Here is a 72,089-nt window from a genome sequence, read left to right on the forward strand (position 1 = left end):
TAAGTAGTATTTTGCAGCAGTGGTATCTTGGTGTAATGTATGAACAACGATTTGAAACTAATATGATGGTTTTTTTTTTAATATAAAACTATGCAGATGGCGCTCTGTGGCGCGGCAGCAATTTGAACAGCGTTCTGAGTCGTAGCTGGGCGCCACGGACAGACGCCGAATGGCGCCGCCGGTGTGTGTACACTCATAGAGAATAATGTGTTCGAATTTTAAAGATGTGGCGTGATGCGGCAATGTGCTTCTCGTCCGGTGTGCGACCCCCTTTAGTGTGAAGATAAATCATATAAAGTATGCTTGTTCTGTTGTGTAACACACCCAAGATAAGATTTTCTCTGAATCTCCATTCACTGCACTAGACCAGAAGTTGCAGTGGCCATTGAGGCTAAATGCAAAAGTGATTGTCTATTATGACATGTCAATTACCGCAAAATAATTTTATCCCACAGAATAAAAAAAAAAAATTGGAAGCTTAGAGTTAGCCTTATGGGGTGTTTCCTTCTGGGAAACAATGTATGTAGCTTTCGCGAGATGTTTGGCAGAACAAGGGTTACCAGCTAACGGAATAGACAACAAAGGGGGGATGTGAGAAAAGGGGGATGTGAGAAACGGGGCGATTTTCTCACAACACAGCAGACGGAAAGATGGTCACCTCTCTCTCTTTCTCACCACTGACGGCTCTGCTGTAGCCGTCATTCAAACGTGTGTATGTGTGTTAACCTTCGCCAAAGTGAAAGGCAGCCGCCGTCTTGTCATTATCTGCCCGTTTCCGGATGGCCTGCCCCTGAAGAGCTCCGACACGCTGTCCAATTAGAGGTCCTGTCAGAGTGATGCGTCCCTCGTTTCCTCTCTCTCCTTTGCCTTTGGTTCATTGGTACAACTTCAAAATGGGGGGAAAAAAAGAAGGAACGAAAAAACAGTAGGGGTTGACATTGCAATGACAGGTTAATTCAGCTCCATTCTGGTTGTGCAGGTTAGGGGTAATGTAAATGGTGCCATTACGACACCCCGGGTCTCTTGCTGTTTTTTTAGCAGGTACAGCTTGCTGCTTTAATACCTCAATCCCGCTCACCAGTGACATGTCATTTCTCCTCTGGTTTCTCTTTGTGTCAGCGCTGTATCTTACACAGGGTGTTCTGAGCAGAGACCTGCGTGAAAAGAAAGGGAAACGTCGGCAGTTTGATGTAGACACAAAAACGAAAAGAAAATGGAGTTAAGAGTGCGAGTAGAGATCCGTGATTATGGAGTAATTCGTAGTTGATGAATTCATTTACAAAGCAAGCACATGTATGCTCTTTACCCGAGGTTTGACCAGTGATTCTCCTGCATTCGTTTATTTAAAATACATCTCATTCGTGTCTTTGAAAAAATAAAAAATAGATTTACACTTTTCTGTGGTGTCAAGCTATCACTGTTTGTCTGTGAAAGATGTTTATTGTTGCACGATTATTTTATTTTATTAATTGTTGATTCCTTTCATTGCATAGTTCATTGTTATTGCATAATTTGTTACTGCTTTTGAGTAGATTATCACAGCTCATGTGGTTTTTCATAAGCTTTCAGTCAGTATATATTTTCAAATTCCACTGTCAACCTTTGCTGAGATATCATGCATCATCCCTTTACAAACAGCTCAAGATGTTACAGGGACACCTAGTGGTGGCAAATATATTTAAATCTTCCTCTGACCCCTTTAATGTCTGATGTCAAGTATTTATTCATTTATTTATTTTTTAAATAATGAATCCATCCCAGCTTAAATTATATTTTTACTAATAGAATATCAATGCGAAGATGGTGAAACTGACCGATCAAATGTGACCCAGCGTTACCTACCTTTCTCTTTTTTCTGTGATCTCGACTTATTCTATTCCCCACAATTTCTAAAATGTTCAACTTGATGTTGAATGGATTGATCCCTTTCATAGTTATTTCCACCACACTGGCAACCCAGTTAGAAAAGTACGTTATTGGACTTCTATGTACTGGTTATTTAAAGTGTTTCACTTTTTATTTATTTTTTGCAACATTCATTTTATTGTTCGAGTTGAACATTTTCTTCATCACACAGCCCCAGACAAAACTGCATTAAGTAATTCAGTTGTAAGGCATGATTGAATGGCAATATTGTACTAATGACTGTACATTTTGTAAAAATTTGTATAAAAAAAAAAAAGAAAAAAAAAGGAAAGGACACTTAAGAGGATAACCTAAAGATATATCTCAATTTTAACCCAAAAGCATATGCTGCTAAGGTTGTGTACATTGCACTTGAGTTATAAGTGAATGTTTATGTGAATAAAGACTAAAATGTTGTGTTACATTTTGACTTGATTCTGTTTGCTGTACACACGCAACCATTAGTACAATTCAATTGTAGATTAAACCAAAACAATGTGATTGTTGAAAGACATGGTCACTTTATTCTGAGGCCCAGCAGTGAATGATTTAGATTCGGTTTCTCTTTATTATTAGTATATGATGCGATATGCTTCTCCAAAACAGCAAATTAAGTTGCTCTCAAATAAAAAGAGTGAAATGGCTCAATACAGAATACCCCACAGAACACTATAGCAAGTTAAAGACGACTCAAATGTTGGAAGGACGTTCTGATGGGTCATATGCACTGTTGTTTCTGAGCGTTTTCTATGCTTCACTGCGTACATTTCATCTCAAGTCAAATACAGTCCATTAAACATGGCGTCGCAAATATACACTGCATCATAAACATCTTTTTGTTAGACCTAACAGAGTTAACAGACACTCTCCTCCGAGACTCCCAGCACGGTCCAGTGTAGTTCTGGTGTAACGATACCAACTGTAACACACTGATGGAAGAGCTTCCATTTAGATATAATGAATGTCCTGTTTCTGTAGATACAGCTAAGCACAGTGGTTCACGAAGTACATCAGAAAGCCTTTCAAGTGTCAGCAGATCACACTGAGCAAGGCATTGATATTTGGTCCGATGATGACTGACGGACAGCACAACATCGGAAACGTCAATATAAAACTACAGCAGTGAACTTGTTCTGAATTCAGACGCGCTGATTCAAATATTTACTTCTACACGACTTGAAAGCCCTTGAAATGGAAGTGAACATCAAATGTAGGGCTTCGTAAACATTCAATACTTACAAAGCTGGTTTTCAATAGAGTGAACAAGATTACACCGCAATTATACAGCATTTCGCTTCACGTATTTCACGGAGTTCACGGGGTTTTTCATGCAAATGTTCTGCGGTAATACTGACAGGCTTCTGGAACGGCGGCTCCCATCAGAACATCGCGGAGGTGCGGATCTGTAAATGTGATTGCTTGATTTCCATTCACAAAGGCAGAGTGCTCGACGTTTCTTCTGCACATCTCATCTCTATAAAGAGCAAAGCAGAACTCTATACAAAAAAACTAAACAATAAAGAACTCTAAAATGCAACTGTAAAATAAAAAGATATCTTTACAAAGTACATTGCACAACAAAAATAGCACTGAAGTGAAATTTAATTGAATGTAACAGCGGTGGGCCAGGAATGAACGTTTCAGCAATGTCCCAGCCTCGCAGGATTGACGGGTCTCGGTAACAAGACTGGGAGGAAGTTCACAACACTATATGACCTCAGAGCAGACAGCGCAGGGCTAGATATGTAAAATATCCATGAAATTGAGTTTTTTTCCACATACGATGGTGATGGTGACCACGAGTCAGAGACCACAGACGCCAAACTGGGATGAAAAACTGAGTCTGGTCACATGCAACGTGAATGTGTTCTTTTAAAATCTACTGCAGGTGTGGCACTGACGAACGTGTTAAGCTTGTATGTGTGAAACTGAACGGCGAGCGTGTCACTTCTCCTGCAGCAGGGCCGGGATGTTGATGTTCCAGCCGATGGCCTGACGGTCGAAGCCGCAGGTGAACAGATTACAAGCTTGGTTCTCCTCGTTCCAGGCAGAGCAGCACACCATCCGCCGATGGCCCTGCGTGTCAAATGCAACATGGTGGTCAGGACACACAAAAAGATACAAAACACGCTAATGCAATAGTTAAAGGGATGTGGCTCAACACTTAGTGATGCTTATTGGTTTAAATTGTTTATAAATGTATGTATATTTAAATGTGCATTTATAACTGACACTGTTTAAAGTATACAAATGTATTCATATAAATATGTATTGAAATAGTTCACTTTCAATTTGAAAATAAAATGCAACTATAATAAAATATCGGTAACACTTTATAGTAAGGTTCCATTAGTTAATGTATTAACTAACATGAAAAAACAATGAGCAACAGATCGTGTCTGTTGTGAGAGTGTTCAAAACAAAGCAGTTTGTCATATTCGGTTCGCGAACGAATCATTCGAGTGTCAGCAATATTAAAAAAGTTTAGTCAATTGTGGATTAATGCGTATTGGAGACGTAAACAGTTTCAAACGATTCATTTCGATTTGGTGACTGGTTCAAAAAGATCCGGTTACATCGAATGATTCATTCGCGAACCGGATATTACAAACTGCTTTGTTTTAACTGTCTTACAACAGACATGGAAGAGAAGACAAAAATGAATAAAGTCGTCGTTTTTGCTATTTTTGGACCAAAATGTATTTTCGATGCTTCAAAATATTCTAACTGACCCTCTGATGTCACATGGACTACTTTGATGATGTTTTTCTTACCTTTCTGGACATGGACAGTATACCGTACACACAGTTTCAATGGAGGGACTGAGAGCTCTCGGACTAAATCTAAAATATCTTAAACTGTGTTCCAAAGATAAACGGAGGTTTTACTAGTTTGGAACGAACATGAGGGTGAGTCATTAATGACATAATTTAGATTTTTGGGTGAACTATCCCTTTAACAAGCACAACTTTTGAGATTAATAATGCATTAGTAAATACTGAAATTAACTTTAAATAAGATAAACAATACTTCTTCAGCATTTATTAATTCTAAGTTCATGTTAAATAATGTAGTAAACTAATGTTAACTAATAAATCTTGTTGTAAAAGGTTACCAGAATATTTGCTAAAAATATAGCTGTAAATAAGAAAACATATTCCTAAATCTGATAATACATTACCATTCAAAATTTTAAGATTAGTATATTTTTTTTTTTTCAGATTTTAAATGCATTACAGTAGAAAAAAGTTATTTTATATTATACCGTATTTTTCGTACTATAAGTCGCACCTGAGTATAAGTCGCATCAGCCCCAAAATACGTCATACTGAGGAAAAAAACATATACAAGTCGCACTGGACTATAAATCGCATTTCTTTAGAACCAAGAGAAAACATTACCATCTCCAGCCGTGAGAGGGCGCTCTATGTCTTCAGTGTAGAATACAGGAGCACTGAGCAGCACAGAGCGCCCTCTCGCGGCTGTAGATGGTAATGTTTTCTCTTGGTTCATCTCTCTTGGTTCATGTCAAATTAATTTTGATAAATAAGTCGCACCTGACTATAAGTCGCAGGTCCAGCCAAACTATGAAAAAAAGTGTGACTTATAGTCCGGAAAATACGGTAATTACTATTATTATTGAAAGTATTGTTATATTGTATTTTAAATCAAATAAATGCAGCCTTTGTGACCATAAGGGGAAAAAAATGTGTTAGTCAACTTGACAGACATGGAGCAAAAAGTAATAATGAAACGCACCTGTCTGTTGCTCCGAGGGAGACGGGCCAGACGGACCCCGCTCATGTCGAACAGCCTGACCTGTCTGTTGTCATGTGGCAGAGCGATGATTCTTTGGTTCGCCGAGACACTTATCCTTCAGATTAGAACAATCAAGAAAACTAAATTATTAAAAAATAAGACAGCATCTATTTATGCCAGACATCTTTGTTGACAAAGGCTATTTTCATTCCCCTCGTTTAGACATTTTACAAATAACACATAGCATGTATTGCACTTAATGGAAACAAGACGCTACAGTATCTGTAAGCCATTTATATTGGCTTATACATTTATATTAAAATATTATCCAAATCTTCCATACTATTCCTGGCCCCGAAGCCTGACTTCCCTTAGTTCTTTCAGAATATCTTGTTATTGAGGAATAAAGTTTCCCAATTTGCCAGAACTTTCTAAAACGGGCACAGCGCTGTCTCTGCTTGTTCAGAAACAACAGTCTCAGAAGCGGTCTTACACCTCACCAACCTGCTGCTCTTACCTATTAACGGCTGAGTCGGTGCGGATGGTAGCAATCGGAGATCTCATGTTCTTCAAGTCCCACACCTTGACAGTGCGATCGTCACTTCCCGACACCACATTGTCCCCAACGGTGAACACGGCAGACGTCACCGTGCTGAAAGAAACAAACAGCTCGTCAACAAAACCTCTCTCACACTCACACACATCAAACATGCTTCAGTGCACCTTGATGCAAAAACTGTCATCCTGAACAAATGTGCATGGTTTTCATGAAGTGCACGTAAGATTGTTCTGTATCAAACAGAAGTTGCAGAAGGTCAAGGATCATGGCTGCTAATGTGAAGGACACCAATTTAATCCTGATCATGAGTCGCTGCTGAAACCTGGTAGTGGGACGTTGTATGACCGAGATGACAAACTTGCTGCATAATAATTGTGTTCTTGAGCGAGACTCTTAACTCTAGAACGCTCCAGCAGGCTTTGTGCCTGAATTAAGTGTGACGTGGGACTTTGAACGAAATGCATCAGCAAATTGCCACATCCCCTAAAAGTAACCAGCTCAGCACTCAAGTATTCTTTGAAAGGAAGATTATCTATTTTACTGGCATGAAATATTACCCCTACAGAGAGGCTAGAGAGTGCTCAGGGTGATTTGCTTTTCTCCACACTCTTAGGCCACGTTCACACAGTAGTAGAATAAGGTTGTCAGTCCTGTATTTGAGCCCTTAATACGGTTACGTTCACACACAGAACGGTTATTTACGGGTGTGATGACCGCATTCTGTAACCAAACTCACAGCCATGAATTTTTAGAACAGTGACGGAGAAATGAGCTGTGTGTCATCTGAAAGTTTCAGATCCCGTCAGTTTTCCACCGGAGCCGCTCCTGTCAGTTTTGTGTTCTGTGCGCGACTTGAATGCTCCACTCTCCACCCAAATATAAAGCTGCTGTTGGTTAATGAACATTTGACAGATGAACTTGCGGCTCGATTGGATTCTTGTCACGAACTGATTAGACTAAGTTTTGTGGACGTCGCCATCTTTGATATTAGTTTGGTCACTGTCGCAATGGTTATTGGTAAGGAAAACAGGGCTTGTTCATCCAGACAATATTCGAGACATTTAAGTTGCTGTGTGAACATTTCGAGACTCACACCTTTTAAGTAAATGCGGTTGTCAATCCCAAAAGCTGACAATGTTAATGTAGCCTTATTCTTTGCAGTACCCAACAGAACAGGATGCAGATCATGTGAATTCCAATGTCTGCATTCTCATTAGTAGCTTCTGTTTTATCACCAACAAATATTTATGCGTGACTCATGATCATCAGTGTCACTCCTAAAAGCCAATTCACACTGCACCAACAGAAGGCAACAAATGGCAACAGACACATTTTGTCGAGTTTCAGTGTGTTGTGGCGTCTGTTGCGGTCTACGGCGGCAATGTGGGCCTGCTGAACATTGTTGGGCAGTCTCAGTTTAAGCTGGCATGTTTACTGCCTGATGTATAGTGCCTAAAAATGCTGTGGCATGCTCTGGCAGAACTCAACGGTTCCAATCTGACTGCTTTGCTTCTACACAACTTTAGGATTTCAAGGTGGACAGGTTTGGGTCTGTTTCAGGGGGCTTCAGGGGCCGTTTACACAACGTTTTTACCCAGAAACTGGAAACTTTGTATGTGTTTTGCCTGTTTGTTTACATGACAGCTGCGTTTTGGGGACTAAAAAAATTATTTTTGAAAATGGGTTTCAAAGTTCAAGTTTTCGAAAATGCCACCGTTATAGTTGCTGTGTAATCACCCAATAATGAAATCTTTGAAAATGGTGACGTCATGCGTGTACATAGTACGTGTTATGCATGTAGACATGTGCAGTATGTGATATTAAAGGCAAGCGTGAACAAACATACACAACAATGGAGGAGTACATGGTACTGCTGTTGCTTCTCAAGAGTTAGCTAATGCTTCTTGATAAAAGTGTGGATTAAAGTTCTGTTTACTAACAGTGCCAACTACTGGCCTGGCATACATAATACAGTGTTTTTGGCCATTGTCACGGATATGTATAAATGTGAATCGTTTTGAAAATGTTGTTGTGTGTATGTGAAACTTTTTTTGTGCTTACGGATTCTATCGCTGCATACTAGTGTATCTCAATAAATTAGAATGTCGTGGTAAATTTCATTTATTTCAGTAATTCAACTCAAATTATGAAACTTTAAGTCTTTGGTTCTTTTAATTGCATCTTTTTCCTTACACTCAACTTTCTGTTAACATACTTGGATAAAGCACTCTGGGAACAGCCAGCTTCTTTGGCAATGAATGTTTGTGGCTTACCCTCCTTGTGAAGGGTGTCAATGATTGTCTTCTGGACAACTGTCAGATCAGCAGTCTTCCCCATGATTGTGTAGCCTAGTGAACTGAACTGAGAGACCATTTTGAAGGCTCAGGAAACATTTGCAGGTGTTGATTTGATTAGCTGTTTGCATGTCACCATATTCTAATTTGTTAAGATAGTGAATTGGTGGGTTTTTGTTAAATGTTGGCCAAAATCATTATAATTAAAAGAACCAAAGACTTAAACTACATCAGTCTGTGTGCATTGAATTAATTTAAAGGGGGGGTGAAATGCTATTTCATGCATACTGAGTTTTTTACACTGTTAAAGAGTTGGATTCCCATCCTAAACATGGACAAAGTTTCAAAAATTAAGTTGTACGTTTGAAGGAGTATTTCTGTTCCAAAAATACTCCTTCCGGTTTGTCCCAAGTTTCGGAAAGTCTTTTTCGAGTATGGCGCTGTGTGACGTTAGATGGAGCGGAATTTCCTTATATGGGTCTTGAGGGCACGTTTGCCGGAAGAGCGCGCGCTCCCGTATAGCAGAGCAGAGAGAGGCTGTGCACAGACAATCACTGATCAGAGCGAGAGCGTCGCCAAATGTTACAAAAGGAGTGTGTTTTTGGTTGCCAGGGCAAGACAACCCTGCACAGATTACCAAAGAAAAAACAGCATAAGGGACCAGTGGATGGAGTTTATTTTTACAGAGCATCAACGGAGTTGTGCAAGTGTTTGTGTTTGTTCCCTGCATTTCTAAAATGCTTGTTTTACAAACAAGGCCCAGTTTGACGACGGATTTGCGTATCGTTTATTTCTTAAGGATGATGCAATCCCAACGAAAAAGGGTCACGATCGTGTGTTGGAACCACAGGCGGTGAGTAAAACTGCTTAAAATATCTCTGCCTCCTTGTTAGTGCGTCCCCTCCCATCGGAGACCCGGGTTCGAGCCCCGCTCGGAGCGAGTCGTTGCTGCTGCTGCTCTCGTTCAGTTTCAGCCTTCACAGCTGTCACAGCTTCCAAACGCTCTCAAAGCAACTGGCGCTCGTGATTCTTTAGCTCCGCCCACACGTCACGCCTCCAGGCGCTCGTGTTTTTCCGGGAAAAATCGGTACAGACTATCTCTCTCTTATGAATATAATAAAACTAAATACTTTTTGGAGTTATGAAGGATGCAGTACTACTCTATAGGTACTCAAGATTAACATGATATTGAGTGAAAACGAGCATTTCACCCCCCCTTTAACACACAAGTTTCAAAATTTGAGTTGAATTACTGAAATGAACTTTTCCACAACATTATAATTTATTGAGATGCACCTGTATTAGCAAGTTCAATTCTGATCAACTCTGTTGAATTGTAAACAATTACGGTCTACTATTTTATTTTATCTAATTTACTTTAAATTGCCATCTGTCAAAAGCTTTGACATCGACTGAAGCAGGGATGTTAGGAAAGGTAGAACTTAAAGAGTACCAGAAAGCCTAGCGACTCCAAAGTCAAAGTTGTCTATCTAAGGAATCAGACTTGAGGGCATGAAAAGAAGTGAGTCCGTATGAAAAAAGATTGTCTGAAATTCTCACTGGTCAAGTTTCCTTTGTCAGAGTATGTTTAAAACAGAATTTAAAATATCTAGGCCTGCTTTCACAGACATGGCTTAGATTAAGCCAGTATTAAGGCATAGTTCAATTAGGACTACATATCACATATTTAAAAATATGTCACTGCATGTTTCTTTCAGGTAAAATAGCTCAAACATGTCTTTTAGTCTTAAGTCTTGTCTGTGAAACTGAGGGCTAAACTTTTGGAAGCATGATGATGCTTATCCTATTTGAAAGTCAATGGCATGCAGAAATCTCAGAGCACAAATCCTAGCTTGCAATCACTTTAAGTGGCCAATTCTTGGCCAGAATAAGCTGCATTGTGGACCAGATTTTATAATGATGTGAAACAACAAAACTTGTGACTTCTGTGTTGAAGCTTGAGTTGCTACAGGAATTGAATCTTCCCAACAAATTATATCATTGTGAAATTAAACTCATCTTTCCCTGGTTGGAAGGACCACCCTCTGCTCCTGTACAGGGCATGAGAACACCAACAGCTGAGGCAAAATGAGGCGGAGAGAGTGTGTGTGTGATTTGAGACAGTCTGGGTGAACAGCAGGAATGTCAGCAACCCTCAGGGTCACAGCGCACATTTAACTGCTCCACTCAGCACACACACTTCCATTTAATGGACCTTAATATTTCTAATCTATCACATCATTCCCTGCTGACATTTCTCTCTTCTTTGTATTCCCTTTTCCCGAAGAGCGAGGGAGAGAAAAATGGAGAAAAAAAAAAAAGAAAAAAAAAACTGAAGTGGTGCTCTGCTTGCCTCTAGCCATGCTAATTTGAATTGACATGATATTAAGGTTTAATTAGGGGCTAAATTCTGCTGCATTAAAGATTTGGAGTTGGGTTTGGCTGTATTTAACAGCTTTACTTGGCTCGCTCCGGCACAGTTCACATCCAAAGTGAAGCGTGGAAACACTTTCTGACATTGTGGGTTGCCACCGGAAAGCAAGGGTGGGGGCAGTGGTGGGGCCGATAATAGATTAAAAGCTTGATTAAAATCCTATTACAACTCAAATGATATTTTGGGAATGTTCCGTTCCTCCTGGGACCACTGACAAGCAAGGTCAAGACTCATTAGAGGAAGAGCTGCATGTGCATTTAATAGTGATGCAGTGCTGGAGTATGAGCTTTATAAAACAATGGCTAAAGTACTTGCATGTGGTTAAAGCTCTTGCTGATGCTGGGAAATGTCTTCAAGATGGTTTGAGATGTATGAAATTCATAGCTGTGAATTATAATTACGTGACATGCATTTAAAACTGAATTTATTCTGTATCCACAGCAGTGTCCACACCCAAACTGGCATGAATTTCTTTCTTCCACGGACACAAAAGAAGAAGCTACTGTCAACGCAAAGTTATGAAGTCATATGATCAAATCCCCTTCAATGCTCTTAAGTCTTATTTGTGCCTTCACATAAGAAAATATATTTAATATAACTCTGGTATGAGACACACAACTCCCACTGGAATTAGGTGTAAATTTCCATTTCCATGCACTGAATGATAACAAACACATGTGACAATATACACTCACCTAAAGTATTATTAGGAACACCATACTAATACTGTGTTTGAGCTTCTTTTGCCTTCAGAACTGCCTTAATTCTACGTGGCATTGATTCAACAAGGTGCTGAAAGCATTCTTTATAAATGTTGTCCCATATTGATAGGATTGCATCTTGCAGTTGATGGAGATTTGTGGGATGCACATCCAGGGCACGAAGCTCCCGTTCCACCACATCCCAAAGATGCTCTATTGGGTTGAGATCTGGTGACTGTGGGGGCCATTTTAGTACAGTGAACTCATTGTCATATTCAAGAAACCAATTTGAAATGATTCGAGCTTTTGTGACATGGTGCATTATCCTGCTGGAAGTAGCCATCAGAGGATGGGTACATGGTGGTCATAAAGGGATGGACATGGTCAGAAACAATGCTCAGGTAGGCTGTGGCATTTAAACGATGCCCAATTGGCACTAAGGGGCCTAAAGTGTGTCAAGAAAACATCCCCCACCCCATTACACCTCCACAACCAGAGGTAACAAGGCATGATGGATCCATGTTCTCATTCTGTTTACGCCAAATTCTGACTGCACCATCTGAAGACCAGGCAACATTCTTCCAGTCTTCAACTGTCCAATTTTGGTGAGCTCGTGCAAATTGTAGCCTCTTCTTCCTATTTGTAGTGGAGATGAGTGGTACCCGGTGGGGTCTTCTGCTGTTGTAGCCTATCTGCTTCAAGGTTGTGTGTGTTGTGGCTTCACAAATGCTTTGCTGCATACATCAGTGTAACGAGAGGTAAAGTTGCTCATCAGCTTGAATTAGTCGGCCCATTCTCCTCTGACCTCTAGCATCAACAAGGCATTTTCACCCACAGGACTGCCGCATACTGGATGTTTTTCCCTTTTCACACCATTCTTTGTAAACCCTAGAAATGGTTGTGCGTGAAAATCCCAGTAACTGAGCAGATACTCAGACCGGCCCGTCTAGCACCAACAACCATGCCATGCTCAAAATTGCTTAAATCACCTTTCTCTCCCATTCTGACATTCAGTTTGGAGTTCAGGAGATTGTCTTGACCAGGACCACACCCCTAAATGCATTGAAGCAACTGCCATGTGACTGGTTGATTAGATAATTGCTTTAGTGAGAAATTGTACAGGTGTTCCTAATAATCCTTTAGGTGAGTATAAGATTTAGTTGCGTTCAACAGAAGAAAGTCATATGGGTTTGGAAAGACATAAGAGTAAACTGAACTATTTCTTTAAGATTAAACAATTAGAAGTTCTGTCTTGATCACAGGTTCATAAATAAGTCTGTACTAGCCTTTTGGCCTCCAGCCTGAATCTTTAACTGCCAGACTGAGTCTGAGTAACAGGAATAGGTGGGCTTGTCATGTAGAATTTGCATGATGTCTCAAAGGAGACACCAGCTGTGATATTTCTTCAGTGAGAAACCCATTTTGACACATTCCCCAAGACAGCAGGTGCGTCTCCCTCTGTCTGTGTGAAATCAAGCACACTGGCGATATTCTCCTAAGCATCCTGACACACAGATAGCAGCTCTGACAGGAAATGCCCTGCAGATCAAAGAGGACCGAGGCAGCGAACACCACGGGCTCTTGTGCACAGCAACACTCCTGTCATGTTTCATTTGTACTGCACCACTCATTAGCATCAGCACCATCATTAGATGTTTAGGAGGTGTCATTCCAGGCCCTTTTGAGTGCCAGCATGAACAAATTCACACTTTAATACATTTTTCCATTCAAGTCAAGTATCAAATCAAAAGGCGAAGTCCGAGTCAAGTTCTCTTTTGGTCCCAAATACAAAACCAGGTTTTTCATTGACTTGCTTGATCCAGTTTAGCCAATAATCACAATATTTGTATGACATGGGTATTATCATCATGCAATTCAAAACAAGATGGAATAGATTTCATGTGCATATCTAGATATATTCAGTTGTACGACACTTTACATCTCTGGTCACGCTCCAGTGTCCATAAGCACCAGCATTCACTAGCTGGCTCTAAAAGTGCTACTCTTTAAAGTTTTCAATACTTGTGCAGCTAGAAGCAGAAAAACAGTGGGCCAAGGCTTGAATGTTTCATCTAAGAGTCCATATGTCGTAATGCTGCGCTCATGGTGTGTCCCAATGCTCTTGGTTAGTGAAGTGAGACAGGCATATGTCAAATGTACTGAGCTAAACTACACTCATTACTAGAAACTGTACAGCCGTTTAAGAGCCTCAGTCTGCATAAAACAGACATAAATCCTGTTCTTACATATTCTAAGAGTAAAACATCTGTAAGGACTGTCCACAAAAGACCATTCAGATGGATACCACTGGTATCGGTTGTCTAAATCCAGCTACAGTGCTGTGGAAAAAGTATGTACACCCCATGAAAACTATAGGTATTTATGCACCATAACAAAACATGCTGATAGTGGATTAGAAATTTACTGAAGGGTTCGTTCACTTAAAAACACAAAGATAAGACATTTTAATGAAATCTGACAATTTCAGTCCCTCCACACATTCCTTTCACCCAAAACTCTGACGCTTCAAAAAGTTAATAAAGACATTAATCAAGTAATCAGTGAGTTATTTTATTCAAATATAAACATGACATGCAAGGTTTGTTTTTGCGCATTATGCAAGCAATGCATTTTGAAATTCTTTCGGTTTACCATATTTAATGTGATCTATGTTTGTACTTTGATCAATGTTTAATAAAAGCCTAAATTAAATGTCTCCATCATATAAAAAAGTAATCATGCATCTTTAGAAAACTAAGATTCATGCACTTTTTGTACAGTCAATGTTTTGGGTGCATCAACTTGAGCGGACAGACAGAAATCACTCGCATTTTAATAACTTCATTCGTGTTTAAAACATGAATTAAAGTCTCATTGTGTTGGAAGGACATGAGGATCACTAAAAGATGACAGAATTTTCATTTTTGGTCAAACACACTGTGAAAAAAAGTATAATAAATAAAAAAATTCTGAAGTATGTCCAGTTAACAAAAATTAAGTCAATGTTTTACTTTCTGTTTCTCTGTGATTATTTGGGAAATGTATTGATTTCTGCGTGTAAATTGTTTCAGTGTAAATCCTACATCAGTTTTCACTGTATTCCAGTAATAAACAAAAAACAGCATTCTTTAACGAATTGCATTTTTAAATAGAAATGCTAATTTCTTGTCTAGAAAATGTTAATGAAGCAAAAAGGTTACATCAAATTTCCCTTGTTATGTGTTACATTTTATCACACTGACCCAAAAATACTATCGCATCAAGTTTCCAGTTTTATCAAAATGCCTACATATGTTGAAAATGGAGCAAATGTTTCATAGGGTGTACTAACATTTTCAAGGACATTCTTCAAAGAAAATATGGTTCATCAACACACTTTTGAGAAACAACTAAATATTTAATTAAAAAACACAAAAAGTTGTATTTTAGAGTTGCATTGTCAAGTTTTTTTTTTTTAAGGCTTATTTAATGCTGTGGGGAGATGGATTTTGGACTTAATGGGTGTACATTTGCATATATGTGTGTGAATTCATGTGGAGGAACTTAAGGAAAGTGAGGTGAACAGGAAATCTGAGGTGTAGGAAGTGTTTGTGTGTGTGACAGAGAGGGGTAGTCTAGCATGACTCCTGTATGCATGGACACACAGACACTCTCAGCATGAATGAATAAAAAAGCCGGCCTGTGTGAAGGTGTGTAAGCGTGTGTGTCTGGTCTTTAGGAGGTCCTCAGCTCCTGCCAGGAGCGCTGCAGAGCTCATTCATCTTACAGTCCCAGAGCAGCAGAGCATTCACTCCCACTGACAGCACAACACCCTCTCTCTGTCTCTCATGTGTGACTCAGTCAACCCACACACACACACACACACACCGCACTGTACACCACTCATTACCCACACACACACACATCTGCATGCAGATATATTCAAGCTGCTATTTCCTGTCCAACTTCTCACTCATTAAGCCTTTCAGTACATATCAAAATAAAAACTTTCCATGTCAGGTGTTACATAGTCTGAAGAAAATGTTGTTTGTGCGTGCAGAACTCCACCGTGCATTGTTGTTAACTTGAGGCTAAGGTGTTCAGATTGCTTCCTGAAGTGAGATATTCTGGGATTATAGTTGGATATTGAGGGTGAACTATGAAATCAGTTTTATATTTTCCCAGATACAATTATATATATATAAAAAATCAAATTCAATTTCCTTTTTTCTGGATTCTGTTATAAATACATTTTAATAATAGGGGAAAATGTCTGATCAATTGAATTCATAAACTTTAACAATGTAATGATTTATATTATTGTACGCCTGATGGGTTTGTAATAACATGAGGCTGAGTGTTGACAATTTTCATTTCAGATAAACTGTACTTTTATTAACTACATACTTTCAGTATAACTGCACAAAATCATTTTCTCATAGTTGTGAATAAATATTATTGGAGTACGTTCTACTGTTCCTCAATGAGTTGCATCGTGTTTCTTTGAGATTATTTGTTAAATTTAATCATGTCAGAGTGAAATTTGTGCAATTTATTAAAATGTTAACATTAACAAGGCCTTATGAAGGTTTTTTTTTTTTCTGTTGCCTGTTTTCATGTTTCTGGAATTTATGTTTACAGTTTTATGGCGGTTTTTGAAATGCAAATCAAACAATTCCTTTAATTTGTTAAAAAAATAAAAAAATAAATGCTGCACAACATATATTTACTGTTGAAATAAAATAAAGTTGGATATCCTTACATATTAATCTGTAATATCATTCAAACTCTGAGAAGTACATTACAATATATAATAGATTTCTGTAATAATTTCACTAAATTAAACCACACAAAGATAAGACTGTGCTGTCCATTCATAGAGAGACACGCAGACTTTATATTTAAAGAACAGTCTCAATAACATCCCAATTTTGCCAAAATATTTTGCATTATACAGTAAAATCACAAGGCCCTAGATTCCCTTTCATTTCATCACTTGCCAGGCAAAAGTTGCAAACCTGATCACTTTAAAAAGTAACTGCACATTTTTCCTCAAAAAGCCGCACAATTTGAGGCATAATTCATGTCTGAAGTACCAAATGTTGGAATGATAGAGTGCTACTAAAGCTCAATATTTTCCTAAAGTAACTTTCCCAGCAGTTTCTACACTTTGCCACTCCAGTGAGAAGATCTGCTAAACAGGTGTGTGTGTGTGTGTGTGTTGAGTGTTGCTCAGGGCTCAGTGTTGAGTCAATTCAACACAATTAGATTCGTCTCATCAACTCTGCACCTCATAACACTCAAATACACAATACTTCACATATACAAGTCTACGAAAAAGGGGGTTTGCTTTATGATTTTTTGGCGTTTAATGGTCAGGTCACACCAATTTTATTTGCACTGTATTATTATCATATCACGCATGCAACCAAAACAGTAACAAGAAGTCAAAAAAATTCAGTTGAAAAAAATCTGAATGTGTGCATCTAATAATATATATATATATATATATATATATATATACATATATATATATATATATATATATATATACACACACATATATATATATATATACACACACACATATATATATATATATACACACACATATATATATATATATGTATATACATGTATATATATATATATACACATGTATATATAAATATATATATATATATATATATATATATATATATATATATATATATATATATATATATATATATATAAGTTATTTTAGTACAAAAAGGTAAAACAAATTAAAATGAGCAACCAATATCAAATAAAAAGAGTTTAATTTAATTTCTGTCATTTCAAGTAACTTTTTTAATTGTTTTAATCACTTTCACACTGTAAATACTGCAATAGTTCTTGTTTAGATCATTTCAGTTGTTTTAAATTGTATTCATAAAAATACATATTTTTATGGATTTACTCATTTTTAAGAAAGAAAAAAAAAGTCTGTCTGAGACCAAACTAAAACCATAATACTGAAACACGAAAAATAGCCTAACACAGAAGCAATGATCAATCTTTCTCTCTCTCTCTCTGCAAAAAGAAAAACAATATTCAGGAGAAATTAATTTGTTCCAATAAAACTCAAACACTGGGAGCTAAAAAATAAATAAATAAAGTTATGATAAATGTTAAGATTTAAATAAAACCATCGCTCTTTATATATTACGTAATAACAATTTTACAAATGTTGATTGTTTAGTTGGTGTTTTAAGTGAGAGGAAATACTATAAAAGAGCAATAAAAAAAAATGTGTTTTTTATAATGTATACTTTCAGATAAAACCTCTAAAACTGATTAGAAATTTGTTTCATTTTCATTTAGCAGTCGCTTTTATCCAAAGCGACTTAGAGTGCATTTAGGCCATACACTTCTTTTCCAGTATGTGTCTTCCCTGGGAATCGAACCCACAACCTTTTGCACTTCTAATGCAAAGCTCTACCACTGAGCCACAGGAACATTTGTTGAATTATATAATTTCCTAAAGATCCTACACCATTGCCTAAATGTGAGCGCTTGATGTTCGTCAGAAGTGTGTGAGAATCGGCGCGTGGAGATATGAGAGAGCCAGTGTCAGTCTGAATGAGAGTGAAGCACAGTAATGGGCTTTCCTCGGAGGAGCTTTCGGTGGGAAGCGGCTAATCTCATTATGCTGATTGTCTATTTGAGAGCATTACGCCGGGATCTGACAGAATTATACATGTTGGGCTTGAACATAATGAGCGGCGTGTAATCCCTGGTAATCAAAGAGTGCAGCGCCTCCTCGTTCCTGCTCGAACCAGCACACAACTGATTTCACACGCCAGCAAAACACACGGAGTACAGCGAGAGTACTGCTCCGGGAAAACACAAGACTGAAGGCTGGAAACAAACCATACAGAGCCAGCAGCAAAGGGTTCGCTTTAACTTGGCTTGAAGAAACGTATGTGGATGAAATTAAAGCGAGGTGAGAAATAGGTTTCTGTGTTTGATATCAGTGCACTGCCATCTACTGGTCAGAATCAAAAAGTCATTTCATAAAAGAGTTCAATGCATGTCATTCATCAACTAAAACAATGTCTAAAATGTATACTCTTAAATATTTGTCTTGATTTTTTTTTGTGTGTTTTTTAAATTCAAGCTTTTTTATCTAATATTTAATTGCATTTCAGCTTTATTTCAGTGACGAGTTATCAGCCATAATTATTTCTCCCTAGTCATGAAAAACTATTTTCATATTTTGCATTATTATTTGATTAAGAATATGTTTTGTTGTCTCCACTAGATCTGTTAAAGTGTTGCTTTCTGAAACACTGCCAGGCACAAAACTGTCTTCTATTCTCGCTTCCTTGATGCAGCGTCCAAAAATGTCTTGCCATGCTGGATTTGTGATAATAAAGTATTTTGGCTTCCTAGAAAAATGTTAGTAAGCTGCTAGCATTGTGAGAAACTGATCTTGACTTTAGAAGACCTTTTGTACTTTAATTTCATTTTTACTCTAATTTGGCACTTGGCGAGTGTTAACTTTGTATCAGATTTTATGTATAGAGTGAAATGTCTGTCATGTACAAATCGCGATGGCGTGACTTACTCGGTGTGGCCCTGGAAGACGTTGACGGAGTGGATGGAGGGATCTCTGAAGTCCCACAGCCGGAAGGTGGTGTCCCTGGATGAGGTGACCACCAGACGCTGGGTGGGATGAGTACAGCAGTGGGTCAGCTCTTGATCATGACCTGCAAACACACCACACACACGTAAAACAGAGATATATACCCATAAAAACCTTGGCAAAGGAGCCAGGCAAAGCTGTAAAAGCATCCGGTGCAGCGGTGGAGAAGAGCGGTGGCTGGTTTACCTGTGAGGGCATGCACCAGCTCAGAGGTCTCTACATCATAGAGGTTTGCAGCTCTGTCCCAGGACGCAGTGACCACCTGCTTTCCTCCCACCAGCCAATCAGCTGCGATCACCACCCCCTGGTGGCTCTTCAAGGTGGTGGTGGCCACACGGATGGTGGGGCATTCACTGGGGCCCTCTGCCTCGCCGTCGGCCTCGTCTTTATCAGAGAAGTCCCCGTCATCGTCCAGAGAGGCCTGAATCACAGGAGACAAAATAAAGAGTCAGGAAATGAAGGTATGTAAAGCTAATCCAGACTTTGAAATAATATATTCATAAATAATATAGGAACTAACATCAAAATATGCGTTTACAGCCATTAACCCAACTTTTGAAAAAGCACTATTTCTCATTTCAGTGTAGTATAACTTGTACTGAAATAATTAAAACTGAAGAAAGGAATGTACCACTATAAAATGATACTACTATATTAACAATGGACATAAAAAAATATAATTATATATATAACTACTAAAAGAAATGCAAAACAAAATTACTAAAAGCTAAAATTACAAGGAAAATGGAAAGATTCACTAAAACTTAAGAATCCAAATGGATTATAGGTTTATCACAATGTATTTGCTTAAAGTATTTTTGCACTCATTTATAACATTGTGTTAATTATTTATATATTTATTCATTCTTAGTTACATCATGTAGCTTTAAGGACACAAAAATGGGAACACAAAGGGGACAAAAGACAGATAATGGCAATTCCTGAACAAATTCATTCATTATACTTCCTAAATGTGGCATTCTTACAAGCAAACCAGAATATTCACTTTAAAGAACTAATATCGGAGGAGTATAGATGTTTTCAGAAGTGGAGCAAGTTATGTTTTCATGAAACATTAAAATGACTTTTTTTGTCTTTCCGTGCTATTTGAAAGACAAAAAAAGTTGTTTTAATATTTCATGAAAACATAATTTGCTTAACTTCTAAAAACATCTATACTCATCCAAATCATCATCACTAATAAATTGAGCACAAAAATGGCAAATAAATTATATTGATTTCAGTATTCATGTTCACTTTTTGCATAAGCAAGGTACCTGGATGAGAGACTGGCTTTCATTACATAAAAAGGACACAGAAAAATGAAAGTGTGTGTGTGTGTGTGTGTGTGTGTGAACACTCACACTGGTGTCTGCTGGGGGCTGGGGAAGCGGCAGCTGTACCATGTAACGCCAGATGTGTGCCGTCTGGTCCCCAGACGCTGTCAGCAAAACAAACACAGATGGAGCATTATATAAAAAAGGACAGTCATCGATCAAATCACATTTAAAAGCATCTGACAGATCGGGTAGAGATACAAATAAAGACATTAAAAAAAGATACATTTTTAGTCTTATGAAAAAAACAAAAAAAAATATATATATTTATATGGTCTAAGGGTATTTTTAACTAAAAATGTTAAATTACTTGAATAAGGCAATAAACACATACAGAACATTGGTTCCTGGGGCTTTTGAGAAAAGGAGCTTGTAGACTAGAATTTTTCTTTCTAAATTATGTGAAAATCATCTTGTTTACTCACTCAATATAGGAAACAATATATTGATTGAAATTTTCTAAAAGGTAAAAGTCATGTGCGAGTAGGCGTCAACTATCATGAATATCATTGTGATTTACACCTGAGAAGACAAAGGGCCGCATAATGAGCTGCATAATGAGCCTCTCATTCAGCTGTGTCACTGAGAGGGAGGAGTTACAAGAAAGAATGTGAGGACAAAATATATCTATATAATTTTATGTCTGTAGTTTATTGAGAATATATTGAATTATCACACAACATAATTTAGTATTCACTTGCGAGTGCAGTTAAACGGTTTATTAGGAACAAATCTGACTTTCAAACTGAATTTTTTGCATCATTACTTCAGTCACACAATCCTTCAGAAATCCTTTTAACAATCTGAGTTTCTAAAAAAGAATAAAAACCTTTATTATTATTATTATTATTATTATTATTATTATTATTATTATTATTATTAATGTTGAAAAGAGCTGAGAATATTTTTATTTATTCTTTTTTTTTGGGGGGGGGGTAAATTGAAAGAACAGCATTGTTTGTTGCATTTGTTACAGTTACATTTATTTGTCACATTTATATTATTTACATCAAGCTTTTGAATGGTATAGTATTGCATATTGTTATTGAAACTTCATAATGTTTCACTTGATTATACATTTAGTCAGGAATTATATTTTGGAAAAAGTCTAACTAGTAAAATGTTTACACGTTATGTGAAAACTAGTACAAGTATATAAATAAATAAAAACACACTTGCTCATGCTTATGATCTCTGCTGAATAAAGTGCTTCATTCTTTTTTCTGAGGAAATCCATTTCTCAAATCCTCAACCACATCACATCGTTTTGGGGTGAATTTTGTCTTGTTCCTCTCATCGCGAAGCAAACAGTAAAATAAAAACTTGAAGAACAGTCTCACTGTCTTCAGTTGTGTGGTGTGGTATTCAAGCCGCGCGCTTCAGTTTAAATCTGAATAGCGCGTTCAGCGCGGGGGCGTGGTCACATTAGATATAGTGAAGGGAGACATGAAAAATAGACATCGCGTTGTTTTCATATGGATTACTTTATCTCATAATATTTGTTTTTGGCAGCACTTGTTTAGTTTCAAAGTAGACATGTCAAGCTTTCTATAAATATCTCTCTCATGTCTCTTCATTGAGTATTCACAGAGTTACACTTCATTTTAATGATGTGTTTGTAAATAAAGATCAGCGCAGACAGGCTGCAGACAGCACACCTTGTTTGTTATCTTTATTTTATAAGTGCACAAAGTTTTGTTGTTATTATGTCTGTATGCAAACAAAAAGTAGACCCTTTATAGATTTGATTGATGTATTTCTCTTATCTGTACGATTAAAACTGAGAGTGCAATTTAAGTTCTTTTCGGGGCTATCAGGAGAAAATGACTCACAACGCATATATGCGATAATCGACTTCAGAGGGTTAATGTGTAATAACAGGTTATAACCACTGGACGGCATCATCATGCATCAGCAACATGTTAATGTTAATAACTCTATTTGCATTCATAATCAACGTCCCTGATGAAACGGCGTATGATTAATTGATCCGTAATATATTCTCAAAACTAGTGATTCACCAAAACTAAAAGAATCATTTGGATAGTAGGTGCAATACAAGTAGTGAACTTATCACTTATCAGCAAAGTTGTATACAGTACCTGTCAGAGCCATCTGCTCTGTTGGGTGGAACTTAATGGAGTTGACTGCAAGAAAACAAAACAAGAAAGCATGTCAAATCTGAAGATACCAATCACAAAACTAACACTAAAGTTACAGGCTCAAATCTTGATACCTGATCCAGCGTGACCAGCATATTTCAGCAGGCACTTTCCAGTCTCGATGCTCCACAGCATGGAGCAGTGATCTAAAGAAAGAAGAATGATTCATGAGATGCGGAAGAAATAATCCTACTCACAATAGCGATTTAAGTACAAAAACCGGACAAATCCTTTTAAATATATCATCTGATCGATGTCTTGAGGAATATTTGACTCTGGGCCGTTGAATTATTAGAAAAATAATGCAGTCGTGTAACGGTGTAATTAGTGTATGGTTTGCAACTTGAGCAAAGTGCATGTCAAAATTTAGGGCATATCTAAATACAATTTTTTGGTTGGTGAATTTTATCAGCAATAAAATATGAAATAAACAAAAAACAAACAAAAAAAATAATCAAAAAAATAATTACCGTAATAAATTAATAAAAAAAAAAAAAAAAACTTAGAATACAAAAATGTCGATGTCAATAATAAAAAAGCACCTTCATATATTTTTTAAATACATTTTTTTAATCATTCACTGACATACATTTTAAAAACCAACATCGTAACTACCAAAAATCCATACATTTTAAAGATTTTAACCCTTTAATTGTCAGTCTGTTTACATAATGACACTGGTTTTGTTTAGTTTTTCCCTCCATATACATTTTTTTGTTATTATTATTATTGCAGTTTTGGAAATGCCAATAATTAGCAACAAAAACCACCACTCTAACACACACAAATTTCTCAGTACACACATATAAATCATAATTCTGATCTGATACAGTACACCCACACAATTATAATTACATTATTTAAAACCAATATGCCTTTTTTTCCAGCAGAAGCAGAAAAGTCGAGTATTTGTTTTATAAGCTAAATCTGAGAAAAAATGTATAAAAAATATAACAATAATAATAATAAAAAAGGTAAAAGTCTGAAGCTTTGCCAAAATAATATGTGGCACTGGGATTACTCTTTTTTTTTATGGGTTTAAATGTTTGTTATTCAGGTCCTAGTGAATACTTTTTTTAACCTAGTGTAAAACAAATTTATGAAAAGGAAATTGTGATATTAAGATTCTAATAAAAATACACTATTTTTGACTATGTATGCTGTTTGGATTTATCAGAACAGTGCCAAAAAAACCCTCTTAATTGAATTAAAAATAATGGGTGAGATAAGTGTGGCTGCGGCAGATTTACCGGCTGAAGCTGTGCCGAGAACCAGCGGCTGAACCCGAGTCACGGCCAGGTCCCATATCCCATCCCGGTGTCCCACGTACTCCTTGACCAGCTGACACACTGCACGAGACGTGGTGGCTTTGAAACTGGACACGATCTGAGGAACGGACGGGAGAGTGAGCACTGGGTCAGAGGTTCACACACACACACACACACACAGCTCTAACTACAGAGCCACAGTAAGCAGCGCAGAAGCATGGGGAATCAGTACATGACTCTACACTTATAACACACGTCATGTGGTTACACTGTGGATTGTATGAACTCTGCATTCAGTCATACAGTCTATCAAACATGATCAAGGTCTACTAAAGGAAAGCGTAGTCAATACTTCAGAAATGAGAACGTTTTTAAATTAAAACACCCTAACAAACAAAAATAAGCATGTAGACAAGAAGAGAATTCAATTACCATTAAAATATATAGAAGCTGACTGATTAACAAAAAAAAAAAAAAAAAATGATGTACTGTAAATGAATCTGAAAAAGTAAAAAAGTAGCTGAGCTGAGAGAGCAAAGTGGAAAATGGCTGTAATGGTGTATATAGTAGATAAATATTAAAACATTATTGCAGTATATATATATATATATATATATATATATATATATATATATATATATATATATATATATATATATATATATATATATATATATATATATATATATATATATATATATATATATATATGGCCTGTTCAAAAAAGTGCACATTATTTATTAAAAATTCAATGAAAGATCTCTAATAACAGAAAATGTGCATTACAGAATGGATCTGTGTAACACACAAGTGGTGCTGGTGAACTCCTTTGCATGTTAGAGCCAAGTTAGAACTGATTTAAGGTAATAATGTAATATGTTTGAGAAAGAAGTGTGTGACTGCATTTATATGATCAAAAACACAGTACAAACTGCTGGCTAATATTTCATATATCTTAATATGCATATGCAATTCAGTGATATGCGATTCTTCAGAAATCATTCAAATTATGCTCATTTGATGATCAAGAAAAATTCCTGATTATTATCAATGTTGAAAAAATAGTTGTGCTGCTTGTATTTTTGTGGAAAGTCATGCATTTTTTTCAGGATTCTCTGATGAATAGAATTATCAACAGAACAGTATTTTAATTTAATAAGGATGCATTAAACTGATAAACACTTAGCGGTTGACAGAAAAGACATTTCAAAAATTTTGCATTTAAAAATATAGGGAATAGTAGTGGTGTACATTAGCACACGGTTGCACAACTGTAAATCATCAAATATCTGATCTGGTAAGTGATAAAAGTACTGTACAGTAATCTTTACTTGCTACCACAACAGCAACAAAAGTTTACATATTTAATACAATATTTAAAAAAATGCTGTAATATTTAGGGATGCACAATAAATCAGTGACCATTTTAAGTTTTATTTTTATAATAAGAAGCATGACAAATTCTAAAACTTCAATAGATCCTAAAAACCTTCAAATTAACTTAAAACTCTGAATCCCATTTTAAAAAGTAATATGATCCAAGTTATAAAGTAAAGCATAACATTAACCATGAAAATTGGTACAGGCCATCATTTCTATATCTGTGCATCCCTACTAGTATCTATAAAAGGTAAAGAGGTATTGAGGTACATTGGTCAAACTTTAACAAATGTTTTGGCATCACAGGAAACGGATGACTTCTATAAAGCAATGGACTGAGGAAGGTGTGCAAGCGTGTCAATATGCAGCCTAACTCCTACTGAACACAGCTGAGCCTCAAATACTGTACCACTGAAGGTAAGAGCAAACACAGCAAGCACAATGAGCCCTCATCTCTGCACTGTGAAAATATTCTGTAATATTAGAAAACTATATTATTTAGTAAGTGACAGAGCTCCTCACATACTGTAGAGTTTAATAAAACAAGTCCAAAGATGATCCCTTGAACTCTAATGTATTCCTTCAAAGTTACATGGCACCAAACCCACTTCACTCACAACTACATACAGTATGTAGCCTAATACATGCAATCACAAAATTATGATGATATAATATATATATTTTTTTCTTATAAAACTGAAATGCATATTCAGCAGTAAAATGAACTAATATTACCAACAGTAACATCTAAAAAAGGTTCAAATTAGTGCCGTCAACTAATTATTTTTTTATACTAATTAATTGTGATTACCATAATCACACATTAAGATATTAATATTGTCACAATTTCATAATGAACCTACAAATTAATGTACTGTAGAAACAACATAAAGATGGTATATTTTAATATGTTTAATGGGATATTTTTACTAAGTAGCCTATTATTAATGAAAGCCAGTATCAATTATACCAATAATGCTGCTGATGTCTCTATTAAATGAATTTTTCCTTAATTGTAGCCATTAATTACAGCTGTTCAACATTACAGTATAACTGAAAGCCATTTAATAGCACCTGAAACATACAACAACTTTTAAATTACGTGAACTCAAAACAATCTTAATCACATAAACTATAAACTGTATATGAAAAAACTATAAAGATTAATCTTTGTTAAAGCTACCGAAGTTACTCAGCGAGCAGAGCAGTCGAGTGATTTCTCTTTTTCTTTGATTTCTATCAATAACAGACTTCAGTTTCACTTTAAATGCAACACTATCTCTTTAAAACCTGTCTCCGGTTTCTCTTTCGGCTTTGAAACAACGGTCCAGGGCAATGTAAATACTTTGTGGACAAACTAATTAGTGAAAAAAAAAAAAAAAAACGGTTCAAGGCATATGTGCGACCTGCGTGTACGCAGGTGCATGAAGATGACTGAATTGAATAGTCCCGGATTACACCGTTTATTAAATAAACAGAAATAAATGACAAAATAATAATAATAATAATAATAATCCTAACATACTATCAATTTATTTAAAACACAAAGTATTACGCTTTAAAAAATTATAAACAATTTTAATAACAAAATTATAAAAATAAAAATGATTGCTACTTAAGATAACTTTCTTTCAATTCAAGTCTATTTGTATAATGCTTTTTACGATACAAATCATTGCAAAGCAACTTTACAGAAAAATTAAGTTTCTACAATATTTAGTAGTAGCTTATAAGTGGCGATCAGTTTATGTGAAAATTACAGTAATTTTCAGAAAAATGTATACAAGACAGTCAACCAGACAAAGAAACACTATTAACAGTTATTATTATGTGATAGCATATTAAGTAGTATTATTTGTTAGTTATAGCCTCATTTGCTTGCTCTTATCCTCGGCCATAGATATCAGCTCCACCATACATTAGATTCATGAAAGATTTTCATTTATAAAAGATTTTTCGTTTTATTGATTACCGTATTTTCCGGACTATAAGTCACACTTTTTTTCATAGTTCGGCTGGTCCTGCGACTTATAGTCAGGTGCGACTTATTTATCAAAATTAACCGAGAGAAATGAACCAATAGAAAACATTATAGAGCGCCCTCTCGCGGCTGTAGGCGGTAATGTTTTCTCTTGGTTCTTGGTTCTAAATAAATGCGACTTATAGTCCAGTGCGACTTATATATGTTTTTTTTCCTCATCATGACGTATTTTTGTACTTATGCGACTTATACTCAGGTGCGTATATAGTCTGAAAAATACGGTAATCAAGACAGTCCTAATGTTTAAGCAATTAACGGCATTTAACATTTAACATCTGCAATGTCAAATAATGGAGTAAGCATAATAAACGAAAGCATAAATCCACTATTTACAGCCTAAAAACAAGAGAGCATTTTCAACACTGACTAAACGAGAAATATCAGCTAATGTTCACTGTAACGAGGGAGAGAGCTGTTGGTGTTTTCTCTTCTGTCAGGTCTTGTGTGTGAAGGGGAGGGATGCATGAGGGATACCACATTACAGAACTACTCAGCAGGGGGATCGACTTCTTAACCTCATAAAGTCCCAGTTTAATCACAAACGGAGTTAAAGAAATGTTTTGCTCTCAGTTTGTTAGAAGAAACATTCCACAAAAGAGCAAAGGTTAATTTGCCTCAATTGAGCTGTTTAAGCTCTTCTCAACCAGAATACGGTAATATAATTGTTAGATAGATTTAGTCAACTATCCTGGTTCTCTTCCAGCCAGCACATCTGGCCCTGCTCAACTTCAAGAAATTTGACCATGGCATATTTTTTGTGCACAAGATTCTTATTAGTTTAGAGTTTTTTTTTTTTTTTAGTGGAAGAAATAGCATGTTCTGTTTTGCCTTTTTCATCATAGAGTTTATCAGAATTGTGAACTAATTCAATTTGCTCTGGCCAAATGCTTGAATGGGCTACGATTTGCTGGCAGGAGAAAACCAATGCCAATCAAAGGTTTCCAAGCCAACTGTTAAGAACTTCCAAAAGCCATATTTCTTCATACTCATTATTGAGTTTTACAAAACGTTGCCTTAACGTCGTTGTTAATGTCGCATATAAAGCCGAGTTAGCCAAATAATCACAGATTGATGACTTGTCCTCGAGCACATCATTATTGGGTTATGACCCCCATCTGGTGGATAGTTCATGCATTTTGGCACACTGAGGAGTTAATTACCCATGAGTCTCCACCCCATAACTCCAAGTTCCCAACATTGAAGTAGCGAGGTCCACCTACTTTCCCCGGGAAAGAATTTGAGCGCTACATCAGTGAAACCGAGAAAACAAGAACAATTGTAATCCATGAGGATCAAAAAGTTTAAAACATGGGTTTAATTTGAATCAGCACCATCAAACTCTATTTTCAAGAGTATACAAGGGGTTGGGTCCGATAATGGAGCAATGCGGAAAGTAGAGAGAAATTATGACATTTGAAATTTGTTTCTTTGGTAAGAACACTAGATATTAGGGGTGTTAACATTTAATATGGTAACTACACAGCAAAATAAATGAATAAATAAGCTGCTGCTGAGCTGCTAATGCTGTAAACAAATACTACTTAATCAGTTTTAGGACTGTATTTCATTTGATTTTGATTTTGAATTAGATCATGAGATGCACTGAAACCTACAATCTGAGCACATTTCAAGAATTTTAGTAAAATCACACAAATGTAATGAAGTATCAACAATGTGTAGGAGGTGGTGGAATCTGGATTTGGTGAAATGTAAAAAAAAACTGTCACTGTCAATGCATGAGATATTTTGCATAGATTTACAAATAGTATGATAAATCGGTATGTAACTGCATGAAAAGTGCATGTGAAACTGGAGGTAGTTTGTTAAACTGAACAATAAGAACAAACACTTCAGCACTATGAAAATGCAACACTGAAACAAAACACAGACGCTTACATAATCAGCTGAAACAGCCTGCTCTAGAGATGTCACAATTCAATAACAAAACTGAAATGATTCCATTTTACCAGTTATTCCATGGTCAATTACAAAAGAAAATAATAATAATTAAAAAATTCCAGTTGCATGCCATTATGGTACATGCTGTTATTAGAATTAAATTTCTTCCATAGATAATTTAACCAAAAATTAAAAATCCTGTCATCATTTACTCCTCATTTAATTAATCTCGAAAGCCAAATTAAGATATCAATGATTCGTGAGAGATTTCGGTTTCTCCTTTGAAAGTCTAAGAACCCAAAATAAGTAATGAAGGTGAGTAAAAGATGCATTCTCATTTTGGGTGAACTGGCCCTTTAATAATTGTGAAAAATAACAAAGGAGTGCCAATAATGGCACTGTTTTGGTTTTAATCATCAGATTTCACTGGTATCGGTAACATTTTGGTATTGTGACAACCCTAGCTTGTTCATTTCTAAAGTACCTACATATGTTAAGCAGCAAAGTCTGTAAGCCAAAGAACAGGACAAAGAACATGACTTTTCACTGAGTTTTTTCTTTAAATATCAATGGTTCCAGGATAAATATTCTGAGCTTGAACAACGATAACAGCATTTTAGTCTGAGTGAAATGTCAGCAATAACCCACAGACGCAATCATACCTTGCTAGTGGAGGCCTTGTATGTCGTCTTCAGCTTCTGGGACAGCTGACTTGTGCTGTGACTAGCTGTGCACAAGAAATTAAACGATTATGAGTGAAGCATGGGTGAAAAGAATTATACATTTCATTGTTAGGTTTAAAGATTTCAATTTCTTCCACACCAGACCAGATTAGAAATAACTTTTTATGGAGCACTGTCAAGCTGAAACAAAAAGGGCCCGATTCTAGTGTAAATGTTTGTCTAAGGAGATTATTTGGCGATATGACTTCATGCTCCTGTTTGTAATGTAAATTGTAATGGATGTATCTAAAATAGACAAACACCCTTAATTAGAAGAAAGTTTCCACAAACAGCTTCAAACTCCATCATGTTGTGCGAGTACACAGCTTCAGGCACAACTTTATAATTCTCTCTGAATCATCAAAAGTCAACATCATTATTTATTCAAAAGCTTGTTTCAATGGTCTAAATGTCAGGTTTGGTTTGCATGTACCTTTTGTTTTGAGGGCTCCTTTGCTGAGATCGCCACCATCGACTGTCTGTCCTTCTCCAGCCAAACGTTCGTTTAGCGAATCAATCTCTCTCCGCACTGCACAAGAACAGAGCTTATTATATATATATTACAATATATTATTGTCCGCTGATAAACTGAACAAAACACAGATTTTGTTACATTTACACCCTATGTAAGGGATAACGTACATTCAAATAAACCCAACAGTTTGATGAGGAGCCACGACATCAACCTGAAGTAGTTTAAACATCAATAATGACTGGACATTAATCCTGCATATTACACAGCAACTTACAATTATACACTTATTAATAAGTACATAACTTAAGGTAATACCGAAAACAATTAAGGATTCAGATCTTGAGAATGCTGTGAGTGTGAAAGCCACTCAGTTAGCATAAGATGAATAAAACCTGTTCTTCATGTGCAAAGACTGTGGTGTGATCATGACATTAAATATAAGAAGTCATGTAAAAAGACGCAAGCTAATTAGTTACTACTCACATTCTAAGTTTTCGATGTAGAGATTTTCAAACTCCCGTTCAATCTGTCCGAACAGGTCCAGTAAGTTACTCCTTAAGGCCATCGGCAACTTGGAGTCCTAGAAATTTAATCAAATAATGCTCATTACAAATACTCAGAAAATAGGGCATCAAAATGTCTTTAGACTTCAATGACAACAAATGAGAAATGCAGATTCTGCACTGTTCTACTCTGTACATTCAGGCTATTTAAAATAATTAACATAAAAATAAACTACTAAAACACAAAGACTATTGAGGGGATTTTGTTAATGGTTTATTTTCAAGAAGAAATAAACACCAGAAATCTACAAATAAACTGTAAAGAAAACTGATAATTTTCTTGCCGTTGTAAAACAATACACCTAAAAGGTTATGTAAAATACTCAGCTGTTCTAAAACTTTACATAAAATATCTTGCTGTTTTGAAATTTTACATCTAAATGTTTACGTAAAATATCTTGCTGTTTTTAAATTTTACGTCTAAAAGTTTACGTAAAATTTCTTGCTGTTTTGAAATTTTACATCTACATTTGTGTTCTACAAATTCTACATAAAATATATTGCTGTTCCAAAATGTTTTTTTAAAACATCTTGTTATAAAACATTGTATCTAAAGAGTAAAATATATTGCTGTTGCTAAAACGTAAGATAAAATATACAGTATTGCAATTAAAAATGTACATTAAAAGTTTACATAAAATTTCTTTCCACTCTGAAACTTTATATATATAAACATTTATGTTAAATGTCACACTGTTATAAAACCTTTACATAAAACAACTTTGTCGTATATTAAAAAAGTCATGTTAATGTTTACCTAAACTTTATGTAAAATATGTTGCTCTTCTAAAGCTATACATCAAAAAATGTATGTAAAATATATGTTTCTGTTCCTAAAGCTTAAGATAAAATATACTACAGTTCTTAAAATTTACATTTAAAAGTTTACGTAAAATATCATGCTGTTCTGAACAGTAACACTTAAACGATTACGTAAAATTTACTGCGGAAAACATTTGTGTAAAATATCACACTGTTATAAAACCTTTAAATAAAACAGCTCTGTTTTAAAATTTTGTGTAATTTATGTAAAATTTATGTAAAATATCTTGCTCTTCTGAAGCTTTACATAAAATAATGTTGTTGTTCCAAAAATGTGTTAAATATCTTTTTTTTAATTACATCTAAAAATGTATGTAACATGTGTTGTTGTTCTAAAACTTCAGATAAAAATAAAATATATTGCAATTCTAAAAATTTACATTAAAAGTTTACATAAAATATAATGTTGTTATGAAACGTAAAACGTAAAAGTTTATGTAAAATGTATTGCGTAAAACACTGTTATAGAACCTTTACATAAACAGCTTAATGTTCATGTTAATGTTAATGTTTATTTAAACTGTACATCAAATATATTGCGGTTTTGAAATTTTACATCTAAATATTTACAAAAAATATCTTGCTGTCCTAAAGCTTTACATACAATATATTGCTGTTTTTTATTTATTTTACATCTTCATATTTACGATTCATATTTAATATCTTGCTGTTCTAAAGCTTTATAAAAAGATATGTTGCTGTTCCAAAAATGTAAAATATGTTGTTGTTCATAAATATTTAATTAAAAATTTCATAAAAATGTACATTTAAAGTTTACATAAAATATCTTGCTGTTCTGAAACTTTATATCTAAACATTTATGTAAATTATCACACTGTTATAAAACCTTTACATAAAACAACTTTTATGTAAAAGTTTGTAACTGTTTGTAACTGTAAATGTAACTGTTTACCTAAACTTTACGTAAAATATATTGCTGTTCCAAAGGCTTTTAAGCCTCAGTAGAGATAATTTCTGTCCTAAATGCATACTTTATTTTTGATACAGGGCAACCAAACATTACGGAGGATAGAAAAGAACCAAAAGAGAGAAAAAAAGAAAACCATCAAATCTGAAAAATCACAAAAAGTAAAGAGATCTCGATTAAAAAACATTACTAACCTACCAAATCAACTTACCTCCATTATCAAGCATTAGAGGTTTCAAGTGAAGTCTTTCAGCCAGATTACAACTACACAAAGAAAAGCAATCCACAAACAAACATTGCTGTTGTGTCATTTAGACTAGCTTTGTCCATATTAACTACTCCAGAACAACAAGGTTTGCTCTCATGTCAAGTTAACACAAGAGTTTACCAATGAGAACAGTGTAAAAGCAAAGTCAACTGCTCTCCTTTCTGTCATTACCACATGTAGCCTACTTATGCATCAGAGAGAGGGAGATGGCAATTAATAAACAACAGCTTGTCATCTATTCTTATAAACCGGCTCAATCCTAAAACTTAATGGACATAATGACAGCACTGAGAGGCTGAAAGGTTGTATAGTCTAAATCCAGTGAACGGTTTACAGTAGGGACTGCCAATCAGAAATGACCCTACAGAGGAACAGACAGAACAATCGGACCCCAGCGTGGGCCGCTCTTTAAAAATGGATGAGGCTATAGACCACAGAAGGGTTGAAACCATAGATACCCTCCGAGGAGTATCAATGAAACTGATTATCATATGGCATCATGGCTCTACTCTTAACACTTTCATATGAACATTTTGTTCAAAATAGCTATGAAAAGTTTTCAAGAGAATGTACTAAAAGCAAGTTTTTGAATTGAAACTGGTGAAGAACTTCATTTGAATGTGAGAACTGATGACTGTAGTTGATGTGAGTACAGTCCAGGCCGCTCTTATCACTGACGTACTCCAGTAATGTTTGTGTAAGGAATGGGCGTCATCATTTAGGACAAACGTCGTGTGTTAGAGGATGTAAATTCCTGGGAGACGTTACAGTACCAAACAATGACACAACTACTCATTGACAGAAATACTTAACTAATGTCATCTGTTCACCCGGTTTAACATGGACTTGTGGTTTTTCTGACATCCTTTCCATTCTTCCAAACCAGAATCACTCTCAATAAAGATACTGATCCAGAGTTATTACAGTTTTAATATTTATAATGTGTCCTTTTCAATTTAGTTTACGTTTTGTTGTTTGGTAGTTTTACTTTTGGATTTTAGTTTCATAAGGATGTCAAAGATAAAATTATCTGATATTATTTAAATATGTTTAATTGCATTTTTTTCACGACCAGATATTAATCTTTCATTGTTATCTGGAGTATTTTTGCATGTTTAATTTAAATGTATTACTTTAATTTTCCTTTCGGCGTTCCTTATTACATTTCAAATGTTTTATTATTATTATTATTATTTTTATTTTAAGAAAGAAAAACATTTCGATTTTTTCAGAACAACACTTAATTAAAACATTGAATTCCTGGAACACTGAATATTGTCTCCTGTAATAATAATAATAATGACAATAATCATTATCATCATCATAAACTAAATTCTAAAACAATAGCAAATTATTTCAATATATTTTCTATTTTATTTACAATTTGTCCTTTCAGTGTAGTTTATTTGTGTTGTTTTTAAGTTTTAGTTTATTTTTTTATTTATTTTTCTGTATCGCAGGAATGCAAAAGTTGATATAATTGAAAAATATTTAAATTCTTTTTTTTTCAGGGCCAGAAATTCTATTTTCAGTGTTATCTAGAAGCATTTTTGCATTTTAATTTAAGTGGGTTGTAGACATTTCCAATTTTAAAATTCATCAAGAATTAAAATACATTTTTGGCCATTTTCACTTTGTTTTGGAGAAAACAAATGCATTTTATTTTTATTTTTTGGAATTCCACATTATATTTCAATTATTTAAAAATATACATATATTAAGAAAATATACTGTATTTTCTTCATTTGTTTTTTTTATTTTTCCAGAACAACACTATCCATAATCAATTAACTTTGGCTTCCTGGAGACTGAAAATGTCTAAAATGCATTACGTCCTCAAACAGGTTTCATTTACTTATTTCAATTCCACTCAATTCTAAAACAACAGCATATCATTCAAACCCAACATGACACGTGTTCACTTACATATCCCAGCTGTCATGAAAAAAAATGTACAATGTTACAGAACTGGCTTTGTTTCATTCTTGACTGTACACCTGGGCTTGACGGCACGCTCACACAATAGTTTCCTCCAGTGTTCACAACCACAAACCAAAGAAAGGAGAAAAAGACAGCTACCTGTCCCTCCAGCATGTCTCTCTGCATGCCTGGTCGCTCCTGCTCCGTGCTGTTGGTCCTCCGAATGGAGAGACTGTGCGACTTGCGCTTCTGTTTGACTGGACGGCCGGCTGCGCTGCTTCCACTTTCAACAGGCATCACTCCTCAGTGACGTCCCCCTGCGCAACTTCCTACCTGAAACTGAGCAATCAGACGACAGGGTTTGCCCCATCCCACAGAGCGCAGGAGTATAATGTGCCCTTTGTTGGACACTGCGCTGTAGACACGAGTCACGACACTATTCCTGTCTGTGATATATAAATAACAAGTTAAACACTGAGGGAGGAAATGTAAAGTAAGCCTTTGTTGACGACGTACTGGAGGAATATGTTGTCTTTACTGGGTGTGCGTTGACTTAATGCTAGTTAAGTATACATCGTAAAACTGAAGCGTTCAAAGGAAGCTGTTGTAAAAGTGGAAGAGAGGTTTTGACTGAGCAGGTGAATATGACTCCAAATGTTAAGACGAATCTCATGAAAACTGTCAAAAATGTCCAGGACATATTTCACTAGAATAATTAAATAAAGCTTATTTTAGTAATCTAGCACATTTGCCACTAATAAATAAGTAATTTAGCACTATTTTAGCAGAAATGTACCTGTTTTTAATTAAGAACGCTGCCCTCGTTTTAGGTGACTTATTGTAAAGGTTCATATAAATATGAAAATAGCATGTTTTCTATAAATAATATTTTAGATTTTATGATTATAATAGTGTAATATAATAGCATTTTTATTGTGAAAAAGAAAATAATGACTGACTGAACAAAAAAAAATATTTCATTTCTTGCATTCCTGACAAAATACATTGCTTCACAGTACTTTCCTCACATTGTTGTAAGAATTATATTTTCATCTTGCATTTTTTTTAAACCTATTCGCATTACAATAAAACTGATTTATTTTAGCTGAAATTAGTTTATAATGAAATGGTCATTAAGATTTCTGCATTATTTTCTTTATGCTGAACATTATTTCTATTTTTATTTTTTCTCTCTCTTTGGGGTGAAACATAACTTGGACATTCCTTTTGAAAACCCAATGTATTAAGTGAGCTCATGAAGTGTTAAATGAAAAGTTAAACTCATTATCAAAAAAGCAAGCAGGCCTTAATCCACAAACAACATACAACAAACATGTTAATGTCAGAGTGTCTTTACAAGTCACAAAATATTACATAAAAACATAATGCTAAATAAAGAGCATGCAAAAAAAATATAAATACAAAAACAAATACCAGCCATGAAGAGCAGTGAATGATAAAGAAAGCAGACACATCCTCAGATGATCGCTTAAAGTGATGAAGCAGATCTCAGCAGGAAGCCCAGGGCCGCGCACGCTCCAGCACTGAACACAGAACAACACCAGCATCGACCGTTCACTAACAGGACAGTGAGGAGGTGGACGGAGGGACGGACGGAGGGACGGACGGACGGAGGGACGGAGCAGGTAGTGTGAGGTTAGTGGGTGTGAATAACTCAACATGCATGAAGGAGAAGCACCTCTGCATCATGCTCTGGACTCTAAACCCAGTTCTGTCATGAGAACTGTTGTGTTCGATGCAGTTCTCCAGATGGAAATCATTACATCAGCTGCGTCCCAAATGATGCACTTATACACTTATGCACTGTGTACCTTTGTAAGGTTATTTTGTCATTCATAACTGGTGTCCGAATAGCACTTCTTGGTTTTTCGCTTAAGTGCATCATCTGGAAATTTAAAGTACACCTTTGTTTTGTGGATTTCACTAGTTCCAGCTAAATTTATACTACAAGACTGCATCGAATAGTTCATAAGTATGCAAACCGGGAAGCACGTATAGATTAAAGTGGCCCATTCCATTTTATAAGTTTTATCTACTGGGAATTCACTCAAGATATAGCTTTTGGTCTTTGTGATGTCAACTGAATCAGTTGATCTACTACACAGACATAATCTAATTAATGATAGCACTGTGGTACAGTGATGTCATCAGATGGCCATGCCATGACACTTGACATATCAAATACCAGATTATTATTATTATTTTATTAAAATAAAATGTTGATTACAACATTAGATCACAAACCTAATCTGTGATGATTATCATAATTTAATGTCACACACACACATAAACAGAGAACCATATAAATACAATGAAAATGGCATGGTTTATTGTCCGAAATGCCAATATGGCAGTACCATGATGTTTCTTTGTCAGTTTTAAAGTGTTTTACAATTTACAACTTCCTGCAGACCACTTATGAAAACATAACACTGGCACAAAACCTCAAAAACTTCAGGTTTTACTATTCTTGTATCACAACATATAGAACACCTTGATATCACACACACACACACACAATCACACACAATCACACAAAATACATGACATATCAGCTATACAGCTCCAGAATCCAGTGGAACGACATGCTCATAAACACACACACACACACAGAGATTGAGAGAGAGAGAGATTGAGAGAGAGAGAGAGAGAGAGAGAGAGAGAGAGACAGACAGACAGACAGACAGACAGACAGACAGACACACACACACACACACACACACACACACACACACACACACACACACACACACACACACACACACACACACACACACACACACACACCAGTAAATCAGGTGAGTCTGTCAGCAGCTGTGATGATTATCAGCTAACGTTAATCCTCATCACGACAAACACCGCGTCATACTCACAGTCACGAGCGCGTGTCAGTCCTCCAGCATGATCCCACGCACACACTGCTGACTCTCTCCACTAATCCACCGGGATTTCCACTCTTTGATGTTTTTTGTTTGTGTTTTGTTTTTATCAAACCCTACACTGTCAGCTGAGTGTGAAGCAAGAGGAAATGACAAAAGACCTGACGGGCCTCCGGCCGGATTCTACCCTTCAAAATTAAAGTCTCAAACGTTATTCGCGTTGATGTGTAAACACCATCGACTGTATCATATGATATTCAGAATATATATATATATATATATATATATATATATATATATATATATATATATATATATATATATATATATATATATATATTAATACAAATTATTTGTCATAATAAATAGTGAAATAAATGTGAAAAAAATCGATTACATGAGATCTCAGATAAAATATGACAAATATTATGTGTAATGTACATATTATGTACTTATAATGTACGTATATATATATATATATATATATATATATATATATATATATATATATATATATATATACGTGTGTGTGTGTATATATATATACGTTTACTCGTTTAATCTTCTTTTCTCGTCTTTTCATCTCGTTACTTGCTTGATTTTGAATTAAGGCTAGACTGGATACAGCAAAAGCTACTACACCAAGATAGCGTAATTTCTCACACTGTACAATAATATTTACTATTTTCGCATTATTGTAAGGGGTAAGGTTCGGGGTTGGGGGAGGTGTAGACGTTAATAAAACACAATCTAACAGGTAGAAAATTAAACTAATCGTTAGCTTCCGGTTTTTGCTGTGTCCCTTCTAGCCACAACCCACGGCCTTCCCTGTCACCCACACCCAGAAGACCAATCAGAAGACGGCTTCATTCCCAACAACCAATCAAAACCTCTGGCATTAAATGTCAGTTGTGGGCGGGGAGTCGGTGGTGTGCTCGTCAGATTATGAACCAGTGTTGAGTCTCGCTGGGAGTGTGTTCAGCGCGTTATAAAGGTGAACCGAGCATTAGCGCTGTAGCGGTTTTTAGTGTGTGTAGGGCTGCAGAGCAGAAGTACAGTAATGAGTGGCGTGATGGCGTGTCTGTAGAGTGCTGGGCTGTGATTGGTTAGCGTGCTGTGCGCTCATGGCGCGGTTGCTGTGGGCGGCACGCAGATCAGCGTCTGCGCTCGCGCTGCTCGTAAGAGTAAATAAAGCTGCAGCTCGAGCTCAGACTCTTCATCTTCATCTGTCTGCTCCACAACACACACTTCTGTACAGGTGAGTGCTGAAAACATCCAGACCATGCCTTATTATTAAAATGTTGTTAAACAATTCTAAATGTTCTTGTCAGTATTTATATAGATGTTGTTGGATTGTTTTGTAGCGGTTATATATAATCACTTCAAAGAAGTTGGGACAATGTACAAATTGTGAGTAAAAAAGGAATGGAATAATTTACAAATTTCATAAACTTATATTTTATTCACAATAGAATATAGATAACATATCAAATGTTGAAAGTAAGACATTTTGAAATGTCATGCCAAATATTGGCTCATTATGGATTTCATGAGAGCTTCACATTCCAAAAAAGTTGGGACAGGTAGCAATAAGAGGCCTGAAAAGTTCAATGTACAGATAAGGAACAACTGGAGGACCAATTTGCAACATATTAGTTCAATTGGCAACATGATTGGGTATAAAAAGAGCCTCTCAGAGTAGCAGTGTCTCTCAGAAGTCAAGATGGGCAGAGGATCACCAATTCCCCCTAATGCTGCGGCGAAAAATAGTGGAGCAAAATCAGAAAGGAGTTTCACAGAGAAAAATTGCAAAGAGTTTGAAGACGGTGAACTTGTGTGTGTGTGTGTGTGTGTGTGTGTGTGTGTGTGTGTGTGTGTGTGTGTGTGTGTGTCAGGCGGCTCAGTTCACCTGTAAGGATGCCGGAGGTTAACGTGGATCATCTGGATGAGAAGCAGGTGCAGTTGCTTGCAGAGATGTGCATCCTCATCGATGACAATGACAGAAAGATCGGAGCCGACAGCAAGAAAAACTGCCATCTCAACTCAAACATTGATAAAGGTAACACATGCGCATGATATCTTACTGCTGATTTGTAAAGTATGTGCACTGGCCCTGAAAAGTTAAAAACAAACATTTATTCAATATGCAAAGGCTTAAAATGCATGCTTTCCTTGTTTCACTAAGGATTATTGCATCGAGCGTTCAGTGTTTTCCTGTTCAACAGCGAGGAAAAGCTGCTCCTTCAGCAGAGATCCAATGCCAAAATCACTTTTCCAGGTGTGTGTGTGTGTGTGTGTGTTATTTTAATATCATTTATATACTGTTTATTCCTATTTCACATTATCTATTAGAGTTAGCTGCTATATTTTCCATTATAATTATGGATTAAGTCTTTAGTATGTGCTTTTGTCAGTATTTCTATCTAAATTAATTTATATTTTAGATTTTAATGGTATAGCTGTCAAGGCAACTTTTCCTAAAATGTTCAGCTTTATTTTAATTACCTAAACAATTTGTATAGTTTTTGCTTTAACAAAATTGGGTGTTGTTCATAAAGTTTTACTCTTGCATTCTGCAAATTTTTTGTTGGTTTGCACTTAGACATGACACAAAACAGCATAATAATCCTTGTTGTATTGCTATTATAAAACGTTAATGATATGATAAAAACACCAATGTCCAATACATTTCTAAATGTATAAATAAGTATCACAAAACTCTGGTCTGTCTCTGGTCTTTATAAATATATAGAGTACGGAGAGATGAGCAGAATTTAAAAATGGCTCATCCAATCAGATTCCAATAAGTGCTCTCTGGTTACACTTTTTAAAGCTGAAATAAAGTTGAGGTTGTTTGATACGCTGTTTTCAGGCTGTTTCACCAACACTTGCTGCAGTCACCCTCTCCACACGGCCAGTGAGCTGGAGGAGCAGGACGTCATCGGGGTCCGGCGCGCCGCTCAGAGACGCCTGCAGGCCGAGCTGGGCGTCCCCTCCGAGCAGGTGCAGAGACTTGATTCACCCTTCCACCAAACAATGCCCAGACAGGTCTTCAATCAGAGCGGAAAAGTCTTTACATGCCATTAAATGTTGCACTGATTGCTGAAAAATCACATCCTCCTCAGTATTTCTGTCAGAATGACTTCACTGATACTTTAGACACTTGTACTGGAAAATGACAAATACTGAGGAAGAGCAGTGTTATCAGAATTACAGTAAAAGTTATTTCTGTGTTCTACAAGGTTAAATCAGGGCAGAAAGCCTTAAATTGATCAAGTCATGGCATTATATATTGCATGCATTGCAAAAAATGAAAATCTAAATATCTCAAATGTAAATAGTTTAATTCTTGTTTTCGGGAGAACTGAACAAAAAGGACAATTATGAAACAAGCAAATATCTGCTAATGGGGAAGAAAAACATGTTTTCCTTTTGAATCAAGCTGATATTTCTGAGCCTACTGGCAGATACTTGTTCTTTTTAAATCATAAACTCACTTGATTTTGATCTTTAGACATTTGCCAGACAAAAATACTCCACAAGAACTCTGCTCCCTAGACAAGATCTTAAAATGGGTTTGAATGTACCTGCAGAAGCCCTGTATTCAGCATTATTCAATGCTAAAGGTTAAGCCGCTTGTTGTCCCAGGTGCCTCCAGAAGAGATGACCTATCTGACCCGCATCCACTATAAAGCCCAGTCAGACGGCGTCTGGGGCGAGCACGAGATCGACTACATCCTCTTCATGCAGAAAGACGTGGATCTGAATCCAGACCCCAACGAGATCCAGAGCCACTGCTACGTGTCCAAAGAGGAGCTGAAGGAGCTCCTGGAGAAAGCCCAGAGGAAAGAGCTGGAGATCACGCCCTGGTTCAGTCTGATCGCAGACACCTTCCTCTTCAAGTGGTGGGACAACCTCCATAACCTCAAGCAGTTCATCGACCACGACCGCATCCACCGCATGTAGGCCGCGTCTGGACAGCACTTTAACAGATAACAAAGAGACTGCACAGTTTGGCCATGTCTTATTGGACAGCCTTGGTTTGTAAATGTTTAGACAAGCAGAGAGTTTTATTTTAGCATTAATGTTCAGATTACTTCATGAACACTGAGCATTTTATTGCTGACAAAACACTGTCCGTTGTTGCCTAGTGTAATATGAGAGATCATATGAGTGCTTTTGAAGGAATATTTTGTGACTAAAAGTATCAGGAGTCGCTGTGAGGCTTACAGTTATCTCAAGGAATTATTAGAGAAGGAAAATAAAATTAGCTTTCTTCATAGTCTCGTTTTTTGAACCCATTCATTTTTACAGTTTTAGAAAATGAATATGTAAAAGTATGACGTATTCATTCATGCATTCATGTATTTTCCTCTCAATACTAACTTTTAATGATATGGTATGTTTGGGCAATGATATGGTATGGTTGGGCATATATATATATATATAAGATCAAAGCATTTAATCAAAAATGCTGTAAAATCCGCAAGAAATACAATTGAAAATAACAATGTATTTCTGTGATGTGCAGCTGTATTTTCAGCATCATTACTCAAGTCTTCAGTGTCACATGATCTTCAGAAATCATAATTATATGATGATTTGCTGCTCAAGAAATATTATTATTAATGTTGGAAAGAGTAGTTCTTCTTCACATTTTTTTGGAGAAACAGTGATGAACAAAGTTAAAAGAAACCGCATTTATTTAAAACAAATAAAGATTTTGTTTTACTCTCACATTCAATCGATTTTCTGAATTAAAATGTTCATTGATTTAAAAAAAAAAAAATCCTTGCTGGCCTTGTGTTTTATAGTGTATTTATACAGTAGATGCATTTTACTTTATACTAGTAAAAAATCATAATAATAATGGCATTTTGAACAGTTTTTCTGAAGCAAACTTCATTGATCCCATCCTATTGGCTGTTCTGGGTAGTTGTGATGTGAATGTGTTGTGACTGGTGCCAAAGTAGGTCTCTGATGTTCTGGTCTGCAGAAATGCAGATACTCGGGGCCCTCTTTTTTTGCCTATTTTAACAGCACAAGACAAGTTAGGTCCTAAAGTCTAATATCATTGGTCAAATCAAACTTATATCTATATATCAAAGTTTAGTAATCAATATATTCAAGTAAGTAATATATCTGATAGTAACACTGATTCTGGTCCTAGCCAACAGCGTTCATTCATATTAAAAAATAAATAAATAAGTTCATGCTTTATTTTTTATTTTTCCAGCAGATGGCACTAAACCCCATCAAAAGCCATGAAAACTTAACAGAAACAAAGGAACAGACTGTACAAAACTAACATTGGACAAACAAAGCATTTCAGTCTCAATTTCTCTTAGATTCTTAAGTGTATAGCTGTATTAATGAGAATTAAAATGGTAGTCCTTCAGCTCAACAATACACACCGTTGCTTCACTTCATCGGTTGTGGAAGAGTGTATTAAGCTTTGTTTGTCGATATACAAGCATGCAGTGATTCTTAAGATACACCTGAGAGCTGTCAATCATCAGAGCATGAAGAACTGGCAGCGTTCATAAAAGATTGATCTGGATGAATTAAAACCTTTTGCTTTTGTGAAGACCCTCACCTCTGCTATGAAATATCACAAGCAGCTGAGGAGGAAAGAATCCCTTTATTATTATGCACATGGATTGATGTTCATGGGGGAAGGGTGGATATAAGAAGAGGTCTCCAAGAATGACCACCAGGGGGCCTGCTGGATTAAACATGGATGAGGAACATCAGCAGCACATGTATTTTACATGAAGGTGTGATGTTGAACCAAAAAATAACATCCTGTACCCTGAAACGCTCTTATTATGAGCAGTGCGGTCTAAGACTGTATATTTTAACTCATTATCTAAAGGAAGCGCTGTCTAACTGGAAGACCAGAGCCCCTCGGGCTCTTTTGAATTGAAATGCCAGGATATTAGATTATGTGAAGAGAAAACATGAACAGTGTTGAGCAAGAGAAAAGCCCATCTGAAGAGAGATAAAGGTGAAAGCAGAGAGCGGGTAAATGAATGAGAGCTAGCTGACACAACCCTGAAAAACATGACGAACCTTTCTTTCAAGAAGAAGAAGTGTGTGTGTGTGCAGGGGAGGTTCAGATTTTATGGTTTAATTGTTAATCTTGTAGCTTCCACATCACCTACTCACTTCAGTCCTTTGAGAAACCAACCAAATTTGACTTGCACATCAGACATAATTAAACATCTCCTTCAGTGTGTGATTATTATGCACTGGAGCTCTACTAAATTCAGCAATCAGAGTAAACGCTGTTTAAACAAGCACGCTGCATGTCTCCAGAGTTACACACATTACACGCTTGTTGACTGTTCGTGATCCACATAGATTATATAAAGTCCTTGCCTTGTTACTCACTTTATGCACAACTAGTTTCTATCCTTGTGCCTTGGAAATTGATTTAATATGATGATAAAGCAAACCACATGCAGATGATTTCAGCTCAATACATTCACTTCACATTAGAAGCTGCCTGTCTGGTTCCACTTTTAATTGCTTTTCTTGCCATGATGAGCATATTTAATTAATATCTGGCCCGAACCGGTCAATCAGCACGTCCTAATTCACTATCTTGTTTCTTTCTTTTTCTGTATTTCATCACAAACAACTATTTCATCATACCGTGGTAATATCAGCACTGCTCTATTTTTGCTGAATACATTTGTCAGAATAAGGCCAAAGATCACTAAGATCTGCTTCAGCTCCCCTGAGAGACACGGAAATGGAGAAAGAGAGACAAAAAGACAAGCGAAAGAAGCAACCAACGCCGGCTCTCAGTCTCTAGAATGACTGAATATGCGGTTTTGAATTTAATATTGTCAATCCGGCCAATAGAAATGTCCATAATTGCAGTATGTTGGTGCCAAGTTTACTCTTTGCTTGTTTTTTTCTTGGCGTACACTCACATGTGACGAAGGCTGCAGACATAGGCTAATTATTTCCTATTAAATGTGTTTAAATTATGTTTAAAGATTTGATTATGGAGAAAATCCAGAGTAGTGATGCTAAATTTCCTTCTGTTTTGTCGGACAGGTAAGGGTATTCATGATTATTATAGACTGCTCTGTAAAACTCACTAGTATAAATGTAATAGGACTAATGAGACAATAATGCTGAACCACGCTGATATTCTAGCACATGGTCTGTGCATCTGTGGTAAGTCCCTGAAGAACATGCTAACGCTAACTAGAGAACAAATGCACCTTCAAAAATCTCTATTTTGGATTCAAAATCCAGTGAACTGATTTAAGTCACCTTATTGAAATAGTATAGAAAATTATATTCAAATGTCGGAAACACTGCAGGGGTTTCTACCAATTATCAAAAAAGCTAAAATTTATTTAAAAGCATGTTTACAGTAAAGAGATGTCTGTAAAACTTTAGTATAGGGTCCAATTCACACTTATAACTACTTGCTTATTAGCATGTCTATTATTAACATACTGGCTGTTTATTAGTGCTTATAAAGTACAAATAATGCTTAACAACTGCCTTATAAACTATTAATAAGCAGCAAATAAGGGGTTAATTGAGGCAAAAGTCATAGTTAATGGTTAGTTAATAGTGAGAATTGGACCCTAAAATAAAGTGTGACCGAGATGTCACATTTACCCAGTGTCTCAAGAGTCCTTAAAAGCCACTGATGAATGATTGAGATTAACTTTGTCTTATTATGTTAGTCAGTGAGTTCTTCTTTGGCCTTTAGCTCTCTATCCATTCCTTTGAAGAAGAATAGGAGTGGATGGGAACGGGACTCAGGGATGTCCAGCTGCGTGTGCTGTACGTCTGTGACATATTTGCTTTGACACTTCCATCAGCGGACACGGTCGGGTCTGACCTGCTGAGGAAATGTCTCGTAGCTTTACTGTTCGCCACACACACTTACGCTGCAGGCTTCAGGCCTATGCACAGAAGAAAACGGTCAAGATAGTGTCAAGAGCGTGAATGCATTGTGCTACATAGTACTTGGATACAAACAAGCATGTGTACACCTACGTGGGGAAGCTTGGATATTTCATTTGCTGTTGACACGCACTAAAGCATGAAATCTAACGATGTAGGTCAGCTCCCCCATACTTTGTTTTGAAGCTATTATAAGATGACTCACTCACTCACACAACAAAACACAAATGCAGTCCTATCGACGCAAACGGCAGGAGTCTCATCCGAGACCCAAGAGTGGCACACTTTTAATTCTGACGCAGAGATTTTTCCCCCCTCTGCACGTGAAAACCAAACAAGGGCAGATCCATGCAGACCCTCAAACCGTGAGATGGTTACGGAGAAACTCTATATGCAGAAATAGTATTAAATCCACAAATATACAGGGTACATTATACTTGGTAAACATTGAATCTTAAAATTTTTTATTCTTTTTGGAATTGTAATGGTTTCTTCTTTTTTATGAAACAGCCTCGATAACATACAAGACCTCCAGCTCACACAGCCTTCAAAATGAGACGCTGCTTTCATGAGTGAGTCAGTGAATCATTCATCTACATAACTGATTAGTTCAAAAACACTGATTCATTCAGCAACAAGCAGTGAGTGTTTCATGGCAATGCAAAGCAGATCCACTATGGCTTTGTTTGGAAGTATTTGGGTTGGTGGAACAAAAACAGACAAAGTAACGGTCACAGATCATAAGAGGCGAAGACTCAAGTGCAGCAAATGAGGAGTCTTTATTTATAAATCACCAAAATAAAAAAAAATCTCAACAACTGAAACCACCCCAAAGGGGAAGAAACCAGAGTAGCTTTCAGGGTTACAACGAGACACAAACTGAACACAGGGCGGGCAGCCAGACATCAAAGGCACAAATGAGCACAGAACACAAAACACAGGGAGCTTATAAAGAAGAGGCAATCAGGTAAACAGCTGGGACAAATTAAATCAAGGAATAAGGTTACGAGAGGACAGGTGAGTGGAGTTTAGGTGAATGGAGGCTAGAAGAAAGGGAGAAACACAGGTGGAGCAACTAAAACAATAATGAGCTAACATGGACGGGGTTAAAAAATAGACAGGAGAAACCACATGGCACCAAACACATACAACACAAGCCATGTGCTCACGGAAATACCATCCTGGGCACACCAACTGAAGACTGTGACAGTAACTGGCAAAATGTCAAAAAGTCTATTTTATTTTATTAAATCCCAACAAGAAAGAAGATATAATCCAACACACATGACAGAGTGTAATGCGTAAACAATACACAAAATATTGATTTGAGTTAAGCTTCCATGAACACAGCAGTTGCAAGTTCAAACTAGATGGACATTTAAGGGAAACTGTGCAGTCACATTATTACACAGCATTTCACCATATAATTATGGCAATAAAACATTTAAGATGAAAATGTTTTAAAATTGTACCAGTTTGCTACTCAGTTTATAATCCATTACAGCGTACAGAACAATTTTAGCAAAATGGCAGCAGCTGCGTTTGTATGAAACGAGAGAGCGAAGCCAAGATGACACAATTTTGAAACAAACGCAAAGCTTCCACCAAGACAAAACTGTAATTCCTGGCAAGAGTATAGTGTTGACTTCAGTTCCCCGGATAAGCCTGTGTTATTCGTTTTGATCGGTTGTTATTGAGGGATGACATACCTCAGAATGTCGCGACTGACCAATCAGAATCAAGTATTCCACAGAGCCGTGTAATAAACAATGATAACAAACTAAAAGGAGTGGCCAACACAAGAGTGGCGGGAAAACTGAACAAAGGAAGACAGGAAACTTGTAAAACTAAGAGTCCATGATGCATGATAATATTGTATTCTGTTTGATTTGGCTCTCAATTCAGTGGAAATGCGGGCAACTGCCTCAGAAGTTCACAGATGGAAAATAGGCAACAGAGAAAACAGCCAACCAGATCTTCATGATAGAGAGAAATGGCTCTGGCTGTCTAATTCCCTCCCACAAGCCATCCTGACTGACATACAGCCTCTTTCCTAACTGCTAGTGACAGGGTGTGAAGGCTTGACTACATCCACACTTTCTATCGTTAGTTAAGTACACGCCATAATTAATGTCAGTAAAAGCAGAGTTTTGCAGCTATCCAGAAGCACTCGTAACTTGACTTGCACCTTTTTTTGCTAAAGAGATATAAATGTTACAAACTGCTTGTAGATGAGAAATATACTCTTACCTTCTAAGCCATCACGCTTGCTTTTTTCTCTTAGTGATATGACATCACACTCTGGCGTATTTCTTTTTTAATTCAGCATCAGAGGCCACGCTGTTCTCCAGTTGATCAAACATGACTATGAATTCGCATGCCAGCATTCACCAAACTTGAGCTTTGGAGCACAGAACAATTTGCATAATCTTGTATTTCCAGTCTCCTGTATTCACATGTGTATGACTGTAAATCAGTGGAATTAAAAGTCTAGTGCGACCATCACTTGAGAATGGACTATTTTGATTTATAGTAAGTAACCATCTAATAGCATTCATGTTCGGTGTATTATTGATTTCTGGAGAACACAGGATCACTTTTAGAGGAGAAAAACAAAAGAGAGAGATTAAGAGGCTAAAGTAGGGACCTAGGACAAAATTGCAGAAATATCCTTGAGATGCAGAGAAAAACAGCAGAAAGTCGCAGAAAAGTACTACTTAGTTGTTATCATACGACCCCAGACAACTGAGCAGCTGGAACATGTGCCTTCACCCACACATCCCACTGTAATTACCTCTGAAACACACACACACACACAGCTGGAGAGAGAAACAGGACCACACATCCACTAGAGGGCGCACTATCAAAACAATAACAATCGCGTGGTTTGATGACGCTACGGAGGAGCGTGGAATGATTTGTTGTCTTCTAACCAAACTGCTGACGGCCATCAATCAGACGGAAAGATAAATCATGGATTTAACGCGAGTTCAGCGATTTCTGCAAGTAGATTACATACAAAGTCAATGCAAAGACGCGATCAGACTATGGATCAGATGCGTCCTCGCGCGGGTCTAGAAAAGCGAATCCCCGCGTTTGGTGTGTGTACCTCATAATACTAATCTTGTTGATCGTTATAATAGCATCCGTTTTTTGTAAAGATACGAATCAAAACAACCCACCTGCCAAGTAAATCACTGTCACTGTTTAGAATGGGAATTTTCTCATGATTTACAAGTAGTTGAAAACATTAGAGATATTGTTAGTAATCAGCTGGACAAAATATATAACACTAGCCTAGTGGTTTTTGGATATTTTACTGCAAATATCTTGCAAACTGTACATTTAAGAGTAAAAAAAAAAAAAAAAAATCATATGGGCAACACAAAATTCATACCTGTGGATATACTGAGGTCTTATAAAGCGAAACGTGCATGAATTCAATCCATAGCCTCAGGTAAATGGTCCAAAGTGTTTTTATTTAATGAAGATAAAAAAAAAAATATCCATAATTATGATATTGGTTAATTCACCCAGAAATGAAAATTTTGTCATAACTCACCCCCGTGTTGTTTAAAACACGTAAGATCTTCAGCACACTTAAGATATTTTTTTGATAAAACCTGTAAGATTTCTATCTGTCTTCTCATAGAATTCACTTCACCCAAAACTTTGACCATTCAAAAGGTTCAGAAAGAGATTGTAAATGTGATTTCTATGGATCGAGCTGTTCAATCGAAGTATTCTGAAAAGACATGATCAATTTATATTATAAACAGATTTAATTTGAGCTCTTAATGATATTGATCATTGCACAGAGGACATAGCATATCTACAATACATAAATCTGTTTATCACATAAGGCAATTGTGTCTTGATTCATATGGATCTATTTTACTATGTCTTTATGAACTTACTGAAGCATCAACATTTTGGTTTCCCGGACTTTCAAAGAAACCATTCAGGTTTCATTAAAGTATCTTAATTTGTGTTTTGAAGATTTTTCCTTTTGGGGTGAGCTAACCCTTTAATTGCCCTTATTAATTCAATTTATATGTTCTGAATATGAATTTATTAAATCATTTATTTTTATTGTAATTTATCTTACTTGTTTGACACAGCATTGCAAGGCATCTAAATAACCAAATCATTAAACCTTAATTTCAGTGGAACTCTGAATGAAAACCTTGAAGGTTCTCTATGAATGCAATACAGTTTTACTGCATCGGGTTCGATTCTTTTATCTCCTGTCAATCAATATTTAAAAAAAAACTCACAATTGTGACAGTTCTTTCCCCAGTAATAGTGCTCTGTACTCAGCTGATCTCATCAGAATATCATCTTTCTTGCTGGTCAGCTGATATTATCAGGCTATCACAGTGAATACTGAGCATCGATTGCTGAATTCACACAGCTAGACAACTGCACGATGGACAGCATTTGATGCAGAACTCCATGACAGTTAAGCAAGACCCAGGCCATGAGTCACAAGCTGAAAGTCTTATTTTATAGTGCATCAGTGAAAGATGCTTGATTGATTTTATTATTCCAAGCAGCTGACCCTAAACTGAACTATAATGCTGTTTTCAGACAGAATAATGGCACGTTCAGTGAAATATGAACGACTTGAAGAGACAGTAGGTTTGTGCTCATTAGAGCATGATAGATTAATTACTTCATTTGCTTCCACATCCCGAGATGACTACTGCTAATCTGTTGCCATAGCAACCTGATGTGACTGTAAAAGATGCACACGGACTGCAAGAGTCACAGTCCTCCTGTGTGAGCTGTTGGGTGAATTAGTGAATAGTGAGGGCAGGCGGTTAATTTAATTGTCATTTTAAAGGTCAGTCTGCTGCCATGAAATTGTCAGTAAGATACGCTGCTAATCACAAGCTGCTCTCTTTTCATAGCTCTTCCTAAACGTGATGTAACTGCAGTGTTGCACATTGTTCCTCCGAGATGTTTGATTTCTGAAAAAAGGGGGTCAAAGATGAAGGCTGCAAATGTCGGAGGCTGTTTGATAGTCAGCGAGAACCCTGTGGTGAACCATCTGTTCCTTGATTTTCATTCCACACAGCACCCGCGCAGTGAAAACACTGGAGCTTTAAAGGAATAGTGCACCGAAAATGATGTCACTGTGTACTCACCATCATCTCTTTTCAGGAATCTTAACGCAGATCTTTTCCATTTAATGATACTAGTTTACTAATAATTTTCAGTCATTCACCAATGATGCCATGTTTATTTGAATTCTAAAAATGCACAGAAAAAAAGAAAAACATCATAAAAGTCTGGAAAATACTGCAAATAACTAAATAACATAAATAATATGTGAATATATATATATATATATATATATATATATATATATATATATATATATATATATATATATATACATACATACATACACACAGTGGGTATAGAGAGGAATTACCCCACTTTAAAATAATCACATTTTGTTACTTTGCAGCCTGATTTTAAGACACAGTTTTTGTTTTATCTAGTTACTCAGTGTATTTTATAACATTCAAGTGAAAGATATAACACCAAAAACAGAAAAACAGAATCACAGAGTGGGAAAAAGGATCAGCTCCTCGTGTCAGTATTTTGTTGATCCACCTTTTGCTTTAATTACAGCCTTTGGTCTGTTGGGATCTGTCTCTTTTAACTTTGCACATCTAGACTTTGTAATATTTGCCTGCTCTTCTTATGCAAAACTTCAGTTCAATTTGATGGTGTGTGTTTGTGGACCGCACTTTTCAATTCATTCCACAGATTTTCAGTGGGGTTTAAGTCTGGACTCTGACGAGGCTATGCAAGGACATTTCTCCTTCAACTCTGTTTGTCAGGTTTGTGATGTGCTTTGGGTCACTGTCATGTTGGAAGTTAAACCCTCTTCCCATTGACACCTTTCTGGCAGAGGGCTGCAGATTCCTCGAGAATCAGTTTTTCTTTCTATCCTGACAAGAGCTCCAGTCCCTGCTGCAGAGAAACTTCCCATAACAGCACATCACTATGTTTACTGTAGGAATGCTGTTATTTGGATGGTGAGATGGATTGGATTTCCGCCAGACATGTCATTTGATGTCGAGGCCAAATAATTCATCTGCCTCAGAGGGCCCTATCTTGCACCCAGCGCAATTGACTTATACACCGACGCATGTGTCATTCCTATTTTGCACCTGCGCAAAGCGCGCTTTTCCCTCCACAGAGGCACGTCGCTAAACTAGTGAATGAACTTGCGCTCCCTGGGCGGTTCAGCGCAAAAAAGGAGGCGTGCTCCGGCGCAAACAATCCCTGGTGCTATTTTGATGTTCCATTAAACAATTGCGCCACTGACCAGAAAAAACCTAGTCTAAAGTCAGTGGCGCGTTGCGCGTTGTTCATTCTGCTATTTTAAGGGCGCATGCTTGACCATAATGTATAGCGTGCACAACGCGCATACACTTTGTTCATGTAATCTACACAGATGCAACAGTTATTTTTGCTAATCATAAATTGTTACACTTAAAAAAAATATTAACACATGAGATGACGGAAATCATTGTGGTGTGCCACGAAGATGTGAAAAAATAAATCTAGCTTACAAATTATTCAGGCTAATTGTAGTAATTAAGGATCAGATCTGTTTGAGGTCATATATGTATAAGGACATCTGACAAATTGGTTTGTCCGTCAAGAACCAGGAAAAAAAAAATCGATGAAACAATTGTGGCTATTTCCTCCCACAGCTGTTTAACCGACGCTATTTTGGGTGGGTTTCTCCCATCCCCATACAACACAACTTCTCTGTCTTTCACTGCTCTTACAAGAACATCAGTCTCCTGGCTGTGAACCGCTCCTGGCGTGCGCCTGGTAAATACGCCATAATAATAGCAATCCATAATGGAACTTGCGCACCTGCTTTTAAGGGGAATGTTGGATGATGCTCTGATTGGTTTATTTCACGTTACGCCCAAACCACACCTATGAATAATGAAGCTACTTCAGACCAACCCATTTTAGATTTGCGCCGGGCGCAAGAGCCATTTATCCCGCCGGGAAAATAGCAACAGCGCCGAGACCCGCCCACAAAGTTACTTGCGCTTCGCGCTTTGACACTTGCGTTTCAGATCGTTAAAATAGGGCCCAGAATCTTCAAGATGTGTTTAAACAAAGCTCAGTCTGTCTGCATGTGACCTTTCTCGAGGAGTAGCTTTTTTTCCATCCGTGCTACATTTTTGAAGAATTTGTGATACTGTTTTCACATGCACACAATGACCACTCTTTGTCATAAATTCCTGCAGCTGCTACAGAGTTGGTGTAGGTCTCTTGCTCACCTCTCTGAACAGTTTCCCCCGGATCTTTCATCCAGTTTGAAGCGAGGTCCTGATGCTCGAAGGGACTGTGTTGGACAAAATACCTTCCACTTCTTAATAATAAATTAATAGACTTTACTGTGCTTCCAGGCATCGATAAAGCCTTTGAATTTATTTATTTTTTTATTTTTTGGATCCATCTCCTGACTCCTGTCCACAGCTTTATCCCTGAGATCTCTTGACTGTTTCTTGCTTCCTATAATTAATTGTTTGCTTCAATTGCACTACCAAGGACTGAAATGCCCCAGGAAAGCTCTTTTCATGCTGAGCTGATCAAAATGAGCACAGCTGATCACAGTTGAAAGTCAAATGGCTTTGTGTGCCATTGAGAAGGTGATTTAGCTACATCTTTTATTTCAGTTAAATCATATTTTTTTATTAGTATTATATCTTGCCCTTGGATATAATAAGCTGGATAAATAGAGCTGAATAAGACACAAACACACATGATAGATAAATAGATAGATTTCTTGGTATGTTTTTTTTTAAATGACCCATATCAAAATATATGAAGAAATATGTCATACAAATACTAATACTAAGCTATTCCTGGCACTAACGTCGCTGAACAAATGGGGAATCTCTCACACGGCTGCACACAAATTTGGTTCACACACACGTGCATGTACACTCTCAGAAAAAAATAAAAAGTAATAAAGATTACAAAGACCTTTTCAAAAGGCACACCTTTGTACCTAAAGAGTCCATTTTGGTACCTAAAGTGTACATATTGGTAACAAAAAAGTGCAAAAGTTTACCTTTTGAAAAGGTACCGCTCCAGTGACTGCTTTTGTACCTTGATTTCTGAGAGTGTAGACCTTTATTCACACTGGGTTCTGATGTGAAGGTATAAATAGCTTCAGTCCCAGCTCTTAGGTATATTCTCTAACTGCCTGGCAGGTGCTGTGTAACAAGCACAGCTACAGAAAATGAATATTTTGTCACTCAGCTCTCAGAAAACACCCCTCTTATATTTTAGACCTGTCAGATGATAATTAAGTCTTCGGACTTGTCATGATGTGTATGCCAAAATAATTATTTATCCATGAGTCCTAACTGGAGGTCCTCTTGAACCATGTCTTCCGGATATTTGGTATTACCCTGGACATTGTCAATCTTTTGTTCATTATCTGGCTTGGCTCATTGTTCAACTTCAGTTCTCTCTTCACAGAATGTGCATTTGATCAGATGCAACTACACTCACAATTTAAGAGATGCATTATTCGAATGCTTGGTGAAAGAGATGCATTTTTAATCTAGATTTGAACAGAGACAGTGTCTGAACCCCGAACATTATCAGCAAGGCTATTCCAGAGTTTGGGAGCCAAATGTGAGAAAGCTCTACCTCCTTAAGTGGACTTTGTTATCCTAGGAACTACCAAAAGTTCAGCGTTTTGTGACCTTAGGGAGCGTGATGGATTGTAGCGTGGTTACGTGGTAGAAGGCTAGTTAGGTACACAGAAGCTAAACCATTTAGGGCCTTGTAGGTAAGTAATGATAATTTGTAACTGATACAGAACTTAATAGGTAGCCAGTGCAGAGACTGTAAAATTGGGGTAATATGATCATATTTTCTTGACCTCGTAAGGACTCTAGCTGTTGCATTTTGGACTACCTGTAGCTTGTTTATTGACGAAGCAGGACAAGCACCTAGAAGTGCATTACAATAGTCCAGTCTAGAGGTCATGAATGCATGAACTAGCTTTCCTGCATCAGAAACAGACAACATGTTTCGTAGCTTGGCAATGTTTCTAAGATGGAAGAATGCAGTTTTTGTAACATTGGAAATATGGTTTTCAAAAGACAAGTTCCTGTCTAATATAACACCCAGATTCTGACTGTAGAGGAAGTAACAGTACATCCGTCTAGTTGGAAATTGTAAGAGTGCAACTACCATGTGGGGGATCGTCAGTTGCTTGCAGTAAAACTGGCCTTGGAGGAGGGACGCCACTGGCTCGAGGTGGCCCAGCACCTTTTCCAGGTTCTCACGGACCACAAAAACCTAGAGTATCTCCAGCAGACTAAGCGGTTGAACCCTCGGCAAGCTAGATGCTCACTGTTTTTTAAATGATTCCAGTTTCTCCTATCTTACAGACCCGGCAACAAGAACGTCAAGCCAGATGCCCTGTCTCGAGCCTACTCTCCTGAGACAAGAGAAGCCTTTGACATCATTAATTCTAGTTTCGTCGCGCCCCTTCAGAGGGAACTGGAAAGAGTTTTGTGAGAGGCCCTTGCCCATGAGCCTGATCCAGGTGGTGGCCTGTTCGTTCCTCAGTCTGCCCGGTCCCGGGTCTTGCAGTGTGCTCATGAGTCTCCCTTGACTTGCCATCCTGGAAGTGGCCGCACCCTTGATTTTCTCCAATGGCAGTTTTGGTGGCCGTCCATCAAGAAGAATGTAAAGGTCTATGTGGAGGCCTGCCCCGTGTGCAACCAAGGAAAGTCTACACATCAGCGACCTCAGGTACTGCTCCGTCCCTTACCTGTCCCCCACAGGCCGTGGTCACATCTTTCTCTGGACTTTGCTACTGGGCTTCCGCCACTGAACTACACCCCTTTGAATGCCAGTTTGGATATACACCCCATTATTTCCAGAGGAAGAGGCGCAAGTTGGTGTTCCCTCGGCCTGATGATTTGTCCACGCTGTTGGCTAATGTGGAGGGAGGCCAGAAATACCCTCTTTCGGACTTCCCAGAGATACCAAGATCAGGCTAATTGCCGCAAGCAGACAGCTCCCAATTCTCAAAGAGTTTGGCTGTCTACTAAACACTCCCCCTCCAGGTTGAATCCAAGAAACTTTCCCATAAATACATCGGCCCTTTTCGCATAGCAGGGAAAGTTAACCCTGTTTCTTATTGTTTATTTCTCCCTCGTTCCCTTAGAATTAATCCAACGTTTCATGTCTCATTACTAAAACCGGTCTTGTCTTCTCCCTTTGTTTTTTGATCGTTAGTGTGCTGTAGTTTTGTTTTCTCCCCTCGTGGAGTTTTTTATTTTCCCTTGTGTTTTTTTTCCCCTCCATTTTTCTCTCATGTATTAATTCCTCTGTCTGAGAAGAACTTTTGTTGGATTTTTGGCTCGCAAAGACTTAAAGAAGTCAAAATAAACCAACCTTGCCTGGAGTACTGCCTTGAGTATTTCGTTTGGGTCCAACATTACTCTGTTGCCTAGTGGCAGATCTCTCAACCACCACACCAAATATCTGAGTTCTATCCTGCTTGTGACAATATGCATAAATTATTTTGGTCCAGCAACAAATCATTGACACAGTTTACTGGTGCTTAGGTTGTTTGTTTTTTTTTTTTTTTTTTTTGTTACAATGGAAACAAATTAACCCATGCAAAAGGATTTAAGCCAGTCCATAATGAAGAACTCTTGCTTGTGCACTTCTCCTGGTTGCATAGGAGAGACCAATCAGCTGTGTGACACTGATGAGCATGTCCAACTAATGCAATGATCTGAGCTTGTTTACTCCAGCAGATCCATCAGCATTGATCCTCCTCTGGCCGTTGGCCATCCAGAGATTCCTCCTGATCCCACACAGCTCTGATCTGATCTCTGAGCCCTCCAGAGACAAAGTGAGCTTCTTCATAAGAGCCCCTTGGACAGAGTCTGCCCAGAGCAGCAGAAGCACACTCAAACACGCTGTGAGCGTGAGAAGGAGGGAAGGATGTGGCATGGATCCGCAGCAGACCGCACACTGTCATGTGGCTCTTGACCTACGTATTGGAGCTTTTTTTTCTAACAGCTGGCTTTGTGGTTTGCCTGTCTTTTCTCTATGTAGTCTCAATGCTTTTATCTTCTACCTCTTTCCTTTCAGACCGCTTTTATCTCTGATGTTCACAAACCAACATTTTCGACTTCTGCATCAGTGGCATGTAAGTGTGCAAACATAAAACACACTAAACATCTTTGCAAAAAAAAAAAAAAATGAACACAGCCTTGTTACTCTTACAGCGGGTGTTTTTGCTTTGGTTTGTTGTTTATTTTTTTAGGTCACGGTGGGGCAACATTATGAATTTTTGACGAGTACATTACTTAAACCGAAGAATCATGTTTATTTTGCTTGGACGGTTGGCTTGTGCTTTCAGTCTCAAAACTGAAGAACAACAGCCATGTTTGAATTAAATCAGTAAACACCTTGGAAATTGTGGGAAAGTCATTGCATTATAAAACAATATCAAACAAAAATGCAGTCAGCATCTTTGCAGTGGTGTCAAGGTAATCTGATAACTAAAAAAAACTTTGTCTTAATTTGAACACTGTATATTTTATTTATTGTCTAAATCATTTAAAAGTTGGTCCGGAGCTACCTGAATGATAATATTCGCAGCACATGTAAATGGCCAGTGGAAATGGAAATTCTTCCAAGCACTTTGTGATGGCAGTATGAAACCAGCAAATATACGTCTCTATATTTGCTCAGTTGTGATGAGGTGTTAAGCTGTTGACGACAAACAGCAAATAAGACTCTCACTGTGCATGTGAATGAACACCTACACTACAATATTCTATTTTTGTCACACATTATGAGTGAACAGTCAGTCTTGTAGTGAAATATGTAACGAAATGCTGCAGTTCATCACTGTTTTCAACTCTATATAAACTGGTCTTTTTTTTTTGTTATTGTAAAATTGTAAAATAGCTAGTTACCCCTATTTATTGTCTTTGTTACCTTGTTATTGTGTGTATATTTAACTTGTGTTTCAGTGCTTTTTTTGTCTGGCGTTGTTTCATGTTGATGGCCATGCTTTTAAAATTAACATGTTCATGGTATCCTACAGGCAAAAAAAAAACCTGCTAAAGTATAAGTCAACCAAGTTAAAGCTTTAAGCATAAAATGTTCATGAGTGTAGGCTACATGACTTTACAAGCATCTGATAAATTAACTAAATGTAATTCAGTGTCTGTTTCAGTGAGCAGCAACTTTTTCCACTTATAATGTACATTGTTGAAGTTTTAAAGCAGTTTTAAAGTAGCTTTTAGTGCAAAGAGCAAGTGTGTTTAATCCCTAAACCTGCGTAAAAAGGCTTTATTCACACAGACTCAAAGACATAATCCCACTCCGAATCCTCCGAATCCTTCAGAGTCACCATCTGTGAGCCTCACATTTCCTCCACTCTCTGCTGCATCATCTTCTGATGCATGCACATTGAGAGGCTCAGATTTGGATGTCGCTGAGAGTTGAGATAGAACCAGTCCCAGCAGAGCACACAGGTGAGATTATAGGACACTATCAGGTGGGCTTCATTTTCTGTCTCTGACAGCCGTCCAGCCGGTCCCTGAGCTTCCGCAGCTGCTGCCTCTGTTTCCCGTGCTGACGTTATGCCCCTCTGCCTCCCAAAAGAGCTCTCAGTTTTCCCATTGGCTGATAGGGAGCAGTCAGAGACGCATGAGTCATCGCCCTGTGCCTCGTTTCTCAAGCCTGCAGGGTTAGTTGACTTCACCTGTGTGAGAAAGGCTAATTGATGTCTATTGTATACTGTTTGCTTCTCTGCCACTGGCAGTCATGTTATAAAGCTCTCTTATGATCGGGCAAGAGGGCACGCTTGCTGTGTAATTGCACATAATTATGAGCTTCCCTTTGCTGTTCAAAGACTTTTATGAAAGAGGGCTCTCTGGTTGGCCAATTACTGTGCAGAAAGCTTTTTTGTTGAAAAGTTTTGGTCAGAAGCCATATGCCATCTGTAAAAATGTGATTTGTTATTTTGTTTTTTACTCACTGCCATGATTCTGTGTTGTTGTGGATATGTTGCCACACAGTTGTTAACATATTTGGGGTGGTTTTTAGCATGTTGCTGTGTTGTTGCTAGGATGTTTGCATGGTCTTTAAGTGGTTGCTCACTGGCTCCCTCACAATACTGTATACTTTCACTGTATGGAAAAGAGCAGCTTGGACATTCTTGAAAGTATCTTATTTTGAATTTCAGCCGGAGACTACATTTTCATTTTCAGTAAAACCATCTGCTGTTTTTGTTCAGACCTATTTGAAAACCAACCTACATTTTTACACTCCAAACATGGATCGACAAGAAGATAATGCCAAACATATTTATGTTGTTTAATTAATATAATAATGTATCAATAATTGACAGTAAATGAGCATTAAGACTATAAAATGAGACAAAGTCCATAAATTCTGAAGAAAATTTATATGCATGTTAGTTCTATAATATCTACCATTCACAGACTCTACATCTACAGCCAGATACTTTTCAGCCCCCAAAGAAACCCACAATTTAATTAAGGCTCTCTTTTTTGTTTTTTTTGTGTTTTTTTGTAGTGTGAGGGCTTCAAGAGACAAATAGGAAATCCCTGTTCATCTTGTAAATAATGTCATGCAATTAGGCTAAACATATATCTCTGTGGTTACATGTCAGAACCCATTAGTGTGGGATGTTATGTGTTCCAGTATGCTGACTTGAGAGCAATTTTCTTATTAGACAGCAGTCACCTCTGAGGGAAGCAATACAAATCTATTAAAATGGATTCATTTTTTTTTTTTTATGACATTGGTATTTGATAACTGAATTGATATCACACTGAAATAAATGTTTCTAAAAGTTTTGTTTCACTGTTATTTTTAATGTCTCTTTATGAAGTTTGACATGCTGCATGTGAACATTACTTTTTTTTATCACCAGTCCCACAATTTTCTCTAAGTTTCCAGAAAACACTAGAATATTACAGAAATGCCTAGAATGTCCCCACCCTTGCAAAAGCAAAACTCTTTAACAAACATGCAAAATTACAAAAACGTATCTGTACTGAACCAATGTTTCATAATTAGTGACAGGAGTTCTAAAATGTACCTGACCAAAATGAAAAATACTGATGCTACAGTACAATAATAATTAGCACCACAGAATTACAGAAGAACAATAAAAATTTTGATAAACTAATTTTTGTTTCTAATTTGTGTAATTGAGTAATCCGATAAGTAAAGCTTTGATAAAACAGGAGTCATTATTATTCTGTAATAATACTTTTAATGTTTTTTTTATATGCCTTGTCATTTGAGATCCCAAGACTGTATTTAAATTTGCATGCTGTTGAGTAAAAGAATGACTATGTTGGTAATTGAAAACTAGCTAACTACTTCCTGAATGTTGCATAGTATGTTGTATACTGTGTATTATTAACAACAGTAGGCAATATTCACTAAATGCTTAAAAAGGTAGTATGCTATATTGTTTTCATGATTCAGCATTGTTTTTATAAAAAAAACAAAAAAAAAACATGTTAAAAATCATGGATGATTACGTCTGGTTTGTCCATCTTGATGAAGGTCAAGTTGAACTCATGCATACCATTTAATATGAATAAGATCAATCATGAGCAAATGTTACAACAATTTTGCATGTATTTTATGTTGCAAAAAAAGTATATTTAGTATAGTAGGCTATAGTATAGGATAGTATAGTATACATTTTATTTTAACTTAAAATTTCACCATTTCAGGTATTTTCATCTCATTTATACCATTCAAGTTTTGATTAAGGTTATCATAAAAGATTAACTTTCGTGAATGAATTCACATCCATATTTATCAACCTTTTAAAATCATATTCATTTTATTGACTCCATTTTCATCAATCATGTTTTCTTCCACCTCTCTTATGAGATTTCACACTGTGTTCACACACTGCAGTTAACAGCAGAGATATGTGTGAGGCTGGGATCTCACATTATGACTCAGAGAGGGGCTTGTTTTCATCCCCCTAACTGTGCCAAAAGAGACCCTCCCCTTTTACCATGATTCACAAGCTAAAAACATTTTAAAAAAGAGGCAGACACGGTAATGCTTGCGTTTCTGTGAACTGTATTTTTGGGGGGGTAAATTGATTAATCTCCACATCGGAATGGGTGAGATTTGCACATTTTATTGCCCTACAGTATGTTGCTATTCCAGGGTTTAAAAGCATGACGTTTATTTGCATGCTAAACCATAAGTTTGACTCTCACAACGCTGCAGCCATAAACATCTTGTTATTAGTGATTAAATAGAATGTAACCTGGTAAAATAAACCATCTCTGATTGTGCTAAGTGTTGTATTACACCTAATTCGCGTTGTGCTGAGGACCCAAGCCTATGTGAGCTACTGTACATGACAGATCAAGAAGCATTGATTCCCAAGGTCTGATCAACATCTGTATCTGATAATAATATCCAGTTGAGAAAGGGCTTTAGAGAAAATTGCAGTCTTAATTTTGCCGGTCATTAAATTCCATGATTCGTACAGGAAGCGGAATATATATTTCTTCTTGGTGATCACAATCATCCGACAGACTTCTCTGAACCGCATGTACCTCTGAGGTCAATGGTGAGAGAAGAGGTGGATCCAGCAGGCACATGAACATGAACCGTCGTACCCTTCCTCGCAGAGATGCACCGTGCCGTCTCTTTGCTGGCAAACCTCCCGGTTGGCAACTATGACAGACTGAAGGATGAGATATTGGCTCAGACTGGTCCACCCCTGGTGTGTGGCCTATACTTTCATGCCACGTTTTTACCTTCTTTTATTCTAGTTTGGATCCTGGCAACTGTTCTGGTCTGTGCATTGATAAAGTGGTTAATACTTGTTGTTAGTTAAATTGTTAAGATGAACATTTTAACAAAAGAGGAATCAAGGTGAAGAAACTGTGCATTTAAGGACATCCAATAAAGCCTTGAAGGGGTCCGTGGCACTGGTCCTAGCAGATGAACCAATGCCTGCTATCCCCAGTATGGACTGTGGACAAACTAGGCCAATTGGAAGCAGGATCCACAATATCCCTTTCAGTTCAAAGGTAATGACAAGTGGAGCCTTCTGGCCTGTCTTACCAAAGATTGAATCCATGGGCATCGCTTTGTTACAGTTTGTTGAACCAGTAATACCAGGGACCATTAGGGTCAAGCAGGGAGAATTTGGGCAATTTGATAATCCAGTCCTTAAAGACCTGAGAAGCCATTGCTTCTCAAGTGGTCTTGGTTTGAGCATGCACTGAGAGTGCACATCAATGATAAATAGGGGGAAATGCACAAGTATTGCAAATGATCTCTTCACACTGTGCTGCTGAGGTGGCATCACGAAATAAGAATGCAGTGCATTCAAACTAGCTTTATCTATTGCACACAGATGGACTCCTTGAGAGATTTAGTTTAACTCTTGAAAGTAAATTTAACATTATAACTGTAAAGAAGGTTTTCCCAAGTCAGCTTCCTGGCTACATTACATCTGCGTTACACAACTAAAGGTAGTTTCAGATAAAGTTGTTTCTTAAGGTGACAGCTGCATTGTTTTAAAGTAAAACATTTTATAAAGGACAAGACACGGCTGTTGTAGACCAGGAGCTCCTTGCAAATGCTTAGCTTGTTGTGTAGTGACTTTATTTATTTATTTATTTTTTTGGATGAAGTAAAGCAGGGCTTTACAAAAATGCATACTGACAAGGTCTAGGGGCAATACAGTGTCCCCCTATTCAGTGTAATAATGGACCTCTGGTACACTGCAACATACTGTACCTGGACAAGCTTGAAGTAGCTGGGTGGATCTACTTTGTCCCCAAAAGCTGCTCAGGGACTATCTTGACTATCTGCTAACCTAAAGAAATATCCTTAGGTTGCTGATTGGGTTTTCAAAGCACCAGGAGTTTCATTAAAGGACAGTAGACAAACAAAGAAGCAGTGCCTGACACTGTAATGTACGGTATTTTTCATCTTTCAGTTTATACTGCAACTGTGGTTGATACAGTTTTTGCAGGGACGGCCAACATCAGTGCTGATGGACTGTAATGATGCCCATCCTGATACATCTGGTGACTTAGCTGAGAAACAAATGCTCACCATCACATCACCTGGGACCCCTAAGTGCCTCTTTATCACCAAACACCAATCACAGAGCTCATCTACCCTGCAGGCTCATTCTCCACTAAACCAAATAGCTCACTAAATGGTCCTTTGGGGTAATATAATACGCATCGTCCATGCCTCTTTTCACAACAGAGCTCACCTCGTCTGTTCCTTAAAATCACACAAAACCATTTACAAATAAAGCAACAAAAAAGCATCTCTGTGCATATACTTTGTTCTCTCATGGTCTCTTACTAGTATCTTGTATTCAGTATTCTGACTACCAGAGTTTAGCCAATGCAGTTAGCATCACCAATGTTTTAATGCAGTAGGGTTAATTCATACATAAGCTTTGTATCCATAAGTGAAGTAGACAGGATTACAAATTGGATAACTACCCAGAGTTCTACTATTATGATACTTTTCATAACCATGGAAAGGAGAAAAGTTTTAGGCATCACATTCAATTGCCATTTTATTGAACTATTACATGTGATAAAACAAGGTTAAATGCAGTATAAGACATGCCAGGAGTATGTAGAAACTAATTGACTGCATTGGTACTCTGAGCCGTCAGGAGTGTGTTGTAAGAATAGGTTTATTAGTGTTTAAATGAGTGTGAACATTTACCTTGTCCTTGTACTGCATGCCAATGTGTGAGAAGGAAAGGAAAGTTCTTTTCAACCAATGCCTCCACAATGTATACACATGCTACACGTCCCCTAGAGATGTCGCAATGCCTCGCTCTTGGTAAGTCGGATCTGTAGATCAGTTGCCCTTTGTCTCATGGGAGACGATGAGGTTGACTCACTGTCAGTCAAGACAAGACAGATGCAAACCGCTGACGTGGAATCAATTTTCCGGACCCTTTTATAGCATTTTCCATTTGCCAAAAACCAAGCCGTGCATTGAATTCATATTTTAAATTCTGTAAATTCACCTCATAGGGGCATTGTGTAGCTGTATATGTTCCTTTTTTTTATCCTGTTGTATATGTGACAAAATATGAGATGACAAAAAGACAATAGTGCTATCACCTACAAATAAAGGACAGAGATATGAGGGCAATGTTAACCAATAAAAGTATAACTGAATTACTGCCGCATTAAATCCCATTTCTCTCCTGTCTGGCAAATCTCTTGTTGAATAACGTTCTCTCTGATCATTCTGTTTAACAAGCCCAGATTGAATCAAACCGGTGGCCATTGTGTCATGCTGTTGGATTAGCAGAGAAAGAGTAACATGTCACATCATTATATTGCTGCGACACCCAGGCTGTCAAAACCGTTATCTTGTGCCGAGTGATTCATTTGAGAGGACACTGTTTCTCCCCTGCTCAGTGAGGTATGAAGAGCATTTTGTATTTCTCTCTCATTTCTCTTCCATTTAATCCAGGAGCTAAAATCAATATCTGACAAACCGTCTTTTTACAGCACAAACAGATTGACCATAACCTAGAGATTTAATATCCATTTCTAGCCTTTATTTGTCCATATTTGGAAATCTTGCCTGATGCATTTGTGAAAATAAATGTTCAGCAGAAACAAACTACTTGACTTTTACTCTTGATTAGATGGTGAAAACTGAAAAGTGGGTGTTAAATGCCAGAATGCAGCCACATATACTTTTCATGATATATTAAGTGGTTATTCGCTCTCAAATCATCAGTCAAAAGTTAATGAATGATGTGATTTGAGAATTAATAACCACTGAGTAAATAAACGATGACAAATTTCACTTTTGGGTGTATTATTATTGTAAGAACTAGCTATTTGGTGTATAGTTAATGTGAACTGTGTGCCTATCAGGACCGAGAAAGAACGTTTTTGAGGAAGATCAAGACTAAAGAAGCTGTGCACACTTAAGACCAGGAGCATGTATGAAGTACATAAGGTCAGTTTTGGTTTTATGTTGATGATGCAGTGCAAAAGTTATGCATCCTTAAGAACCATTCAGTCTAACAGTTCAAGTGTGAAGGAGATTTTAAATAACTTCTAAAGTACCTTTCTCGCCATAACAAAAACTGGAGTGGAATGGAAATGTTCTTCAGGGAACCAAAAATAAAACTATTTTTAGCATAAAACACCGCTGACAGGCTTTGAAGAATTGATTGTAAATGATGAGCCATTGTCTTCTCCTCATCAGCATCCTCTCTCTGACTCTGTCATCATGCAGTCTGTCTCTCTCGGTGATGCCCACTGTGGGGGTCTTATTATGATGCTGAGCCATGTGTGGTTTTGATCATGTTAAATTTAGACCCAGCACATCTTCCATACTGTCAGCTGTGACTGACAATAACATTTGATGAAAACACACCAGTCGGTCTTTCCTATTGAACCAACCCCACTGAAAAGCAGAGATTATAAGAGCTTATTAACTAGAATCATGCAGCTGAATCAGAATGGATATGAAATCCCTCGCACCCCTTTGTGACTCATTCACTGATGTCTAAGATTAAAAAGACGCTGTCAGATGGTTAGAAAAAAAATATGAAGGACAGAGAGTGAGCAAAACAAAAACCAGCCAGCCCTAGTATCATGGTACGTTCAGCTATAAACTCGAAGCATTTGTTTAATTTATAATTCTTAATATGATGATACGCATTAGGAAAAAAAAAAAATGTTCACCTAAAAATGGGCTTCATGTGATACCATCAAAAATTAACTGGCTTTATTCTGTGGTTGGGTTAAGTCAAGCAGAAATAGTTTATTCAACAATTTTGTTACAAACCTGACTTACTTTCTTCTGTGGAACACAAAAGGAAGATATTTTGCAAATTGCTAGTGATTGCAAGACTGATTAATTTGTGTGAACCAGTTATTTTAGATCAGAGGTCACCAAACTCAGTCCTGGGGATAGCCATGTTCACAATAATATACTGGTGGACTACTGAGTACTGTGCAGTATACTGAAAATAAGAAAAGCATACTTTCATGCCATGCTTCATATATCTAAATAGTTGTGCATTTGCTTATAAATGTAATTTTAATTGCATAATGCATTGGGGGATAAATCAAGTGTTTATTTAGTTTTTATTTATTTATTTATTTTTAAATTAACAGGGAGACCTTCACTTATTTTGACCTCAGAATCAGGTTTATTATAGTTAACTAAATTAACTAAAAATACATAAATAAATAAATTTAAAAAAATAGATAAATGTTACAACTTTTCAATTTTTTGTCTAGTTTCACACTATGTCCTAAAATAACTTAAACCGAAATAAAAAGAATAAAAATATAGACGTCTTTAAAAATAATATGAAAAAAAAATATATGTATATATATATCTATATATATATATCTATATATAGATATATATATAGATATATAGATATATATATATATCTATATATAGATATATATATATCTATATATATATATATATATATATATATATATATATATATATATATATATATATATATATATATATATATATATATATATATATATATATATATATATATTATACTAATGATTTCTTAATTATGCTTAGGTAACACTGCTCAGAATAGTCCTTAAAAATATGTCTGTGTCTTTCCCTTTATCCCAGACACTTAAGTAAGCAAGTATGTGAAGTACACATGAAATAAACATGCTTGAGATAAAGTCTCCTCTGAGATATTTCTGGGTTGGTATTAGCTGTACAGAGTGCTCTGATGCCGTAATGGAGACAGATGTGACCTGACACAGAGGAGAGGATGCCTGCTCACCCCACACTTAATCACATACACCCTTTAGTCCAAACTCTTCATAGCAATGTCCCCTTTTCTCAGACGACCCGAAAGCTTTAAATATAAATCTGGTTTTATCAGACTCCCCTGAAAAGGTCATGAATACAAGATATCTCCAGCAGAAATGGCACACAGAATTGAAATCGGTCAGGCTTATAAAGATTAACCGAAGAGAAATGTTGCCATTAAAAACAGTGAGGAAACAGATATTACACACTTTGCCTTTCAAGTCAGCATGCAATGCAACACCATCTATAGGTCTACGGGCAACTAAATGCACACTTAAATACAGTACTTCTCCTGTATCATCATTTCTTTACCCATGGAGTCTAAAATAGAAGTTAATAGAGATTGATTCTAAAAGCTCAAATATGATTTGCTGCCGTCCAGCTCTGTCCATCTGATTCACAGACTAGCCGCTAGTCGATACAATATAAGGCTGTGGCAGTCTATAGAGGGCACAAGGAGAATAAATGTTGTTTTGATAATGAATCTGTCGTCATTTCTTAATTTATCTAGATATCCTATATCCATTTTTATTCTGAAAGTGCTCAGAAATGGTTATAAACCTATAAAAATTACATTATAAAGTGACTTTTAGAGGCTGGGTTACATCAGGATATTTTGTCAAACTGAAATGCTCACAGTAAAATTTGTTCTGTTCTGTTCCCGCCACACACACACACACACACAAATAAAATACTAATTTTTGATTTTATATCTCACAGTTCCGACTTATATGTAAATGCACAATTATGAGAAAAAAAATCAGGATTGTGAGTTTATGTATAGTGAGTTTATATAATTTTATAAACTTATATCTCTAATACTTCAATGCATTTTTTACGTTTAAATGTTCTAATAAAATAATCATAATAATAATTGAATGCATTTTCACGATTATAATACTAATAGTACTAATCATTATAACAATAATACAGATAGTTAATTAATTATTGCATTAATTAATTAATAATTGCATTTTCAATTTTTTATGTTTTGATAAAAAAATTTATTAACTCTTTCATTCATTTAATGCATTTCACATATTTAAATATTCTGATACAAGAAAAATACAGAATAATAAATGATGTTATATAATTGTCACATTTCTAAAGAAAAAGCTTTGTAATAAAACAAAAGGTTAATGCGTCAGTAATATCTTTAAAATGGGTTTTAAAATAGAAAAAGATTTCAAAGTAATAAATGTATCAAAAATAATAATTTGCTGGAAAAGTTGAAGAACATGATCATATAAAGTCTATCTGTTACCCATTTAAATCCAATCTTCACCATTCGGAGCATCGCTGAGCAAAACCTTTCCACATTCATCATTTGTTTGGGGGATATTTGTGTTGGTTCAATTACGTTTGAGTCTTGAAGAGACAGATGAATGTGTTTCATACGGCCAGTGCAGATGACATTGTTTCCTGCTGACAGTGTCACACTCTGTATATGTGCGGTTCATTATTGTTTCTCTGGAGATGCTCATGATAATATCACACAGCGATTGGCTCATTAGTTCACCGTGGGCATCCGGGACTCATCTGAAATCATACAGTAATACAGTTACAACACTGTTTATTCTCTGGATCACTGGCTGTGTTCGTCTGCTCGGCTCTGAGCCTGTAAATCTAAACTGGGATTTCAAATGTGCACAGTGGACAGAAATCAAGAATCATGGACAGTTTTATTTTTCTAATCTATTCAGAATGAAATCTGGCTTGCAATATTTACATGTTCATATTGCACATGCTCCTTAAATACCACATGAAATCAGAATGTTTCCTCCTCTGTTCTTGAGTTTGTAAAAAGCAATTTATTTATTTATTTTTGGCGTGAAAGGTTCTTATCTTAATTGTTTCAGTAAAGTTGACCCCATTGTATGTTGAGTTACCATTTCTAATGCATTATTCGAAATATAACATCTCAGAAGCAGTATTTGTTATTAACTTAAATGAAATTGCATCACAATAAATTACATTTTAAAATATATTATATTATATTATATTATATTATATTATATTATATTATATTATATTATATTATATTATATTATATTATATTATATTATATTATATTATATTATATTAGACTGCAGATTTGTATGAACGTGATTGTTTTGACAACGTTCTCATATGCAAAACTTTTCAAAGATGCAAATGAAATTGTAAGTTGTTGTTGTGTAAACACACTCCTGGAACATGTCTCAGAGACTCAAAAGTACGTGATCCACTAAGCGAACACAGATAAAACCCTAGCAATATCATCACAACACACTAACAAACACCCAGAACACCTGAGCAACCTTGTAGCAACGCCTCAACAACCATCTATAACAGCTATGGCAGAACAGCTCACGTTTTCTTCAGATTGCTATTCCGCTATTTTTGGCTTTTCTAACCTCTGGAAATCCAGTGAAAAAAAAAAAAGAGAGAGAGAGGGCATGACAGTAATCGGGGATCTGAGTAATCCACATCTGTCACCCGTCTCACAGCACACTGTTCACAAAGAGCAGGTCTTTGATCTTGCATTAGTGTCTTTGATTGGCTTTATCCCAGGACATGTTTCACTGATCAGAACCCCATCTAGCCATTTCATCTCATTTAAAACTGAGCTGTCATTATTACAGGACAATTCACAAATCAGACTGAAATCATCATTAAAAATGGCATTTCATAGACTGGTCAAGTGCCTGTCTATCTGAACTGGTGAATGGTTTATAAAACTGTTCATTCATTGATTGTAGCATGCACGAACACACACACACACACACACACACACACACACACACACACTGTAGAGACACACTTTGTCCCTTAAATAAATTTCTGAACCCATTTTGCTGCCTAAAACCATTTTAAATATACAGATTTCCTCAGGCTAAACAATGGTAAAGTCAAGTAACACTCTATTAAAAATCTATCATTTATCAGAGAAAATTACTTTAACTAATATTTCAGCTTGTGAAAGAAACAAATATGTCAATTCAAACGTTTGCAGATGAAGTTTATTAGGTAATCACATGGTATTAGGAAGGTGAAACTCGGTATTGTCTCCTGTGATGATAAACTTCATTATTTATTAACCCTTATGTTTTGTTGTTGTTGTTGTTGTTGTTTAATGGAGTGTTTGTGTTGTGAGTGATATGACAGCGCTGGAGTCAGTCAGAATTCAGAGTTATGAATTCAGTCTCGATGTGAACGGTTGTGTCTGAGCATCAGGCGGCTGGAGGAGTTAGAGTCCCACAGGGACGGAGAGTTCACATCAACCAGCTTCCTCTGGTGCTATTCCTGTCATTAATATTATCTTCACCCCACTGAGCTTTCCTCAAGAGAAACAGAGATGCTTGCTGCTAAGGGAAGCAACACTATATACTTCTGCTCTTTTAGGGTGAACGATCTAACAGTTATTAAACTTTGACATGTAGCTTGTCTCCACTAAATCTGAGGGTTTATTCACCTGACATGACTGCAGGATGACAAAACAGTTTAAAAGGTCCATATTTAGCCTGGACTGTCTAATAGCACTCATCAGTGTCAGAATGGTTGATTTGGCCAATCAAACAAAGTAGGCGGGGTTTATTGTTTACAGAAGCAGATCGCAAATTCAAGCATGAGTTAGTCTGAACTGTTTTACTCTTTTTACAAGCTACTCAATTTTTTTTTTCTCTCAAATATGTACATTTTGAATTGAAAATAGAATTTCCTTCACTTTTCTATTGCTTTACGTTTATTAAAAAAGGGTCCCCCAGTGTCCAAGCTTACAGACTCGCATGATTGGACTAAAAACTGTGTTTTTCCTTTATGTTTTTGAAAAGTTTCAAATAGAGACGAAAACCCTGTCAAATGTATCCCTGTTCAAAACTCATGGCTGGCCAGTAGATAACAATGTCTCTTTGTAAAGAAACGCTATGCATTTTTGTAGTGAATGGTAACGATAATGGTACTGTTTTCAAAAACTTGCACTTTGAAACCCATTTTCAAACGGTTTTAATTTCAGGGCCCCAAAACACTGTTGTTTTTTTAGTAGAAAATGGTAGTCATTGGGCTTTTTTATCTGACAATTTTATTTCCAGCCCAAAACATTGACGGGGACCTGAGCCTTATCAAGGGAGAATATCATAGAAACTCTGAATTTGGGCCGATGAGCAACCAGCCAGAACATCCTGTACAGCAATGGGTTAAAAACCAAATAAAACACTTTGGCAACCACTCAATGCACCCAGCATTTCTTCCAGAAATGTACAATTCCAATTCTACTCGTGTGCAAGTGTTACTTCAGATGTGAACACGCTGCCTTTTAAGCTTTTATATCTTATTACTTTTTTTTTATGAACATTACTGGGCTTTGAAGAGCAATTAGGCCAGCAATAATCTAACTAGCCACTGTTAACAAACTCAGCAGTGTGTCATTGGGCTCAAGATTGGTTGTTTATTGTAGCACCAGTGGAAACATTACAGTAAGACTTTAGACTATGAACCCAGCAGTTCACCTCCTTGCTCCACGACCCATCTGGAGGGGAATATGTGACTGACCACAGTGGAAACATTACACTTTTCTGAAACAATGTGGCAAGAAAATCAAGAACTGATATATCAGACTGACCAAGGGAATAAGCAGAGAGTTTTACAAACAACTTTCATTTGACGATTAATATGTATTGCAGATTGTGCAAATATTGTATAAAAAGTTAAACAACTAATGCAAGAGTTAGTTAAGAAACTCAACAATTTACTTAAGAATACTTTCAAGATTTGCCCAGAAATTCAGTAATCCATATAAGAGTGGCTTTGCTGTTTACTTTTCAAGGTTTGCACAGAATTGAAACAATTTCCATAAGAATGAATTTATGATTTACACAGAAACAATTCACAAAAGAATAATTGTACAATTTATAATGAAATTCAACATTTTGCATAAAGAATAGTTTTATAAATTACACAGTAATTTATTCACATAGGAATGGGTTCATGATTTACAAAATAAAAATATTTTTATGATTTACACAAAAATACATTGGAGCCTTTTAGTTTAAAAATGGTTTTATAAATATTATAATAGTTTTACAAAAGGTTTAGTCAGATATTCAACAGTTTATGTAGAATGGTTTTACGAACAATTTCTAAAAAAAAAAAATTCAACAATTTACAAAATAAAATTTTTACGAGTGTTTTACAATGAAATTCAACAATTTAAGTAAACAATTACATACAATTAAGAGAGAAATTCAACAA

General features: G+C 36.5%; 2 protein-coding genes across 4 annotated transcripts; one reads left to right on the plus strand and one right to left on the minus strand.

Annotated features, from left to right (window-relative positions):
• Positions 1 to 2,403: 2,403 nt before the first annotated feature.
• On the minus strand, positions 2,404 to 38,160 carry LOC113066045 (WD repeat-containing protein 37). Of its 3 annotated transcripts, XM_026237635.1 has the most exons (15): positions 37,980 to 38,160; positions 36,520 to 36,629; positions 35,245 to 35,424; positions 31,068 to 31,164; positions 30,543 to 30,638; positions 30,050 to 30,114; positions 24,050 to 24,185; positions 22,874 to 22,945; positions 22,740 to 22,784; positions 20,665 to 20,741; positions 19,487 to 19,721; positions 19,223 to 19,364; positions 6,182 to 6,316; positions 5,665 to 5,779; positions 2,404 to 3,981 (listed from the first exon to the last, which is right to left on the minus strand). In XM_026237635.1, exons 3-15 carry the CDS (start codon positions 35,380 to 35,382, stop codon positions 3,850 to 3,852), a joined length of 1,485 nt encoding a protein of 494 aa, XP_026093420.1. In that variant the 5' UTR covers positions 35,383 to 35,424; positions 36,520 to 36,629; positions 37,980 to 38,160; the 3' UTR covers positions 2,404 to 3,849. The 3 variants fall into 3 exon arrangements, with proteins under 3 accessions (XP_026093420.1, XP_026093417.1, XP_026093421.1); XM_026237632.1 differs by lacking the exon at positions 36,520 to 36,629; XM_026237636.1 differs by lacking the exons at positions 36,520 to 36,629; positions 37,980 to 38,160 and adding an exon at positions 33,109 to 33,161 and having other exon boundaries at positions 35,245 to 35,383.
• A 758-nt stretch (positions 38,161 to 38,918) lies between these two features.
• Positions 38,919 to 42,722, plus strand: LOC113066046 (isopentenyl-diphosphate Delta-isomerase 1-like). The gene is made up of 5 exons (XM_026237637.1): positions 38,919 to 39,243; positions 39,881 to 40,044; positions 40,171 to 40,263; positions 40,858 to 40,988; positions 41,634 to 42,722. Exons 1-5 carry the CDS (start codon positions 39,110 to 39,112, stop codon positions 41,949 to 41,951), a joined length of 840 nt encoding a protein of 279 aa, XP_026093422.1. The 5' UTR covers positions 38,919 to 39,109; the 3' UTR covers positions 41,952 to 42,722.
• Positions 42,723 to 72,089: the final 29,367 nt, after the last annotated feature.

Source organism: Carassius auratus, chromosome 49, assembly GCF_003368295.1.
Source record: "Carassius auratus strain Wakin chromosome 49, ASM336829v1, whole genome shotgun sequence".
NCBI classification, from domain to species: Eukaryota; Metazoa; Chordata; class Actinopteri; order Cypriniformes; family Cyprinidae; genus Carassius; species Carassius auratus.

What these genes read in the sequence shown, in the direction of transcription:
- LOC113066045 (XM_026237632.1), bottom strand. Translation starts at nt 35,382, where the DNA reads ATGCCTGTTGAAAGTGGAAGCAGCGCAGCCGGCCGTCCAGTCAAACAG. An exon ending in TCTCGGCACAGCTTCAGCCG is followed by an intron (nt 22,946 to 24,049) that starts GTAAATCTGCCG and finishes TTCTTTCTTTAG; the next exon opens with ATCACTGCTCCATGCTGTGG. An exon ending in TCCCTCGGAGCAACAGACAG is followed by an intron (nt 3,982 to 5,664) that starts GTGCGTTTCATT and finishes TTTGACACGCAG; the next exon opens with GGCCATCGGCGGATGGTGTG.
- LOC113066046 (XM_026237637.1), top strand. Translation starts at nt 39,110, where the DNA reads ATGGCGCGGTTGCTGTGGGCGGCACGCAGATCAGCGTCTGCGCTCGCG. An exon ending in CAACTCAAACATTGATAAAG is followed by an intron (nt 40,045 to 40,170) that starts GTAACACATGCG and finishes TGTTTCACTAAG; the next exon opens with GATTATTGCATCGAGCGTTC. An exon ending in TGCCAAAATCACTTTTCCAG is followed by an intron (nt 40,264 to 40,857) that starts GTGTGTGTGTGT and finishes CGCTGTTTTCAG; the next exon opens with GCTGTTTCACCAACACTTGC.